Consider the following 72,089-nt stretch of genomic DNA (forward strand, 5'->3'; position numbering starts at 1 on the left):
TACTGGTGGTCAGCAAAATTATGCACTGTCCTACTACCATGTATATACCGCGCACAAAAACTTATAGGCCATTCCTATTGATATATTACTGGCATATAACTCCACACATTAAAAAATGGAGAACAAAAATGTGGAGGGTAAAATAGGGAAAGATCAAGATCCACTTCCACATCGTGCTGAAGCTTCTGCCACTAGTCATGGCCGAGACGATGAAATGCCATCAACGTCGTCTGCCAAGGCCGATGCCCAATGTCATAGTAGAGAGCATGTAAAATCCCAAAAAATAAAGCTCAGTAAAATGACCCAAAAATCTAAATCAAAATCGTCCGAGGAGAAGCGTAAAATTGCCAATGTGCCATTTACGACACGGAGTGGCAAGGAACGGCTGAGGGCCTGGCCTATGTTCATGGCTAGTGGTTCAGCTTCACATGAGGATGGAAGCACTCATCCACCAGCTAGAAAACTTAAAAGAGTTAAGATGCCAAAAGCACAGCAAAGAACTGTGCGTTCTTCTAAATCAAAATTCCCCAAGGAGAGTCCAATTGTGTCGGTTGCGATGCCTGACCTTCCCAAAACTGGATGGGAAGAGTTGGCACCTTCCACCATTTGCACGCCCCCTGCAAGTGCTGGAAGGAGCACCTGCAGTCCAGTTCCTGATAGTCAAACTGAAGATGTCACTGTTGAAGTACACCAGGATGAGGATATGGGTGTTGCTGGTGCTGGGGAGGAAATTGACAAGGAGGATTCTGATGGTGAGGTGGTTTGTTTAAGTCAGGCACCCGGGGAGACACCTGTTGTCCGTGAGACGAATATGGCCATTGATATGCCTGGTCAAAATACAATTAAAATCACCTCTTCGGTGTGGCATTATTTCAACAGAAATGCAAACAAATGGTGTCAAGCTGTGTGTTGCCTTTGTCAAGCTGTAATAAGTAGGGGTTAGGACGTTAACCACCTAGGAACATCCTCCCTTATACGACACCTGGAGCGCATTCATCAGAAGTCATTGACAAGTTCAAAAACTTTGGGTGACAGCGGAAGCAGTCCACTGACAACTAAATCCCTTCCTCTAGTAACCAAGCTCCTGCAAACCACACCACCAACTCCCTCAGTGTCAATTTCCTCCTTACACAGGAAAGCCAATAGTCCTGCAGGCCATGTCACTGTCAAGTCTGACGAGTCCTCTCCTGCCTCGGATTCCTCCGATGCATCCTTGAGTGTTACGCCTACTGCTGCTCGTGCTGCTGTTGTTGCTGCTGGGAGTCGATCGTCATCCCAGAGGGAAAGTCGGAAGACCACTTGTACTACTTCCAGTAAGCAATTGACTGTCCAACAGTCCTTTGCGAGGAAGATGAAATATCACAGCAGTCATCCTGCTGCAAAGCGGATAACTCAGGCCTTGGCAGCCTGGGTGGTGAGAAATGTGTTTCCGGTATCCACCGTTAATTCACAGGGAACTAGAGAATTGATTGAGGTACTGTGTCCCCGGTACCAAATACCATCTAGGTTCCATTTCTCTAGGCAGATGATACCGAAAATGTACACAGACATCAGAAAAAGAGTCACCAGTGTCCTAAAAAATGCAGTTGTACCCAATGTCCACTTAACCACGGACATGTGGACAAGTGGAGCAGGGCAGACTCAGGACTATATGACTGTGATAGCCCACTGGGTAGATGGTGAGACACTTGTCAAGTCAAGCGGAACGTGACCCGTCAACAGCTCCTCCTTCACATTCTCCCGCAACTGGGGCTGTGAGGAAAAGACTAAGAATTCCGAGCCCATCCACTGGCGGTGATGCAGGGCAGTCTGGAGCGAGTGCTGACATCTGGTCCGGACTGAAGGACCTGCCAACGATTACTGACATGTCGTCTACTGTCACTGCATATGATTCTGTCACCATTGAAAGAATGGTGGAGGATTATATGAGTGACCGCATCCAAGTAGGCACGTCAGACAGTCTGTACGTATACTGGCAGGAAAAATAGGCAATTTGGAGGCCCTTGCAGAAACTGGCTTTATTTTACCTAAGTTGCCCCCCCTTCAGTGTGTACTCCGAAAGAGTGTTTAGTGCAGCCGCTCACCTTGTCAGCAATCGGCGTACAAGGTTATTTCCAGAAAATGTGGAAAAGATGATGTTCATCAAAATTAATTATAATCAATTCCTCCGTGGAGATATTCACCCGCAATTGCCTCCAGAAAGTACACAGGGACCTGAGATGGTGGATTCCAGTGGGGACGAATTAATAATCTGTGAGGAGGGGGATGTACACAGTGAAAGGGGTGAGGAATCGGAGGAAGAGGAGGAGGTGGACATCTTGCCTCTGTAGAGCCAGTTTGTGCAAGGAGAGATTGATTGCTTCTTTTTTGGTGGGGGACCAAACCAACAAGTCATTTCAGTCCCAGTCGTGTGGCAGACCCTGTCACTGAACTGATGGGTTTGTTAAAGTGTGCATTTCCTGTTTATACAACATAAGGGTGGGTGGGAGGACCCAAGGACAATTCCATCTTGCACCTCTTTTTTCTTTCATTTTTCTTTGCATCATGTGCTGTTTGGGGACTATTTTTTTGAAGTGCCATTCTGTCTGACACTGCAGTGCCACTCCTAGATGGGCCAGGTGTTTGTGTCGGGCACTTGGGTCGCTTAGCTTAGCCATCCACCTACCTTGGTGCACCTCTTTTTTTCTTTGCATCATGTGCTGTTTGGGGACTATTTTTTAAATCTGCCCTCCTGTCTGACACTGCAGTGCCACTCCTAGATGGGCCAAGTGTTTGTGTCGGCCACTTGGGTCGCTTAGCTTAGTCATACAGCGACCTCGGTGCAATTTTTAGGACTAAAAATAATGGTGTGAGGTGTTCAGAATAGACTGGAAATGAGTGGAAATTATGGTTATTGAGGTTAATAATACTATGGGATCAAAATGACCCCCAAATTCTATGATTTAAGCTGTTTTTGAGGTTTTTTTTGTAAAAATACACCCGAATCCAAAACACACCCGAATCCGACAAAAAAATTTCAGGGAGGTTTTGCCAAAACGCGTCCAAATCCAAAACACGGCCGCGAAACCGAATCCAAGACCAAAACACAAAACCCGAAAAATTTCCGGTGCACATCACTAGAAACAGCCTAGTTTTTGGGTGAAAATGGGGCTGTTTCCGAGGATTTGATTTCGCCTTCTGAGGCAGGTGAAACAAAATCCCTGATAGGCCGTGGCTCATGCCACATTATTGGGGCTAATTAGATAGCAATGGTGGAATAATTAGCCACAGTAGTTATCAAAATTAGTTTTGTTATCTGTGCACTGAAGGTCTAACTGGTTTTGGACAAGTAGCTGTACTGACTAGGTGACAACCTATATACGGTAGAGTTTATAATCAAAGAGTACTGCGCTAGGTCCTGGTATATAAACAACCAATATTAAGTATAATCGTGGTGCTAAGTTCTTTTCTCAGTATGACTGGTTTGTTGGAAATAATGATTAGTGTTTAATTGCTTTACTGATTGAAAAACACAATAATAAACATGTAGTAAATGTGGTACACAAGGAAAATAGACTAGGGAAATTGTTCTGCGATAGGTGAAACAAACAGTTCTGTCACAAAAGGGAAAATAAGTCCAATGATGTCACAGTCTTGCTGCGAACCAGCTGCATGTACAGGGATGAAAGGAAATTACTGAAAAAAATGTACTTTTTAAAAACAATCAATACTCAAGTGAAGTTCAATAACAGACTACGGCGTCATGTGCACACTCTAATGTAAATGGAAATTCCAAGGGATCTTCATGGTGGTCTAATGCTGGTGTGGTCTAAGGTAAGGAGATCGGGGACTCAGGACTGGTCCTGCCCTCCCGTGCCCCGGCTACCAGTGGTGCGTTCGGGTACAGACGCACCCCTGGAAGCCGGTCGGCTGGGATGGTGGGACCTGCCTAGGGAGGGGGTGAACACAGTTATCACTTTTCAAGCCGCTCCCTGTGAATCCCCTGCAGCATACGGAGACTCACCTCAGCTGCCGCCCTATTGCAGTCCACCACCATCTGTCACCAGCTTCCTCCTCCTGGTCCTCCTCTCTCCGATTACTAGGTAGTTTGTGTACTTCCGGGTTTTCACTGCGCACCCCAAGTGAGTTACATAATTATAAATGTCATTTAATTTAATTAATTATATATATATATATATATATATATATATATACTGTATATATATATATATATATATATATGAAAAAACAACAGGAAGAACACACAAGCGCCTATGGTGTAGTAAATTTGTGAATTGCCTGTCACACGCAAAAACAGAATTGCGTACCGGGTTATGGTTTGACTCAAGGTATATCAATTTCTTGGTCTTTAGTGCAGGTATCCCGGTATCTGAATGCCAGAGGATCAGAGATCTGACCAGGAAGTGACAAGCATGTGACAAGCAATTCACAAAATTACTACACCATAGGCGCTTGGTGTGTTCTTCCTGTTGTTTTTTCAGATTTACTTTGGGACACTTGTACCTTTTGGTATTTTTGAAGAACTGAGCTGCCGCCCATAATACGTGGAGGGTGTGAACGTTTGGCTATTGAGCCTGTTTGTGACACTTGAACACATCCTGTTTACCCTGAATGCAGAAACAGGATACAGGATCAATTAGTGACTAAACTGTGTGTACCAGTATTAATTTTACAGGAATACTGATGGGGTCGAGCGCACTGATCCCTCCTGCTTTTGTTACTATATATATATATATATATATATATATATATATATATATAAAAAAATTCACTTTCATATACTGCACCTTCCAAATAAGAGATGTACTAGTATTGTTGCCTACTGCAACATACCCCGAGATTCAAAGGCATTATTGATGGACTAACAGTGATTTGAGAGTGGAAAGAGTACACAGCATGTTATAATAAAGGCACTGATTAACTCAAGCTGGTTACACCAATAAGATCACATCAGCCAGGATCATGTGACAATCAGTGTTGAGACACAGCCTTTTAAAATCACATGAAGTGCTCTACAACTATGCACTTCTCCCAGAGGAAAGCCCCAAAAGAGCTGAAACGCGTTCGAGCCAAGAACTTATACACCAAAAGCCGATTATCATTTAAAACAAAGCACTCACTATGGAACAGCGGAGTCACCCCAGTCACAGAAACCTGGAAGTACGCAAACTACCTAGTAATCAGAGAGAGGAGGACCAGGAGGAGGAAGCTAGTGATGGGACGTGGTGGACGGTGAGAGGCGGCAGCTGAGGTGAGTCTCCGTATGCAGTAGGGGTGCACAGGGAGTGGCTTCGAAAAGCGGTAACTGTGTTCACCCCCTAAGTAGGCAGGTCCCACCATCCCAGCCTCCAGGGAAGCATCTGTACCCCAATGCACCACTGGTAGCCAGGGCATGGGAGCGAAGGACCAGTCCAGAGTCCCTGATCTCCTTACCTTAAACCACACCAGCATTAGATCACTGTGAAGATCCCTAGGAATTTCCGTATACATTAGAGTGCACACACATTTACAAACGTGAGTGATGCCGCAGTCTATTATTGAACTTCACTTGAGTATTGATTGTTTTTAAAAAGAACATTTTTTTCATTAATTTCCTTTCATCATTGTACATGCAGCTGGTTCACAGCAGGACTCTGACATCATTGGACTTATTTTCCCATTGTTTGTTTCACCTATCGCAGAACAATTTTCCTAGTCTATTTTCCTTGTGTACCATATGTACTACATGTTTATTATAGAGATGAGCGGGTTCGGTTTCCTGAGAACCGAACCCTACCGAACATCACGCCCCGAACCCAAATCCGAGTCCGGCTCAGGTTTTCCCGCCAGACTCGAAAACAGAATGAGGCAAAACATCATCATCCTGCTGTCAGATTCTTGCGGGCTTTGGATCCCATATAAACAGATGCACATCACCACCATTTTCACTCCGGACTTGGAGAGTGAGGGAGACATACCTCTGTCTCTCTGTAGGTGATGGTGTGTGGTTAGTCTATGCTCTGTTGGGGTGCTGCTGCAGTCATTGTGGTGTATCTGTGCTGTGTTAGGGGTGCTGTACTGGCTGTGCCTACTGTCCTGGCTGTCACTCGTGTTACTGCCAGATGCTGCAGCTGTACAAGTGTGTTGCTGTCCTGGCTTTCACTGTGTTGTACAGGAGGCAGGGGCACTGTGAAATAAAGGGGTGCTGACGCCTTAATAACATTACACTGGCCCTGTCTGCTATAAAAGTTTGGGTGCAGTTCTTACAAATTAAAAGCACACTGTTCCTTTATGCTGTGAAATATAGGGGTGCTGATGTCTTAATAACATTACACTGGCCGTGTATGTTGTTTATATTCAGAGGTGCTGCTGCTGTTAAAATAACATTACACTTGTCCTGTATGCTGTAAGAATACAGGGGTGCTGTGAAATTAAAGGGGCACTGTTCTGTGTTCTGTAATAATGAAAAGGAGCTGTCCTGTGAAACAAAGAACAACAATTTGAAGGAAAAAATAGTGGAAGATCAGGAACCACTTCCAGTTCCTAGTACTAGTGCTGAAGCTGCTGCTGCCACCAGTCATGACATTGATGATGCAATTCCATCAGTGTCGTCTGCTAAGGCCGATGCCCAATGTCATAGAGGGCATGTAAAATGCAAGAAGCAAAAATTTATAATCAGAATTTTTTTTTTATCTGATGAGAGACGTAAAATTGGCAATATGCCATTCACTACACGAAGTGGCAAGGAAAGTCAAAGTCCTTGGCCTATGTTCATGACTGGTGGCTCAGCTTCTCATGCTTAGCTTAGCCATCCAGCGACCTTGGTGCACCTCTTTTTTTCTTTGCATGATGTGCTGTTTGGGGACTATTTTTTAAATCTGCCATCCTGTCAGCCACTGCAGTGCCACTCCTAGATGGGCCAGGTGTTTGTGCCGCACACTTGTGTCGCTTAGCAAAGTCATCCAGCTACTTCAGTGCAACCTTTTGGCCTAAAAACAATATTGTGAGGTGTGAGGTATTCAGAATAGACTGGAAATGACTGGAAATGAATGTTATTGAGGTTAATAATACCGTAAGATCAAAATTACCCCCAAATTCTGTGATTTTAGCTGTTTTTATGTTTTTTTTCCCAAAAATCATCCAGATCCAAAACCAAAACACGAAAAGTTCTCTCCGCACATCTCTAGTTTATTATTGTGTTTTTTAATCAGAAAAGCATTTATTTAAGTTCAAACACTAATCATTATTTCCAACAAGCCAATCATACTGAGAAAAGAACTTAGCATTACGATTATACATAATATTGGTTGTTTATACACCAGAACCTAGCGTAGTACTCTTTCATAATAGCCACAGTAGTTAACCATGGCTAATTGGATATCCCGCTTCAGGGTACCAAAAGCATTCACTTCTTTAATTATCTTTATGTTTGATGTCATATATCACACACAGGATATATGATTTCATTATTATTTTATTATTTCATCTCAGCATTAGTAAGGACTCATAGTTCGTTGTACAACATTTTATATCACGCACATTTTCCTTTGGTCATCACATGGTTTGTTTTCACACTCTACCCATCTTGAACATCCTACATCGTGATTCCTATATACATTTACCCACTCTAGAGAATCCTTCACACCACAAGTTATGGCATTCCTTTTTTTTTAATATAAAATGTTATAATATGTTTATAAATTTTTTTTTTTATATAAACGTACATACATTTTTATAAACAATATTGTTTAAAATTTTTATTTTTAATATTATATTTATATTGCACTGGCAGAATTCTAAAACTAATTTTTCTGTCACTAATGGTTAGAGAGACAGTATGTAACAATTCAGTACCGGCGGATCTCCTGTATGTTATTGTTCTATATTACTCCAAGGAATAAGATAACAGCGAGAAAGTACTTTTGAAGTATGTCTAATGATAAACTATTTTTAGTCACGGAATCAGTATGGGATCCCGACGGTCGGAATCCCGGTGGTTATAATCTCGACGTTGGAATCTCAACATGCGGGATCCCAACAGTGAGCGCAGCATGTCCCCCTGCGGGATCACTGCGATTGCCACGCTCTAAGCCTGGTGGCGAGCTTTGTTTGCCACACTAATTTATTCCCCCTCGGGAGTGGTGTTGACAACCCCCCCGAGTGTGAGTTTCGGGTCCTAGTCGGTATTCCGACTGCCGAAATTCACTTAAATGTCAGTATTCTGGCATCGGTTTTTTTATCGTCGGGATACCAACCATCGGGAAACGAACTGTTTCCCTTAATCACTACATAAGATATTGTTACTTTGGTATCACACAGCCCTGTCCACAAGTCTGTTATCCTCAGACATTTATCTGATAGGCCTAAGTTCCTGTCAAGCTTTCAAACATTTTCTCTGAGTGGCTAATGAATTAGTATGCTCTCATTGGTGGGAACAAGCATCAATCAGCAACTCAGCCAGATTACTGGCAGACAGTCAGCATTTAGCAATGTCAAAGGGATACCACGTCAGGCTTACAGGTGATCAAGCCCACATGGTCAAAACGGCTCCCCGCTGCAGGGAAAAGCTGCGCCAGGCAGAAGGTGGTTTAGCGTAACCACGCACTACTTCTGGGATTAACAGGTATCTTCTTTCATGTGCATGGTCATTCCTCATAGTTGGGATTTTCAGGTCCCTGCAATGCTAAAGTAGATGTAACAGGGATCATCTAACACCACTTGCTAGGACAGGACACTCATGCACAGAACTCTTTTTACTATCAGTACTGATGCTGGCCCTGCTCTCACCTGCCGTCCGCTCCTAGATGATAGCGGACAGCAGAAAGAACCTGGACCCTGAGCGCTGTACTATGCTATCTACATGACCCACTCACAAGGACTTTACTTGCACTGATAAGAATTGGACTGATCATTATTACACTTATTACATGCGCTCAGCCTGGCTTTTGTGTCAAAAAAATTGTGTGAACCTATTACTGGAATTCTAACTACTGCAATCTGCTAGTTGTATATTTGTATGCGATCGCAACGGGACACATTTGAACCCCAATGCATAGGGGTCCTTTTTAAGACACACCGAGTTTGAACTACCGTAGATATGTACTGATGTTTGAATAATTGGAAAATGGCGAATCTGGTGATGATTTAAAACTGGGACCGGATAGTAACTTGTGATCGCCATACTTAACATTCATTTGCAATCATAAAACACACTTGAACTCCAGTAAATACAGTAGGGGTCGATTGTATTACACATTGATGTTTGAACAATACATACATTGATGTTTCAATATAGGACAAAAGTACCTTTATGTATCTTTTTGTTTGTGTATCTTTTTCCTCTATGATCATAAACAAGACACATTTGAACCTCAATACACAGGGGTCCTTTTTAACATACATAGATGTTTGAACTAGACATGTTTGAATACCTGTGTAAACAATACAACAATAGAGTAACTTGTGCCCTCTAACCGCAGCTCAGTCCCAACTCGCAAGAGCACCAAATCTCGACAATCACACATGTTACAAAAAAGAGTAGTCCACAAGCGCTTGTTAGAAGTAGATGAAAATAACCTTTATCCTCCTAGGTATATCGACTTGTGGGTCCTATAATACTTAAGAAGACACTGTATTAATGATGTCCACTTCGTTCCCTTTTGTACTATATGGGAACATCAAACTCCCCTTAAATCGGTGAGATACGTGCCCATAAAGGTATCATTCAAATCCCTTTCAATGAATACACCTGTACTCATATGGCAACCAAACTCACCTAATATTAGGCAGGTACGATCATCTAAAGGTATCTTTGTCATGAAGTCACCAGCTTATTGGACTCCCATTATATCTATATATTTCAGCAAGATCGCTCCGTGTGTAGCCCTAACAGCGATAGCGATGTGCAACCCCGCGCATCGCTATCGCCGGTGTTAGATTGGCCTGCATGCAGTGCAATCTAGCGGGTCGCTCACTTCACCCGCTGTCTCCCCCCACACGCTCAGCACAGATTGCGCTGTGCTGAGCGGCGGGAGAGATGTGTGCTGAGCGGTTCGCTCAGCACACATCTCTCCTGCATCGGCCCGTCTATATGGGTCTTTAGAAAAGCAATTGATTATTTATTAAAAAGATCACGCCCGTATACAGATTGAGAGACCACATCATCTCAGCCCGGGTCAAATACTTCAACAGAGAAAAACATGGCAATGCACCAGTTTTTATAATATTCGGTTACCCCAATTTAGGGTTAATTCCAATTTTATTACACACACTGAGTCTGCTGATTTCCAAACTCTGGTTAAAGGTACATGTATCTGATAAGTGAACTATTGTCTGGATAAAGGTCACCTATCTAACAAAATGGATTAAGAGTTAAGGTATGTTATATGATAAGGTATGTTACCGTATATGATAGGTACAGCTGTATGCTGTACCTATAAAATATTAGAGATGTGCACTTGAAATTTTTCGGGTTTTGTGTTTTGGTTTTGTGTTCGGTTCCACGGCCGTGTTTTGGGTTCGACCGCGTTTTGGCAAAACCTCACCGAATTTATTTTGTCGGATTCGGGTGTGTTTTGGATTCGGGTGTTTTTTTAAAAAAACACTAAAAAACAGCTTAAATCATAGAATTTGGGGGTCATTTTGATCCCAAAGTATTATTAACCTCAAAAACCATAATTTCCACTCATTTTCAGTCTATTCTGAACACCTCACACCTCACAATATTATTTTTAGTCCTAAAATTTGCACTGAGGTCGCTGGATGACTAAGCTAAGCGACCCTAGTGGCCGACACAAACACCTGGCCCATCTAGGAGTGGCAATGCAGTGTCACGCAGGATGGCCCTTCCAAAAAACACTCTCCAAACAGCACATGACGCAAAGAAAAAAAGAGGCGCAATGAGGTAGCTGTGTGAGTAAGATAAGCGACCCTAGTGGCCGACACAAACACCTGGCCCATCTAGGAGTGGCACTGCAGTGTCACGCAGGATGGCCCTTCAAAAAAATACTCCCCAAACAGCACATGACGCAAAGAAAAATGAAAGAAAAAAGAGGTGCAAGATGGAATTGTCCTTGGGCCCTCCCACCCACCCTTATGTTGTATAAACAGGACATGCACACTTTAACCAACCCATCATTTCAGTGACAGGGTCTGCCACACGACTGTGACTGAAATGACGGGTTGGTTTGGACCCCCACCAAAAAAGAAGCAATTAATCTCTCCTTGCACAAACTGGCTCTACAGAGGCAAGATGTCCACCTCATCATCATCCTCCGATATATCACCGTGTACATCCCCCTCCTCACAGATTATCAATTCGTCCCCACTGGAATCCACCATCTCAGCTCCCTGTGTACTTTGTGGAGGCAATTGCTGCTGGTCAATGTCTCCACGGAGGAATTGATTATAATTCATTTTAATGAACATCATCTTCTCCACATTTTCTGGAAGTAACCTCATACGCCGATTGCTGACAAGGTGTGCGGCGGCACTAAACACTCTTTCGGAGTACACACTTGTGGGAGGGCAACTTAGGTAGAATAAAGCCAGTTTGTGCAAGGGCCTCCAAATTGCCTCTTTTTCCTGCCAGTATAAGTACGGACTGTCTGACGTGCCTACTTGGATGCGGTCACTCATATAATCCTCCACCATTCTTTCAATGGGGAGAGAATCATATGCAGTGCCAGTAGACGACATGTCCGTATCCATAATCGTTGGCAGGTCCTTCAGTCCGGACCAGATGTCAGCATCAGCAGTCGCTCCAGACTGCCCTGCATCACCGCCAGCGGGTGGGCTCGGAATTCTGAGCCTTTTACTCGCACCCCCAGTTGCGGGAGAATGTGAAGGAGGAGATGTTGACAGGTCGCGTTCCGCTTGACTTGACAATTTTCTCACCAGCAGGTCTTTGAACCCCAGCAGACTTGTGTGTGCCGGAAAGAGAGATCCAAGGTAGGTTTTAAATCTAGGATCGAGCACGGTGGCCAAAATGTAGTGCTCTGATTTCAACAGATTGACCACCCGTGAATCCTTGTTAAGCGAATTAAGGGCTCCATCCACAAGTCCCACATGCCTAGCGGAATCGCTCTGTGTTAGCTCCTCCTTCAATGTCTCCAGCTTCTTCTGCAAAAGCCTGATGAGGGGAATGACCTGACTCAGGCTGGCAGTGTCTGAACTGACTTCACGTGTGGCAAGTTCAAAGGGCAGCAGAACCTTGCACAACGTTGAAATCATTCTCCACTGCGCTTGAGACAGGTGCATTCCACCTCCTATATCGTGCTCAATTGTATAGGCTTGAATGGCCTTTTGCTGCTCCTCCAACCTCTGAAGCATATAGGGTTGAATTCCACCTCGTTACCACTTCTTGCTTCAGATGATGGCAGGGCAGGTTCAGGCGTTTTTGGTGGTGCTCCAGTCTTCTGTACGTGGTGCCTGTACGCCGAAAGTGTCCCACAATTCTTCTGGCCACCGACAGCATCTCCTGCACGCCCCTCTCGTTTTTTAAATAATTCTGCACCACCAAATTCAAGGTATGTGCAAAACATGGGACGTGCTGGAATTTGCCCATATTTAATGCACACACAATATTGCTGGCGTTGTCCGATGCCACAAATCCACAGGAGAGTCCAATTGGGGTAAGCCATTCCGCGATGATCTTCCTCAGTTGCCGTAAGAGGTTTTCAGCTGTGTGCGTATTCTGGAAACCGGTGATACAAAGCGTAGCCTGCCTAGGAAAGAGTTGGCGTTTGCGAGATGCTGCTACTGGTGCCGCCGCTGCTGTTCTTGCGGCGGGAGTCCATACATCTACCCAGTGGGCTGTCACAGTCATATAGTCCTGACCCTGCCCTGCTCCACTTGTCCACATGTCCGTGGTTAAGTGGACATTGGGTACAACTGCATTTTTTAGGACACTGGTGAGTCTTTTTCTGATGTCCGTGTACATTCTCGGTATCGCCTGCCTAGAGAAGTGGAACCTAGATGGTATTTGGTAACGGGGGCACACTACCTCAAGAAATTGTCTAGTTCCCTGTGAACTAACGGCGGATACCGGACGCACGTCTAACACCAACAAAGTTGTCAAGGCCTCAGTTATCCGCTTTGCAACAGGATGACTGCTGTGATATTTCATCTTCCTCGCAAAGGACTGTTGGACAGTCAATTGCTTACTGGAAGTAGTACAAGTGGTCTTCCGACTTCCCCTCTGGGATGACCATCGACTCCCAGCAGCAACAACAGCAGCACCAGCAGCAGTAGGCGTTACACGCAAGGATGCATCGGAGGAATCCCAGGCAGGAGAGGACTCGTCAGAATTGCCAGTGACATGGCCTGCAGGACTATTGGCATTCCTGGGGAAGGAGGAAATTGACACTGAGGGAGTTGGTGGGGTGGTTTGCGTGAGCTTGGTTACAAGAGGAAGGGATTTACTGGTCAGTGGACTGCTTCCGCTGTCGCCCAAAGTTTTTGAACTTGTCACTGACTTATTATGAATGCGCTGCAGGTGACGTATAAGGGAGGATGTTCCGAGGTGGTTAACGTCCTTACCCCTACTTATTACAGCTTGACAAAGGCAACACACGGCTTGACAAATGTTGTCCGCATTTCTGTTGAAATACTTCCACACCGAAGAGCTGATTTTTTTGGTATTTTCACCAGGCATGTCAATGGCCATATTCCTCCCACGGACAACAGGTGTCTCCCCGGGTGCCTGACTTAAACAAACCACCTCACCATCAGAATCCTCCTTGTCAATTTCCTCCCCAGCTCCAGCAACACCCATATCCTCCTCATCCTGGTGTACTTCAACACTGACATCTTCAATCTGACTATCAGGAACTGGACTGCGGGTGCTCCTTCCAGCACTTGCAGGGGGCGTGCAAATGGTGGAAGGTGCATGCTCTTCACGTCCAGTGTTGGGAAGGTCAGGCATCGCAACCGACACAATTGGACTCTCCTTGTGGATTTGGGATTTCGAAGAACGCACAGTTCTTTGCTGTGCTTTTGCCAGCTTGAGTCTTTTCATTTTTCTAGCGAGAGGCTGAGTGCTTCCATCATCATGTGAAGCTGAACCACTAGCCATGAACATAGGCCAGGGCCTCAGCCGTTCCTTGCCACTCCGTGTGGTAAATGGCATATTGGCAAGTTTACGCTTCTCCTCCGACAATTTTATTTTAGATTTTTGAGTCCTTTTTTTACTGATATTTGGTGTTTTGGATTTTACATGCTCTGTACTATGACATTGGGCATCGGCCTTGGCAGACGACGTTGCTGGCATTTCATCGTCTCGGCCATGACTAGTGGCAGCAGCTTCAGCACGAGGTGGAAGTCGATCTTGATCTTTCCCTATTTTTGGAACCTCAACATTTTTGTTCTCCATATTTTAATAGGCACAACTAAAAGGCACCTCAGGTAAACAATGGAGATGGATGGATACTAGTATACTTATGGATGACGAGCGACTGCCGACACAGAGGTAGCTACAGCCGTGGACTACCGTACTGTGTCTGCTGCTAATATAGACTGGATGATAATGAGATAAAATTAAAATATATATATATATCACACTAGTACTGCAGCCGGACAGGTATATATTATGTAATGACGGACCTGCTGGACACTGTCTGTCAGACTCAGCACTGCAGACTCCTAAAGTAAGCTACTAGTATCAAGAAGATAGAAAAAAAAAAACACGGGTAGGTGGTATACAATTATGGATGGACGAGCGACTGCCGACACAGAGGTAGCTACAGCCGTGGACTACCGTACTGTGTCTGCTGCTAATATAGACTGGATGATAATGAGATAAAATTAAAATATATATATATCACACTAGTACTGCAGCCGGACAGGTATATATTATGTAATGACGGACCTGCTGGACACTGTCTGCAGAATGCGTTTATAAAAACACCACACGACGAGTGTTTAACTTTTTCAGGCAGACAATCACAATATACTGGTGGTCAGCAGACAATCACAATACTGGTGGTTAGTGGTCACTGGTCAGTCACACTGGCAGTGGCACTCTGGCAGCAAAAGTGTGCACTGTACTTAAAATATGTACTCCTGCTATAACTGCTCCCCAGTCTCCCCCACAATTAAGCTGTGTGAGCAGTGAGCACTCAGCACAGTCAGATAATGATATACAGTATTACATATGATGCAGCACACTGGGCTGAGCACAGATATGGTATGTGACTGTGTCACACTGTGTATTGTTTTTTATCAGGCAGAGAACGGATTAATTAAACTGGTGGTCACTGGTCACACTATCAGCAGCAAGTAGTACTCCTCCTAATAATATGCTCCCCAAAATTTGTGTCTCTCTCTAGTACTCTAGTCTAAACGGAGAGGACGCCAGCCACGTCCTCTCCCTATCAATCTCAATGCACATGTGAAAATGGCGGCGACGCGCTGCTCCTTATATAGAATCCGAGTCTCGCAATAGAATACGAGCCTCTCGAGAATCCGACAGCGGGATGATGACGTTCGGGCGCGCTCGGGTTAACCGAGCAAGGCGGGAAGATCCGAGTCGCTCGGCCCCGTGTAAAAAAACCTGAAGTTCGGGCGGGTTCGGATTCCGAGGAACCGAACCCGCTCATCTCTATAAAATATGTGACTATATTGTTTTAAGAGATTAAATTATATTACTTATGCATTCAGATATTCTCTAATGGGCAAAACCATGTGCACTACAGGTGGGGCAGATGTAACATGTGCAGAGAGAGTTAGATTTGAGTGGGTTATAGTGTTTCTCTGCAGGGTAAATACTGGCTGCTTTATTTTTACACTGCAATTTAGATTTCAGTTTGAACACACCCCACCCAAATCTAACTCTCTCTGCACATGATACATCTGCCCCACCTGCAGTACAGCATGGTTTTGCCCATTAGAGGAAGATTTAGCTTTTGTGATGCACACTGAATTAGGCCCACTGTCTGCTTACAGGATATTTGGCAATAACAGGTTGGACCCACATGCTTGTTGCATCTACGTACAGTAACAGATAAATGTGTGCCCTGTTAGACCCAAAAGCTTTATGTTTTTTGTGTTATAATACTGCTCATTACTCATCTACTGTGCAGCATTATGAGTTCCCGAATTAAACATTTGTCTGCTTATGGAGGTTTCTATTACACAGTGATATATAATTTTTTTCATGTGAGAAGCACCGAGATACCTACATATAGCCCACGCAGAGGATCATTAAGATCTCTGTACATACGTCCGTTTGCCCTGTGTCTTATGAGATGCAATAGTCCTGGTATACACATAAGATTACTTAGATTTTTTTGAGCACTTTGTGTTGACTTATTTCACACATATGTGAGCTGATTCTTTAGAGAGAGTTTACCTAGTTTATTCTAGCACCCTGCAACTGTCACAACCTGTGCAGTTCCTCTTTCCTGCATGGGATGTTGCTCTCTGCTCTGGTGCTTCTAGCACATTCTCATTTATTACCAGTTATTTATATAGCTCACACATATTCCGCAGTGCTTTACGGAGAATATTTGGCCATTCACATCAGTCCCTGCCCCAGTGTAGCTTACAATCTATATTTACTACCACATGTACATGTACACACATTCATGCTAGGGTTAATTTTTGTTGGGATCCAGTTAAACTACCAGTATATTTTTGGATGGTGGGAGGAAACCGGAGTACCCGGAGGAAACCCACACAAGTACGGAGAGAATATACAAACTCCACACAGTTAGGGCCACGGTGGGAATCAAACCCATGACCTCAGTGCTTTAAGGCAGTAATGCTAACAATATCACCATTCGTACTGCCCCAATCTGTATCCCTGCACTGAGATACAGACCAGAGTGTGCTAGAAGCACCAGAGCAGAGAGTGACACCCCAGGTAGGAAAGAGGAACTGCACGGTATGTGACAGGTATAGGGCGCTAGAATGAACACTATTATCTACACCATACGATTTCCTAGTTAATTATAATCCACCCGGACTTTTCTTTTGCCAATTCAAGGGAAATACACTGCATCACCACAAGACAATTTATTCACTTAGACGTACAGTGTATCTGTTTATGTGACTGCATTAGCCTTTTGAATACTTATGGGTGTAGGTATTAAAAAGTGAACTTTATTATTAATGTTGTTCTGCAGAACCCCAGTTTTTTAAAGGAAAACTTTAATAGAAGTTATGTTTTAAGATCATTATTATATAATTTCTTCTAAGAAAAGATTGCCCCAAAAAGTAATATGCTTTCTATAATTGGCCTTTGCCGAATATTACCTTTGATGAGTACAGTGTATTCGGTTCCTGGGAGCACCTCCAGCCAAACAATAGAAGAGAAGTTTCTTGTAATCCCATCTTTATTGCTGGTTTCCACTCACTTATTATTTTATGTCAAGTCCAGTACAGAATATTATACCGTCTTTTTATAAAATCAAATATACACTGATTTCAACAGAATTATTTTTATCTATATGATTGATTAATATATTTTATAACTGGGAAACTAGCTGAAGTGTCAGCCATTTAATTCATTTTTTTTGTGTGTGTTTTGGTACACAAAGACATTGTTTTGCTTAGATACACACAGGCTTTTGAACATAAATTATTAGTAGTTTAACAGCATAATAGCACCATCTGTGATAACACCAGCAGCACCTCATACCTCATAGCTACCCATAAACTAAATTAAAAACACAAGTCAAAGTGGTAGCACCACGTCTACAAAAATTGCAACTATATTCACAGAATGTGTCCTGACCAGGCATAACATACATTTTGAATTAAATCATTAATATTTATAGCCTAGATATTACTGACTATAATGAGAAATTGTAGTGAGGAACATTGGAGCACTGCACAGTTTTCTACTGTACATACAATATGCAAATAAAACAACCAAACAAAAAAACACATATTGCATTATTCGGTCAGGCACAAATGTAAGACTTTTCTAAACTTTCTTTAAACTGTGTATCCTTCACTTTTTTTTCTGCAGTCTGACTAATGAGTCGGAATTCTGTAAAAAGCTGCTGTTTTTGTGAAAAGCTGCCGTTTTTGTTACCAGAATTTTAAGCAACACATGGCTCAATAAATTATCAAGTTCACAAATTTAGCAGAACCATACTCCATAATATGCCACTATGTCTGAAATTGCTTGTACACCATTTTATTTATGTAATATTATAGTAATACTTTTTTGTGTTCAATTTAAAAAATTTACAGGCAAAATAGGTTTAAGTAATCTTCATTTTTTAATTCATGCTCAGTAACGCAGATTTAATAGGTTTTTCCAAAACCAGAAAAATTTGTTCCAGAAATAACGTATTTCAATGCCTATTATTACTGAATTATAGTGATAAGAAATATCTAATTAGTATGCTAAATTATTAATAAATGTAAACTAAATAAATAGAATATATTTAATGAAAATAAAGTAAAATCTGATATATGGATAGTTCATGAAAGTCAAACATAATGGACTGTGAAATTTCAAAAACACATACCTTACACTGAACGAGGCAATCTCCAAAAAGGATCTCTGATCACTGAGAGGAGTACTTAATAAATCTACTAGATATTCCTGAGTGTGATACCTTGGTGTACAGAATATGTCTCGAATGTGCTGTTAAGTCATCGTACTGCAAACTTATTATAGCATCACCTCTGTTTTCTGTACAACCAGGGAATTACCAACTTTCCCAGAAAAATACTTTGAGCTGTTGGGTTTTGTCAAGTTTAGAGTTTCCATATGAGTAGTACTGAGATAAAATGGACAGTATTACATAATATGAATTTAAACATTACATAGGAAAAGCCCAAAACATTTTTTTTTAAATAGATAAAATTAGGGAGGAAGCAGATGCATGGTGTCCGAGCTCCTGCTTTATGCCAGTGATAAACACCTTTTCTGCTGACCTTCCAGTGTTACTATCTACACCGGCTTCACCATAACACCTTATGAAAACCGCATACCAATGGGACTGATGTCCCCAGCACATATCACCCTGATACAGACGGTCTCCTCATCCGTCCTTCAGAGGCCCACTGTGTGGATCCTCACTGCCCATCCACATAGTACCATCTAGGGAGCGTGCCTTGATCCGCTGCTAACTGGCTGATTGGCAGTTGTTCCAGAGGACTCCTTGGACAAGGTCCCACCCTTGTACTTCCCGAGAGACAGACCATGTTGTTCAGTGCCTGCATGATTGGCCTCCATTGATAGCGGTGTTTCTCAGGCATGTGCACGAGAACCTCTGGGTCCCTGCGGCTGCATATGGATTCCATTCTGCTTGACAATTGGGCTTACATTTGGGGCCTGTAATTGCTCGCATGTTGGCATCCTGTTGGATGGCCATCATTGGGACACATACATAGATGAGCTGGACTACTTACAGGACCTGTGATCAGGTGGGAATCTCATCCCCCAGGGACTACAGTTGTTTTCTAGGTGCTGTACTCTCCCCAGACTTCCTGAGCTATGCTGGAGTTGGAGAACTTGCTTGCCTTTTCTCTGCTGGCTCACATTGTGTGCTTTGCAAGCTTTTCCACCAGCAAATGCCCCCAAATCATAATTTGCCTCATAACATGACCACTTACCCTGTACACTTGCAGCTACTTCTCCATTGGTCAGTTACTCCTGGAACAAAGCTCTTTTACTCCACTCAGTAGATTTGATGCTCCCATTGTCTCTTACTCACTATGAAGGCTTGATTGTTCAGTGACATGCAGTATCCTCTGAGTATATTCGGGATCTTCCTCTCTGCTGTCCTTGTATATCTATAATCCCCCTCCCCCACCAGCTCTCTTACCAGAGGTTTTACATTATCTCCACACTTCATGTCCCTTCCTTGTCTACATCTGCTTGACTCTGTGCTATTTTATACCCCTACTCACCATTCAGAAGAAGTATTTAGTAAAAAGTACACATTGCTACCCATGGCAGAGTCTAAGTCATGCTCAATCCATGTCCATCTCAAAATCAGGTTCTATGGTGTAAAGATCACACGTCACAGTGTTTCATTAAAAACTACCTCTTTCTACCTTTTTACTGATGTATGAGTTGTCAACTATTGTTATGGCTACATTGAATTTGACAGAAAAAAGGTAATCTGCAGTTTGCCTCAGATTATCTCAAAAATACTAACTATGCAGCACAGTTAGCATACTGGATATCATTTGTGCCTCAGTACAATACACCCACAGTTGAGCATCTCATCTATATACATTGATGCTTACTATAGTTTTCTGTAATGTCTCTGAAACTGGGGTTCAGTATATGTCTTTTCTTTAAGTTATACAAGTGTTAAAAAAATCACCTACCTTGAAAAATAATGGACCCCGCAAAGGCTCAGGGGAAGGTAAAATAAGTAGCACTTATTCATTCAGTTTAAGCCTTACAAAGACCGCTGGCAGTTATACAAGCTAGGTTGGATGAACTTCAGGCCTCTCCAGTGGTACCCCCACCAGCAGCTGTTGCACAGATTCAGAAATCCAATTCCCCTGTACCCATAATTCAGTTACAAAAGAAATAGGATGGTTACAGATGATAATATAGATAATTCATGTCACATTTTAATTATATGTTATAAAAGTGCCCCCAAACATTCTACAATTATGCGGGCCACCCTTTTTTTTGGAGTGACAAGTCCAAATACTGAATTCACTGTCATTATGTTTATATGGTTTTACTAAGGAATTTGACAATAACCCAAGAAATGAAACTTGAAAACCTACTGAAAATATTCCACTCAGTTTTAGAAAATACTATTGAATTCAAACAGGGCATGGGGGATACTGATTGGAATATGCTAGCCAAGCATCATCAGTATAGGAAAATGTAAAATGTGATAGAAGCAGTGGAAAATTGAGAAACGGGAGATATGTTTGTCCCAGGTTTCTGGCCTATGTATTTTAAAACCCCAGGAATTGTCTGTTTTACTAAATGGATGTGAGAGAGAAGGGAGGGTTCCATCCCATTTCAAATGTTTAGGCCTTCAGTCTGAGAGTAAGAAAATGTAGTGCCTGCACCTGTAAGAGGCTGATAAAAACTATGTCAGGGCTTGGCTCAGGGCCTGAGGACCTGACTGTACTGTAAGTACTGTGCATATTCCTGTGTTTGTAGTAGGGGCATTAAGTCCTACTATCCTGAGAGAGGGAATTTATGTTCAGTTAGTGCCCAGATGGGCTAAGATTTATTTTTATGTTTTGTTTTATGTACTACACAATAAAACTAGCCACGGCTAGATTTCACAAAACCCTGGACATGTGTGCTGTTTTCCTGGCTGCTATGTATTTTGCTGCCACTGGATTCTTTTTTGTAACAAAACAATGGAGGTCTTTGACCATACTGTATATAGACTATTGTGGTCTAAATTATATAACAATCAGAATGGGTACCTTCTTCCATTAATTACAGAACTATTCAATAGGGTAAGAAGAGCTACTATCTTTACTACAGATGTAGCCATGCTCATCATTGCTGCAAAGGCATGGCAAGTGTGCCTGTAACTATGTGTACGTGCATATGCTTGTGCACTCATTGAAGTCTATAGAGTGATAGCCGGGTGTGACCAGTTCCAGCCAAGCACATCTCTGCAATTGAATTAGCTCAGATCTTTCTTTGCGAGATATTCCAACTTCATGGTGTTCCTTCTGAAATTATCTCTGATAGGGGTGTACAATTTGTGGACAAAATCTGGAAAACCTTACGTCTAGCATTATAAATAAAATTTACATATCTGCTTGCCATCTGCAAACCTTCGGCCAGACCGAGAGGGTGATCAAAGACCTTGAAACTTTCCTCAGATTATACATTTACTCTTCTCAAGTTTACCGGGTGGAGTTATTACCATGGGCATCACCCACAACTTCTGCTATTATTCTGCTACCGATACCACTCCTTTGTACACAGTCTATTGTCAACATACGTGAGTACCAGATTTTCAGCTGCGGACCCCAAGTGATGTACCACTAACCACTTGCACCTTGCAGAATTATGCTAAACACTGGAGAGACTTCCACTCTTTTTTGAAAGAAAAGTCTCTGCTCACTACAAGATATTTGTAGATAGAAAATGATGGACAGCCCGGCTTCCGGTGGTCAGGCCCAACATAGCGGACGCACATTACCAGAGGACTCGAGCCCCTGGCCCTTATCATCGGTCTTGGGGTCCCTGTCACCTACTCCGTGCTCAGGGTGAAGATGGAACAGCCCAGGATAGCACAGGTGAAATGTGGGCGGATGGCACCGGCTCCCTGCTCCAAGTACCGCCGGAAGCATGGCCATGAGATCCGAGATGCGGCTGGCTTTCCCTCCCGCACCCCTCTCCTCGTGGTGCTTGACCTCTCCTGGCGGCAGACTCAGTGCTGGTCACAGTCTGCCCGCCGCTGCTGGGGGTTTGCATGGCTACACGGGTGATTGAAGGCATCCTCTCTCCCTCCCTCAGCGCTGTGCGTTGCATCTCCTCTGGGCTCACATAGTCCCCCCCATCCTGAGGCACCATTTTGGACTTCTCCACACAGCAGCACCTGTTACCTAGCTACACAGCTTAGTGATCTGCCGCCACTGTTGCTGGCACTCTACCCACATTCCATGTACTTTGTCTATCAGCACCTCTGTCTGTATTGCAGCACATATTAACACTCAGCTACTCTGTACAGCAGCACTTTATTCCACTCAGCTACTCTGTACAGCAGCACTTTATTCCACTCAGCTACTTTGTACAACAACACCTATTACTGCTCAGCTACTCTCCACAGCAGCACCTGTACCTTTACAGCGGCACCTATTGCCACTCAGCTACTTTGTACGGAAGCACCGGTAACCTGTACAGCAGCATCTATTACCATTCAGCTACTTTGTACAGCAGCACCTATTGCCACTCAGCTACTTTGTACGGAAGCACCGGTAACCTGTACAGCAGCATCTATTACCACTCAGCTACTTTGTATGACAGCACCTGTACCTTTACAACAACTCCTATTACCATTCAGCTACTTTGGACTACAGCACCTGTACCTGTGCAGCAGCATTTATCACCACTCAGTTACTCTGCACTGTCACACCTATACATGTACAGCAGCACCTATTGCCACTCAGCTACTTTGTACGGAAGCACCGGTAACCTGTACAGCAGCTCCTATTACCACTCAGCTACTTTGCACCACAGCACCTGTACCTGTACAGCAGCTCCTATTACCCCTCAGCTACTTTGTACCACAGCACCTGTACCTGTACAGCAGCATCTCTTTCTGCTCAGTTACTCTGCACAGTCGCACCTGTACCTGTGCAGCAGCACCTATTGCCACTCAGCAACTTTGCTCCGCAGCACCTGTACCTGTACAGCAGCATCTATTTCTGCTCAGTTACTCTGCAAGGAAGCACCTGTACCTGTACAGCAGCACCTATTGCCACTCAGCTATGTTGTACGGCGGCACCTGTACCTGTACAGCAGCACTTGTTACCACTCAGCTACTCTGTACAGCGGCACCTACACCTGTACAGCAGCACCAATTACCACTCAGCTATTTTGCACAGCGGCACCTATACCTGTACAGCAGCATCCATTACCACTCAGCTGACCGGTTCAGTTCAGTTCTATTGTGTTTTTGCTAGCACTCTACCCACATTCCCTATATTTTGTGGATATCTGATTATTTCTCTCCCCTCAACGTGGTAGGACCTCTACCTATTTTGTACTACCTCACCATGGAAAACTTTGTTGCTAAAGCGCCCAAAATACCCAGGTGTTCTCAAACATCCCGTAGCAATGATATGGCTCCTGTATCTAAGACTCCCACTTCTCCAGTGTCTCCGCATCAGGATGACTCTATTGATGCATTATTCACTTCCAACAAATACAGTGCTCTCTCTGTTCAACGAGCTAAAGAGATTTCCAATATTATTTCTCCGTTACTTGATATAAAGTTGGCTCCACTCACTGAAGCTATTAATTCCGCAGCGGCACAACTCTCTCAACATACTGCGTGTCTTGCGGAGGCAGAGGAACATATTTCCACGCTGGAAGATGAGCTCACTGAAGCCAGGTTCCAATTGCAGACTCAGGAAGCTGTTATCACAGCCTTTGGCGATAAGCTGGGGGACCTGGAAAATAGCAATTGAGAAATAATATACGGCTGATTGGCCTGCCAGAATCAGTTAGACCGAGGGATTTATACTCCTTGGTGTCTATCTGGTTGCCAGAAGCTCTGGGCATACCTCTGGAATGCGTCCTCCCCCATTCAGGTGGAACGGGCACACCGCATTGGACCAGATCGCTCTTCTACCAGGCAACGTCCCAGGCCAGTCATCTTCAAGCTTTTGAATTATCTGCATAAGCTTAGAATAATGGATGCCTATCGTAAATCTGCTGATCTCAACTATGAGGGTGAAAAGTTGCTGTTATTCCAGGAATTTTTCATTTCGAGTCTCAAGGGAATTCTCGCCCATCTGCAAGGAACTTTTTTGTAAAAACATCCATTTTGCCCTTCTCTACCCGGCAAAGTTGAGAGTTCTCAGGAATGGCAAGCCTTTCTACTTTGACTCTCCATCTGCTGCTCAGAACTTCCTCTCCTCATTAGCTTCATCCTCTCCTCATTCCATGGTGGATGACAATGACTGATCTTTGGGTACTGATAAGTATCTTCTGCAGCTAATTTACCTCATTGTTTTTCAAAATTTATGCTGTATAATGTGTTTTTCATGTTTTTGTTTTTATTTTTGTTGTTTGTGTTGCTGTACTCTAGTTAATATTCCATTTACAGCTGGCCCCTACGGCGTTGGGGTGTCTATATCTATGTGTTGCTAATGTTCTACTGTTCTCGCCCTTACCTGCTATGTTGCATTTTTAAATTTTAGACAGCCTTGGAAGCTGCCATCCCGGGTTCAGACAAAATATGTTAATCTTGACAGGTTTTCTATGTTACATGTTTTCACTGTTTCATCACATTTCAGGTTCTTTATTTTCTTTTACTTATTTGACTTTGCGTTTGGTGGTTCTTTAACATCTATGTCTGCTCACTGGGACAGACTAAGGAAGTCAATTGCGTGGTTTGCTTCTTTTAAGTTCCCCAGAATTGGCATTGGTTAATACTAATGGCCCAGTTAAATAGTTTGATGCTCACAACCACTAAACATAATTTCAAATTATTGTCCTGGAATGTGGAGGGCTTGAATATGCCAGTTTAGAGAAAAAATGTGTTAACCCATATTAACAAATTCCGGCCTGATGTTGTCTTCCTACAAGAGATGCACTGGAAGCTATCTGACCCAAATTCTTTAAAAGATAGGTGGGTTAAGGAATTTTGTAGTGCCTCTGTTACCACAAAAACACGTGGAGTGTTGATATTGTTCAGTACCTCCCTTCAGTATACTGTCACGGATGAGTGGATAGATCAGGAGGGTAGATTTATCTTTTTGAAAGTGACCATAGAAGGAGAGATTTTCACTTTCGCCTGTATTTATGCTCCCACAGGTCCCAGCGCTACCTTTTTTCTCTGATATCTACATAAAATTGCAGACCTGGGTGGGAGGACCTCTTATTATGGGAGGCGATTTTAATGTTCCTTTAGACCCCTTGTTGGATGTATCTGGTGGTCCTCGACGAGTGGACTGCAGACATATTGCGCCCCCACCCATTTCTCTGCTTATTGAGTCCCTTCAATTGACCCCTGGTGCTACCTACACCCGGTCTCTAGAGAATATTCATTTTTCTCTAATCCACACCATTCCTTCTCCAGTTTGTATTATTGGCTCATGTCTAACACATTACTGCACCATATTCAGGATGTTGATATTGCTGATATATTGATATTGGATCATGCCCCGATATGGTTATCTGCTGAATTAGGCACCTCCTGCACTACCTCCTTCAATTAGAGGTTCCGTGATTACCTTGCCCATTCGTTGGATTTTAAAAATTATTTATCTCAGATGTTTAGAAATTATTCTGTTGATAATCTAGTTCACGAGACTGACATAAACTTATTCTGGCAGGCTTCGAAACCAGTGTTGAGGGGGCAAGTGTTGTCATATGTGGCTGGTAAAAAGAAAACAACTTAGGGACAGTTTTGCCTTCGCCTCAACTGCTGTAACCTCTGCCTACTCTGTCTTGTTGACTGACCTCACTGACATTAACAGGTCTTCCTATAGGGACGACAAATCCATATATGACAATTTATGCACCGAACAAGTCAATATGAGCCAAACTTTCAGATAAATAAATATTTTCATTGGGGTAATAGGCCCGGAAAGTTATTGGCGACTATGGTGAAATTCACAACTGTTAAAAAGCCAATTCTTGCAATTCGAGACCCTAAAGGTTTACTTACTACCCATCCTCATAGAATTAACAAGGAATTTCTATCATTTTTTGAGACTTTTTATCAGGCCCCTCTAGATTTCCCAGATGAGGTTTGGATTTTCTTCTCCAAGCGGGTCTCCCTAAGCTTGACATGGAAGACAGGGAATGTTTACTTTCTCCCATCACTGATGACAAAATTGCCTTAATTATTAAGTCTCTCACCACCGCTAAGACTCCTGGCCCTGATGGGTTCTCTGCAGCGTACTACAAACGTCTTTCCCCAAAGCTGCTTCCCTACCTTACCAAATTGCATAATTCTATTCTCCAAGGTCATGCAGCCCCTCCTGACTTTAATGCGGCCCGCATAATAGTCCTTCCTAAGCCTAACAAAAATCATGAGCTGGTTGCGTCTTATAGAGCAGTCTCTCTTTTACAACAAGCTTTTAAAATATTCACAAAATTATTGGCCTCCCGTCTTCAATTAGTGTTGCCCAAGCTTTACATCCTGCACAGACTGGCTTCGTTAAAAACCACCACTAATGTACGTACATTTTTAGCTGCTGTGATGAAAACGCATGAAGGTCGGGAACTAGATAATATTGTTTTGAGCTGTGACGCTGATAAAGCCTTTTGACAGAGTTTCCTGGGCTCACCTAACTCATATTTTTCATTATCAAGGCTGTGGTCCAGATTTTATTCATGTATTCAATGCTCCCTATCATCAACCTAAAGCCTTTCTGACTATCAACGCCTTAAACACACGCCCCTTTAGTTTGTATAGAGGTACTAAACAGGGCTTTCCCCTTTCCCCTCTCTTATTTAATTTAGCCTTAGGTCCCCTCTTACAACATTTCCTCAAGGAAACTAGATGGCAAGGCATACAGATAGCTCATTCTGAGATTAAATTCTCGTCATTTGCTGATGATCTCTTACTTTATTTTGCTAACCCTAAACTGGTGATGCCCCTGGTAACTTCCCTATTAAATTCTTTTGAATTGGTGGCAGGATTTAAAATTAACTTTTCCAAAATGGAGGTGCTGGCCTTCTTTCCACAAGCAAAGTTGGGGTGGGGGTCCTCCTTTCCATTTCGCTGGGCACCTCGTGACATATTTGGGTATCAAAATCTGCTCCCACCACTCCCTACTATATGATCTTAACTATGACCCCTTATTCTCGAAAACTCTCGCAGATATGACCTGTTGGGCTCACCTACCCTTATCCTATATGGGCAGAAGTCACTTGTTTAAAATGATATGCTTCCCAAGATTCCTTTATATACTACATATGCTCCCGATACTTCCAACCAAAAAAGCCATAACCGCTCTGAATAGTGCCTTAACAAGATTTATATGGGCAGGCAAAAGACCTCAAATATCCCTCTATAAATTACAACAAAAGAAGGAATTAGGGGGAAAATCAACCTTCCCTGTCTCCGCTCTTATGCTATGTCTGCTAATTATAGAATTGCTCTTGATTGGATCTCAGGATCCAATGCATACACTGTTTACAACATGGAACAAGCATTTGTCCCAAATTGGAGTCTTGTTGCTCTTTTACACACTCATCTGCAATCATTACCTCTCGAGGTCACTGATCACCCATTGCTTCAATCTATGTGTCTAGCATGGAGGACACTCCCGCTCCATGATGAAGATATCCAAATATGTTTCAATCTTTTTACCTTAGTGGGATAATCTGGGTTTACCCCCATATAAATCTTTCCCTATTTTCAAGACCTGGTATACTGTGGGCCTTCATTATATATATCAATTTTTCAGTCTGAACATTGTTCTATATTTACACTTACTCAACTGCAAGCGAAGTTTCCACACATTATCATACCACTTTTCCCATATCTGCAGGCATATTGATATATTCAGAATGTCTTACAGACACTTTGTGAAATAGATAGATTTCGTCTTATTGTTAAGGCTTTCAATAGATCTGCTGGTAGTTCCTTTACCACCTCTTCTATATATTCCTTTATTAGGCCTATATTAAATTTAGATTCTGGCACTGTTAGTATGTTAAAATGGAAATCTGACTTTCCTTCTCTAACCATGCAATCCATTATCTCAGCACATCTATTTTTGAATAAACAACTTATTTCGATGTCTTATGCAGAAATGCATCAGAAGATAATACACAGAGTTTATTTCACCCTCAAATTGAAGTTTCTCATTGGCGAAGAAGAAACTGCCGATTGTTACAAATGTGCTGGGCCGTATGCTGACCTCCTGCACTGTCTTTGGTATTGTCCCCGGGTTCAAGCCTTGTGGCTCAGCCTCCAAGATTTTATTACTACTCAACTAAAGCATAAGTTTCTAGTTGATAATACCTGAGCTTTCTGGGGTTTTAATGATAAGGAATATTCTGCTACATTATCCAAAGGCAACCGACTATTGTTAATCAAACTGGTGGCTGCCACCAAAAAGATGATATTATCGAAATGGATCTCCCCTGATCCTGTTTCTATAAATCTGGTTCATCCTAGGATACTATTTTTGTTTTTTTATGGACTGGATGGAGACCTTTTTACAGAAAGAAATTAAAATAGTGAGGCTTTTTTGACATTTGGCTACCCTATATCCACACTCTGTGTGGTGTTCTGAAAGTTGCATTGTGGTGTAGTTTTCATACAACCTCCTGGTACAATTTAGAATTGCTTAATAAGGGTGAACCTTTCCAGGGTTCAATGTCTTTTGATAATGGCTCCCTGTCTCTTTGCTGAACTACTTATTTGCCTTAAATATGTCTCTCTTTAATATAGCACATGTGTTCTACTGTTCAACACCCCTGATGTGTTATCATGCTTTGTTCTATGATATGTGCTCTCTGCTAAGCCCCTTCGGGTCTCTTCAATGCCTTCCATCTTTTGCCTTTGTTCATGATTTATGATCTGTTTATCCAAACCTGAAATGTAAATTGAATGCATATTGTTTCTACCACTGTTTATTTTTGTACCTGTCAATAAAACTTTACTTTTTTCTATGAGTACCAAGCTCATTCCACATTTCCTTACTGCAACTTCTTGTCTTAAACCGATTTCAGCTATTTACACCTTAAATATCCAAGTATCAAACACGTTGTGGAGTGGAGTTTGAAGTGGAGAAGATTTTGGACTGTCATTGCCATTATGGTCAAACTCAGTACCTCTTCATCAGTAAGGGATATAGTCAAAAATTACAAAAACAAAGTAGAATGGGTACAATAAATTTACAAGCGCTATCAAAACTCTATTATTTCCCTTTTTTAGTATAGAAGTTGTGTTCATGAGGATGTAAGTACTTCTCCTTAACATAAGGCACGGCTTCATTAATCCAAGGCTTAATGGCACCATACAACAAAAACAAAACACATCTTGGTGTAGTATGTAAAAAAAATGTAAACAGTGTGACCAAAAGTCCCTCTATGTCTATCCGGAATAGATGTTTGTGTTGATAGGTGTAAATTCATCTATCTTTAGTGGCGTACCATACTCACTTGGTGACCGCAAAAGATAAATGTTTCAAGGTTTCTTTGCTATGGATCCCATAGTTGGGTCATGTATTATCACATTAATTAAAGAAGTAGGTGACTATGGAATGTCTACAAATGATTTCTCTATGAAGACAAGGAGGTGCGTGCCCCAGCTAACACTTTTGGATGTATATTCATGTGTATAAAGGTATCTTTACTCCACCATATGCAATTAGTGTAGGGTAAATTGGATAAGCATACCCCACTCACAATGAAATGGGTTGTTACTATCTCATTAAGGTTTCTTTATAATTGGGAAACATAGGTGCTCCCTTTTGAGCAAAATTTTTAAATGCAGTCATAATCCATCAAGAAAAAAGGGGGTACAGTATATTAAAAGTCCATAGTATTCATAAGAAAAAACATTTAAAACATATAAAAATACATAAAATATTAATTGAGGGCATATATTGACAAAATCACAGGAACAACCACAGAGGTGAAAAAGATGGTAAAAATGGTGTCAGGCATCCGGTCTGCCTACTCACCACACACCTAGATGGAACAAAGGTGGAGCACAAAATTGATGTGCCACATAGTACAGATGAGCCTCTGTGTAGTGTTCCAAAGCATTTTGAACCTGCTAGATTCTTCCTCAGGCATACACAGAGAGGTACTTATACCCCCTTTCCAATTATTACAGGAAGTGATCTCACTCCTAATGACACATCAATGGTGAACCCATTTCTGGTACTAAAACATTCTATTTTTAAATGCATAACACCTGATATTGTCAATACATGTAGAGGACAACATCTCTTGTATTATTAGCATGTAGTGAAGTAAGGAAATGATAAAAAACCATGACGTGAATTGGAATTGGGCACCATGCCAGAAGTGCATGTGCATTCCACCTTGCAGTTTGTGTTCCAACTGCCGGAAGTACATCACTCCGGCGGCCGGGGACAGCCACAGAAACTGCACGCCCAAGGTGGACGCTGCGCCGGAAGTGCACGTGCATTCCACCTCACTGTTTGCATTCCAGAGCCTGGAATTGGATCTCCTCGGCACCTGGAGGCTGATAGAAAAATAGAAAAAAATATTGGCACCCCATGTTTACAAATCAGACAGATTATATATGTACCAGAAATAGGTTCACCATTGATGTGCAAATAGGAGTGAGATCACTTTCTGTAATAACTGGAAAGGGGGTATAAGTACCTCCTCAGTTGCTCCTCTCTGTATCCCCTGAGGAAGAATCTAACAGGTTCAAAATGCATTGGAACACTACACAGGGGCTCATCTGTACTACGTGGCACATCAATTTTGGACTCCACCTCTGGTCTCTTTAGGTGTTTTGTGAGTGGGCAGTCCAGATGCCCGACACCATTTTTTACCATTTTTTTCACTCACCTCTGTGGTTGTGGTTGTGATTTTGCCCAGTACATGCCCTCAATTAATATTTTATGTATTTTTATATATTTTTTAAATGTTTTTTTTTCTTATGAATTCTTTGGACTTTTAATATACTGTACCCCCTTTTCCTTGATGGATTATGACTGCATTTGATTTTTTTGTGTGCAAAAGGGAGTACCTACTGTATGTTTCCCAAGTATAAAGGAACCTTGATGAGATAGTAACAACCCATTTCATTGTGAGTGGGGTATGCTTATCCAATTTACCCTACACTAATCGCACATGGTGGAGTAAAGATACCTTTATACACATGAATATACATACAAAAGTGTGAGTTGGGGCATGCACCTCCTTGTCTTCATAGAGAAATCATTTGGAGACACTCCACAGTCACCTACTTCTTTAATTAACAGGATAACACATGACCCAATTATGGGATCCATAGCAAAGAAACCTTGAAACATTTATCTTTTGCGGTCACTGAGTGAGAATGTTACGCCACCAAAGATAGATGAATTTAAACCTATCAACACAAACATCTATTCCAGATAGACATAGAGGGACTTTTGGTCACACTGTTTACATTTTTTTGGACATACTACACCATGATGTGTTTTGTCTTTGTTTTATGTTTCCATTGAGCCTTGGATTAATGTAGGCTGTGCATTATGTGAAGGAGAAGTACTCATGAACACAATTTCCATTCTAAATAAAGATAGCAATAGAGTTTTGATGGCGCTTGTAACTTAATTGTACCCATTCTATTTTGTTTTTGTATGATATTATTTGTGAAGTTAGGTGAAGCTTCTTTGAGTGGGCACCTGAGTACAGTCGCTTCAGCACCTGAGTGTGATATACTCTACTCTTTTCATATGGTCAAAAATGTATTCCACAGATGATCATGACACTTAACTCCGTTATGCCTTCCTTGACAAGTACCCTCAAAAACTGAAAAGGTGTCCGGGGTCAACCCTTAAGTGGTGGGATATTTTCAGGAAGTGGCAGCAGACAACTTGTCACTTACCTGTGAGATGGGCATGACTCCTCCAGTGGAGATAGTGTCACTTTTTACAGATGGAGACATGCTAATCGTGGCTCAGTCTGTTGCTGGGTGCGGCACGCACACATCCCATTCACTACAATCGGAGCATCTCTGTGCAGTCCCATAGCGGGGCTAGGCGATGGATTACCTAGTCCCGCTAGGAGTGCACGTTTGTGATGGAGCCACACTGTGTGCGGCTCAATCTGTGGGTATCAATGGCTGTTCACTGTTATTGTGTCTGGGTCAGGCCTCTCTCAAGCATCTTTTTCACTGTTTTTCCAGCTAGTTTATTATGCTAGGTGCAGCCATCTTGGAAACAGGTCAGCTGACCACAAAACCAGCAATCGTGCAATAGGACCAAGTAATGTGATATAATCTATCACTCCCAGTACAGTAAGTGGTATAAAAGGCCTTCCTGGTGCACTCAAGAGTTGCCTGTACTACATTGCTATTCTGCCATGCCCCTTGGCTCCAAATCTCCCAACCAGCCTGGTTAAATTGGACACTAGTTCTATCTTGGTATGCAGCACTACTGGTTCCAGTCAGTCACCAGGGTCACCACACTGCTTAGTCAGTCGCAGTCTGGCATTGAGCATAGCTAATCCCAGCCTGGGATCCACCAAAACGAGTCCCAGCCTGGTAATCATCTTAATTGATCCCATCATAGTATCTAGCATAGCAATTCCCAGCAAGGATCTCAACTCAGCCTTTCCTAGCCCAGCATCCAGAATAATTAATACTAGTACAGTACCTAGCAAAACTGATCAGCATCCAGCCTTAATCATTCAGTCTTCTTCCTATAACTGTGCAGGAACTTTTTAAAGCCACTAAGATTCCTGTACTCAACAGCCACTGTATATATAAGCACCAGTCTGGGAACACAAATTTCCACAGTTTTGACACTGTCTACATACAGTAAGTTCTGTATTATCTCCACACCTCACACCTGTGGATTGTCTACATATGATTTTATACCCCAGGTCAATATGCAGATAAAACATTAAGGATAAAGTATACATTGCTATCCATATAACATTCTAAGTCATGCTAAGTCTGTGTCCACCTCTTTATCAGATTCTACAGTGTAAAGAACACACATAACATCGGGCCTTGAGTTGATCGCTCGCTAGCTGCTTTTAGCAGCAGTGCACACACTAAGCCGCCTCCCTCTGGGAGTGTATTTTAGCTTAGCAGAAGTGCGAACGAAAGGTTAGCAAAACTGCTCGAAAATTTTTTCATGCTGTTTCTGAGTAGCTCCAAACCTTCCGTGCGATCACTGCAGACAGTTTAGTTCCTGCTTTGACGTCACATACACGCCCTGCGTTTGGCCTGCCACTCCCCCGTTTCCCCAGGCACGCCTGCGTTTTCACCTGACACGCCTGCGTTTTTTAGCACACTCCCGGAAAACGCTCAGTTACCACCCAGAAACATCCACTTCCTGTCAATCACTCAACGATCAGCAGAGCGACTGAAAAGCTTTGCTTGACCTTGTGTAAAACACCATAGTTTTGTGTGAAAGTACTTTATGCGTGCGTACTGCTGCCCATACGCATGCGAAGAAATGCCGATTTTTAGCCTGATCGCTACGCTGCGAATGAAAGCAGCTAGCAAACAACTCGGAATGAGGGCCCTAATTCAGAGTTGATTGCAGAAGCACATTTGTTAGCAGTTGGGCAAAACCATGTGCACTGCAGGGGGGGGGGGGGGGCAGATATAACATTTGCAGAGAGAGTTAGATTTGGGTGGGGTGTGTTCAAACTGGAATCTAAATTGCAGTGTAAAAATATAGCAACCAGTATTTACCCTGCACAGAAACAATATAACCCACCCAAATCTAACTCTCTCAGCAAATGTTATATCTGCCCCACCCCTGCAGTGCACATTGGCCCTCATTCCGAGTCGTTCGCTCGGTAATTTTCATCGCATCGCAGTGAAATTCCGCTTAGTACGCATGCGCAATAATCGCACTGCGACTGCGCCAAGTAATTTTACCATGAAGATAGTATTTTTACTCACGGCTTTTTCTTCGCTCCGGCGATCGTAGTGTGATTGACAGGAAATGGGTGTTACTGGGCGGAAACACGGCGTTTTAGGGGCGTGTGGATAAAAACGCTACCGTTTCCGGAAAAAACGCAGGAGTGGCCGGAGAAACGGGGGAGTGTCTGGGCGAACGCTGGGTGTGTTTATGACGTCAAACCAGGAACGACAAGCACTGAACTGATCGCAGATACCGAGTAAGTCTGAAGCTACTCTGAAACTGCTAAGTAGTTTGTAATCGCAATATTGCGAATACATCGGTCGCAATTTTAAGAAGCTAAGATACACTCCCAGTAGGCGTAGGCTTAGCGTGAGCAACTCTGCTAAATTCGCCTTGCGAGCGATCAACTCGGAATGAGGGCCATGGTTTTGCCCAACTGCTAATAAACTTGCTGCTGTGATCAACTCTTAATTACCCCCAGTGTGTTTTTAAAAACTACCTGTTTACACCATCTACAGAAGTATGAAATGTCACCAGCTGTGATGGCTGCTAAGAAGTATTCAGAAGAAAAGGAACCATTGGTGAATATAATCTACAGTTTACAAGAGGTTATCACCCAAATACTAAATGAGAATTACATTTATAATAGTGGTTAGCATTCCTGCCTCAGAAGAATTAAAACCACACTTATTATATTCACACTATCCAGGACTTCTATTCTCCCCATCTCTCTCTATCTATTGACAGCAACACTCTTTCTTCAGTCATTCAAGGCTATTGCTTGGGCATGATGCTCAATTCCTCCCTTGTGTTCACTCCCTACAATCTTGCCATTTCCACCTTCAAACATTACAAATTTGGGATTCAAACCCTTTCAATTTAAACGTAAATTCAGGAACTAAAGCCCATTGGTAATACAGCTATAATACAATAATTCCATACAGCTATTAGACGCATATAAGGTTTGTAGTTAGTCTCCTGTTAATACCGTACACCAGGGTTCACTTATTATTGATGAAGATATGACCTGGTACATGAAAATACTGTGTTAGGTTCCACCAGACTGGTTGGTTTAACAGTCTTTTCCCCTCTTCGCTGATGTGTTTCAAACATTGGCAACCAGTGTGAGCTACAGTATACCTACAGTTGATCAACTCATCTATGTACTTTGATGAGTGCTATTCTTTTCTGCGATGTCTCTGCAACTGGGGTTCAGTATATGTCTTTTCTTTGACTTATACAAGTGTAAAAAAATCACCTACCTTGAAAAATATTGGACATAGGCTCTAAGTAAGGCAACAGACCTCACAGATTCTGAGGGTAAGGTAATAGAAGAAGTCCTTTTTTGAAGCAGGTCAAGCCTTACCAAACAGCCTGCAGTTATCCAAGCTAGGTAAGATAACTTTAGGCTTCTTGAGCAGCTGTTGCACAGAATCAGGAAGCCAATTCATCTGAACCCATAATTACCAATTACAGTACCAGAGAAATATAATGTTTATAGGTCTCAATACAGACAATTCATATACAAATGAGCCCCCAAACATTCTACAATGATGCATAAATAGTGGGGTTAATATTAACTTTATTAAAAGGGCAAGTATTAGTGGGTCCACACTTTATTTTTTTGGATTGACAAGTCCAAACACTGAATTCACTGCCATTATTTTCACATGCTTTTACTAAGGCATTTGACCCCCCTCCAAAAAAACAAAACAAAAAAAAACCTGAGCTTGTAAATCTAGCTAAAAGGATTCAACAGAAAACACTACTGAATGCAGGCAGTGCATGGGGGATAATGATTGGACTATGCCAGCAAAGACATCATCAGTATGGAAAAGTGTTGGATAATGACATAAGTAGAGATGTGCATTGCCAATTTTTTTCTGCTTTTGCTTCTAATTCACTGTCGGGTTTTAGTTTTGCCAAACTGCCTCACTGTTTTTTGTTTTGGATCTGTATTTTTTCAAAAATGTATAAAAAAAAAGCTAAAATCACAGAATTTGGGCCTTTTTTTCTACTGTATTTTAAGCATGATAATATTCATTTCCAGTCTTTTCCAGTAAATTTTGACCATCTCACAGTTCACAATGTTGTTTTCATCCACTTTAGGCAAAAGGCTGCAGCAAGCTGGCTGGTTACTAAGCCACAGAGCAGTGGCACAAACACACGGCAGTTTACAGCACATTTACAGATGGAGCTGTGCTCATCTGAGGCAGCTCCATCACAAATGTGCACTCCCGGTGTGACTAAGCAGTTCATCCACCTAGTCATAACGGGAGTGCACAGAGATGCTCCCATTCAGAGCGTCTCTGTCCAGGCGCGCGGACGGAGATACTCTCCATTCAAGTGAAATCTACCTTGTTATCACCTCTTGCTTCAGTTGGTGGCAGAGCAGATTGAACTATTCTTGCAGGTGCTGAAATCTCTTTAATGCTGTTGCTGAATGCCAAAACTGTCCCAAAATTTTATCTCCAAGTTGATTGTGTGAGCAAAACATGGGACATACTGGAATTCACCCAGTTGTAATGCTTTTTACAATATTTGTGACATAATCAGAAATCACAAATCCTGCTGAAAGTCCAAGTGGGGTAAGCCATTTTGCTATGACATCCCTTCATTTTTCTCAGCGGCTGTTAGCGGGTAGTGATGCTGGTGATACACAGTAACCTGCCTTTCAATGAGCTAGCATTGTTTTTTAATTACTGCTGCTGCTGAAGGTAATTCACCCACTCAGTGGGCTGTCAGTCGTGTAATCTTTCGTTTTCCCACTACATCTTGTCCATATACATGTGTTTAAGAGGACATAGGGTACAATAACATTTGGTAGGCCAATAAGTAGATGTTCTTTTAACATCCTAGTACAGGTGAGGTTTTGCTTGTCTAGTAAAATGGAATAGAGATGGAATTTGGTAACGGGGACACAGGACCTTAATTAACTGCCTAAAACCCACTGCATTGTTTGCAGATATTGGCCACAGATATAATACTAGCAAAGCTGTCATGGTGTCAGTGATCCACTTTTTGCGACTGTGTGATAGCTGTCATACTTGCTTCCCCTTGCCAAGGATTGTTTAACAGTCAATTGTTTTTTTTTAAATGCTAGGTTTTTTTCCCTTCTGGGATGAAGATCCATCCCCAGCAGTAGCAGCAGGCCTAACACTGAAATATTTTTTTGAGGAATCCTGGATAGGGAAGGAGTCACCTAGCCTTACCAAATTGGATGCAGGACTTCCTCTGATCATTAGTGAGAATATTATGGATTAAAATGCTGGCAGTGGAGATTGCAAGTGTTAGGATCTAGGTGAGAGGAGAGAGCTAGCTGAAGCTGGACTGCTTGTTGATATTTTTTAGCAGAAGTTTCTGTCATGACTGGTGGCAGCAGCTGCAGTGCTAGTATTTTCTTGCAGCTTCTGCTTTTCTCTAAACTGATCATTATCCATTTTTTAATTTGCAGCTTAGCTCACACTGACGGGATCCAAAGTGCTTTTCTATATATGTGAACAAAGTCACACTGGGGTACAAGGCACAGAACAGTACAAACTATCTAATTTGTACATTTTTTACTTTTGTAGCTCAGCTCACACTGATGTGATTCAATGAGCATTTCTATATATATATATATATATATATATATATATAAACAGACTCACACTGGGGTACAGTGCACAGAACAGTACAAACAATAGAACAATATATATTATTTCATTTTTTTATTGAAAGCTCAGCTCACTCTGCGGGGATTCAAATGGCTCTTCTATATAGATGAACAAAGTCACACTGGGGAACAATGCACAGAACAGTATAAACAATAGAACAACACTTTTTAAAAAATATTTTTACATTTGCAGCTCAGCTCACCCTCTGGAGATTCAGAGGGCTTTACTCTATGCGTGAACAAAGTTGCACTGGGGTAAAATACACACAGGTTGTTCAAACTTAAAAAAAAAAATCAAATTTAATTTATTTAAAAAAACTTTTTATGAACTTTTTTATTACTTTTTTTGCAACTAACACAGCAGAGTGACACTGCAGTGCTTATATATGAATGCAATAGGGTATAGCCATGGAGACCATGCAGCACCATTGTGTGACAATATTATACTAAGGGAATTGGACACAGCACAGCCTCTTTATGGACACAGCACCACTTGTAGATGTACACAACAGTGTACAGAACAGCATGGCACACAGTCACCACCGTGGGATTCCTATATAGAAACCAAAACTAATGACAATGATGATAGCATTTTGCCTTGATTCAGAATCCGAATCTGATGGGAAATCTGGAGCCATAGCTCGGATATACTCGGTTACTGGAATTTTCTTTGGGGGCAAGGCCTCGGGTTTCACAAAATCCGAAACACGTAATTAACTGCCTAAAACCCACTGCATTGTTTGCAGATATTGGCCACAGATATAATACTAGCAAAGCTGTCATGGTGTCAGTGATCCACTTTTTGCGACTGTGTGATAGCTGTCATACTTGCTTCCCCTTGCCAAGGATTGTTTAACAGTCAATTGTTTTTTTTTAAATGCTAGGTTTTTTTCCCTTCTGGGATGAAGATCCATCCCCAGCAGTAGCAGCAGGCCTAACACTGAAATATTTTTTTGAGGAATCCTGGATAGGGAAGGAGTCACCTAGCCTTACCAAATTGGATGCAGGACTTCCTCTGATCATTAGTGAGAATATTATGGATTAAAATGCTGGCAGTGGAGATTGCAAGTGTTAGGATCTAGGTGAGAGGAGAGAGCTAGCTGAAGCTGGACTGCTTGTTGATATTTTTTAGCAGAAGTTTCTGTCATGACTGGTGGCAGCAGCTGCAGTGCTAGTATTTTCTTGCAGCTTCTGCTTTTCTCTAAACTGATCATTATCCATTTTTTAATTTGCAGCTTAGCTCACACTGACGGGATCCAAAGTGCTTTTCTATATATGTGAACAAAGTCACACTGGGGTACAGTGCACAGAACAGTACAAACTATCTAATTTGTACATTTTTTACTTTTGTAGCTCAGCTCACACTGATGTGATTCAATGAGCATTTCTATATATATATATATATATATATATATATATATAAACAGACTCACACTGGGGTACAGTGCACAGAACAGTACAAACAATAGAACAATATATATTATTTCATTTTTTTATTGAAAGCTCAGCTCACTCTGCGGGGATTCAAATGGCTCTTCTATATAGGTGAACAAAGTCACACTGGGGAACAATGCACAGAACAGTATAAACAATAGAACAACACTTTTTAAAAAATATTTTTACATTTGCAGCTCAGCTCACCCTCTGGAGATTCAGAGGGCTTTACTCTATGCGTGAACAAAGTTGCACTGGGGTAAAATACACACAGGTTGTTCAAACTTTAAAAAAAAAATCAAATTTAATTTATTTAAAAAAACTTTTTATGAACTTTTTTATTACTTTTTTTGCAACTAACACAGCAGAGTGACACTGCAGTGCTTATATATGAATGCAATAGGGTATAGCCATGGAGACCATGCAGCACCATTGTGTGACAATATTATACTAAGGGAATTGGACACAGCACAGCCTCTTTATGGACACAGCACCACTTGTAGATGTACACAACAGTGTACAGAACAGCATGGCACACAGTCACCACCGTGGGATTCCTATATAGAAACCAAAACTAATGACAAGGATGATAGCATTTTGCCTTGATTCAGAATCCGAATCTGATGGGAAATCTGGAGCCATAGCTCGGATATACTCGGTTACTGGAATTTTCTTTGGGGGCAAGGCCTCGGGTTTCACAAAATCCGAAACACTCATCTGTAATTATAAGTGAGTTAGCTCAAATGGATGCATTCACAGGTTAAGAAGAGTGTATGGATCAGTGTATAGCTATAAATTAATCCTTATCTGGGTGTTGTGTGTTAATACTTCATTTCCTCCTGTGTTATCAACATTCTACAACTTTTGTTGTCTGGGATGAATGTGTGTACTCTAAGAATGAGAGGGAACAGTTGGGAAACACCAAGACCTCAGTTCCATGAAGTGGGAGCAGATGGAGCAAAACAGAATTTCCCTCTTATTATTGGTTCCACCAGAACTATTACATGATTACTGTACTGTATCTTATTGATAGCTTGCTAAACTTCTGACAATCTAATTACATTTTCTACATTATTTTAGCTCTCTTTGATTTGGGATGACTATGAAGGCTAGCATTTTCTCACCACATCAGGCACAGTTAATAAAAAAAAACATTTACATATACAGTATTTTTGTGTTAGATTGTGTACTGTACATACAAAAAAAATTCATGCAGTTTTTGGATTGCTTGGCTCAAAAACATATACATCTAATTTATTGGAAAACCTGAATATTTATTTTCCTACTGCAACCAATGTTCAACCCGATGTGAGTTACCAGTTCTGAAACTTTAATATTATACATAAATCTTCCATCGAGAAAGAGAGACTATATATTGATGTGTTTGATAAGACAAGAGAAGAAACATTGTCACCTCACTGAATGTATGATTGCCCTGTGGCACAGATCATGCTATTTCAAATGTCATCATTACTGTAGGAAAGCCTGAGTTAAAGATGTCAAAAGATTATATGGTTGATAGTCTTGCCCATGGTTTCATTTGTGATTCTCCTCGACCTACTGGTGCTCTTACTGTATATTATTTGTCAGTATAGATGGAGGCACATCTTCGTAGATGACATCTTAATTTCTTCAGTCAGTACTGTTTGGTTGAATACTGTACTTAGAACTTAAAACTGATAAAGCCTTCTCTCAAGCTCACAGACAGATCTGTTGGTCCCTCTCCAATAATAGATTCCCCATCTTCAGTAACTGTTAAATTTGAGTTGCCACATACAAGGAAAGTCAATCATCTGGTCAATATTTCAAAAGTTATTATGGCATTTTTTCCACCCCAATGGCTAATCCTCCAGTGAAAATTAAGGATCAGATGCATTATATAGTTAAACGGATTCTAGATTGTCAATTTAAAGGAAAACTTCTGTTCTCCCTAGTCAAGAGTAAAGATTATGGTGTAGAGGAAAATTCCTGGGAACCACCAGAAAATTTACGCGTACATTACTTACTCTCATCCAAAAATACTTGTTTTAAGTTACTATAAAGACATGAGCACTTATTTAAAAGGTAGCCTTGTGCTCTCTGATGCTTATATGCTCCTGTATATCAAATATAAGATGAATTATACAAGGGATGACCAAATGGTTTACAAAACTAATTCCAGTATTCTCACTCAACACCATCTGTTAAAAGGGCCATCTTAACAGCAGTGTAGGACCCTGGAAAAGCAAAGCACTGGGGACCCTTCCCATCCTCCAGAGGTGGGGATTAGGCAAGCAATTAGTGGCAGCAAGCAGTAAGGGGTGTTCTATCTTCCAGTCAGCCTGCAGGACAAGGAGCAATAATTTCAGCTAAGTACTCATTAACAGCACGGATGGAGGGTTTAGTGACATAGGGTGGGAGGGAGAACACTAAACTGTAGAAGGGGGAATTAGGCTGGATGAAGGGGCCCCAGTACATGACTTATTGGGTGGTATGGGTGTTTAATATGTGGGGAAGGGGTGGATAGGGAGGGGGCTTAATAATCATAATTTTATGGTGGGTGGGCAGCTTGCTTGACCACAGATATCTCTGGTTTCTGTTGGTGGATTTCTTTGATTTCAATGGGATAACATACTAGAGAGACCCACCTAGGGGTACTGCAGTCTTAGGGGTTCAGAAGATGTAGCAATCCCCCAATGAAAATATAAAAACAGGCATGTGGAGCTAAAGCTGCTGGAAGGCTGATATCTTTGGTTCTGGGCATGATAGAGACTGCCAGTGTCCTCCAACAGGGAAGAGACACAGATGTTGGAAGATACGAAGAAACAGAACCCGAGCAGTCTGGCCGGGAAGAGCAATTTCCAGGCTCGGACGGGCACTGCTGCTTTGAAGTCAGATATCTCCGGTTACTCAGGTATGATTTTAAAACGGCTTGTACCCCAGGAAAGAGGGGTACCTCAGCTATCCTAGAGCCTTTGGGTAACTGCATGCTTAACCCAATGGAAAGAAAGCCCTGTCTGTTAATAATATTTTGTCAATCAACTGTCTACATTTCTATTAAAATAAAATGTTTCCAATTCTGAATTTAAGAAAAGCTTTTTTAATATCATTATTCCTAAGTGTGTAAATCATCGGGTTAAGCATGGGAGTAATAATAAAATAACAAATAGCAATTAATTTGTCTGTTTCTGGTAGAGAGATCGACCTAGGTTTCATGTAGGCAGCCATAGCTGAGCCATAAAATATTGTCACAACTATCAGGTGAGATCCACAGGTGGAGAACGCTTTCCGCTGCCCGGCTGAAGATGCTATTTTTAAGATACTTAAAATGATTTGAACATAAGATGTTACAATAAATGTGACTGGTGCCATGAGAACAATCACACCAAGAACATAAATAATTAATTCCATAAACAGAATATTTTCACAGCCCAGTGATAAAATTTCTGGCATTTCACACATAAAATGATTTATTTTATTGTTGCCACAAAGATCTACACTTAGTGTAAGTGACACGTGGGGAATAGAGTGAAGAAACCCACATAACCATGTACAGATGGATAGTCTGACACAAACAGTTTTACTCATGATAATAGTATATTGTAGTGGATAACATATAGCTACATAGCGATCATAAGCCATAATAACAAGCAGAATACACTCATTTTCCCCTAAGGCTAGAGCAATATACATTTGTGCTGCACACTCAGCATAAGAGATAGTTTTCTTTTCTGACATTAAATCTTTCAGCATCCTCGGCACAATGGTAGATGAATAGCAGAGATCCAGAAACGAGAGGTTGCCAAGGAAGAAATACATAGGTGTGTGAAGGGTGACATTAGACAGGATTAGAATAATGATGGAAATGTTCCCAATTAATATAATAATAAAGACAAGCAAGAAGATAAAGAAAAGAATAACTTGCGTCTTGGGTTCACTGGAAAGTCCAAGAAGAATAAATTCTGTTACCACGGTATGATTGTTCCAAGGCATTCTTGAACATAAAATGACAAATAATTATCTCAATGGATTTCTAGCCGAAATTGACCAGTAAGTTATGTTAATGATTGTAAAATAAAAATAAATAAAAAAACATTCAGCTACACAAATATCTTTAGTAGATTACACTGAATATTATTTATGCAACTAAATAACACATTATATTTAAACAAAAGAATAAAAATAACATGTTGCTATAACAGATTAGAAAGAGGCAGTAAACACATATGGTATGATGGATTAAATCGGTTGAGCCTGCAACTTCTGCTAAGTAGCAGAATTTGCAATCCTATTGATTGCATGCTGGGGGCCACCCATTGCAGGGCAAGGTCGCCCAGCATGTTATCAGCAGGCCCCCCTGAGACCATGCTGAAATTGCAGTCGCACAACAATTTCAGTGTGATCACTAAAAATAGGGTAGTCTCCTGTCGGTGCATCATGGCTGCGACCAAAGGAGGGCTGCCGCCATTTTGGTGATCGCAGTGGCTGCATGTGATGTCATGCAGCCTCCCCGATCACGCTCCCATCATGTCCACTGTTTGACTGCCGACGCCCCCATTTTTAAGCTCTGTCCGCAATGCTCCAACTCCGACTAGAAAACAACCATTGCCATCCCTCGCAGTAAATGCAGGCACATGCACAGGACTGGCCCTGCACATGCACCTGCGGGGTGATTGTAAAAATTTCTGGTTGGATCGCTATTAGCAATCCAACCTGAATAGGGCTCATAGTATGATGTATGACATCACAATAAATAAATAACAGTGGATAATCTATTGTAATTGAAAACAAATTGAATTTTATTTCTGAAAGCGCAAATAACATTGATAAATACATTTGTATGGGAGGAAATATTGTAATGGTATGCGGGTAGCATACCGATCGTCAGTGTGGGGCTCACTGTGCATGCCATGTCACACCCTGTGCATACAATTCCCTGAATGGCCTTGTTTCATACTTGCCTACCTGACCCTCTCTATGAGGGAGAAAATGCTCTGTTCCTGGACTTTCCTGGTAATGTATGATTGCCATCACCTGTGGTGAAACACCTTTCTTATCAATTACCTAGCTCACCACAGGTGATGGCAATCATACATTACCAGGAAAGTCCAGGAACAGAGCATTTGCTCCTTCATGGAGAGGGTCAGGTAGGCAAGTATGCCTTGTTTCCAGTTTGACCTTGTGACTAGGCTCAGCACAGCATGGGTGTAGCCATCTTAACTCTTATCATGCACCTATTCAGTTCCTGCATTATTCCACATGATCACTGCAGCCTATCTGCTCCCAAGTCAGCCTAAATAAACCCTTTGTCCATAAGTACATTGTCAGATCAAAAAGCCACATTACTGACTACCTGTTTCCTAGCCTGCAGCTTGCCTGCAGTCTCCCTGTTTCTGAGATTTCTGCACTTCTGGGTTAGATTGTTCTTTCAAGACAGCTTTACCTATATTTCAAGCTCTGAGGTGCTGTGAGCTGCATTTCACTGATTACATACTCTCCTAATTGTCCTTTTCACCTCTGGAGCTTCAGCTATACTATACCAGTGTACTTCTGATCTGCTTTGCACCACGAACATTTCCAGTAATATTAATATACTGCTGGTGCCAGTCAATGAAACATATCTCCAGTTCCAGCCTGGTTAATTCCCACAGCATTAATGGTTCAAGCACAGTATTCTGCATAGCCCATCCCAGCCTTGCATCCAGTTTAGCCTGTCCTTAGAATAGCACCCTGTTTGCAAGTTGTAGCCCTGTACCCAGCTTAACTACTCCCAGCCTGGCTCCCATCATAGTCAGTCCAAGCCTAGCTCCCAGCTTAGTTGGTCCAAGCTCAGCAACCAACATAGCCTGCCCCAGCCTTGCACACAGCATAGCCTCCTGCAGCCAATGTTTTAAATGTTTTTAAAAGAAAAATTGCTATTTGTTTGTCTGTAACATTAAAACCTGTTATCAAATGTAATCCTGGGATCTACTACATCTCTATAAGAAGAAAAAGAAACCTTGATACGATTGAAGCATCTTGCCTTATCCGTGAGTAGCAGTATGCAGCACATCACGCATAAAAGATACCTTGATAAGATTATACTGTATCACACTAATTAAGTGCACGTCATGTATGCACCAGAGCATATTCTTGCCCAATCACACAATTTTTAACTCCAAAAGTATTGATGACCAACATTTTATGTAAAAATACCTTGATAGTCTTACCAACACCTCATACCATGTAAATTGAGGTGCGCATTCAGGAGCTTAGAATTAGTCAGTTTCATTACTGTGAAAAATTGGCTTTATATTTTTGTAAATGAAATCCGATAAGCCCAACTTTGCTACACATTATATAAGCAAGGTATACTCATTCACAGTACATCAAATTCCCTTCAAAAACCTCTATAGATAATAAAATAAGGGGGATCTGGTCTTAGTGCTATCGTGTAAAGGGAGATCGATTATAAGAAAACTCTGTAGAAAGGAATACCAGTATCTAATACAAACATTATTCCTGAAATTTGATTTGCATGTACAAAAATGACATCTGGAGAGGACATCTTCATAAAATAACAAATACAGGTTGAGTATCCCATATCCAAATATTCCGAAATACGGAATATTCCGAAATACGGAATTTTTTGAGTGAGACTGAGATAATGAAAACTTTGTTTTCTGATGGCTCAATGTACACAAACTTTGTTTAATACACAAAGTTAATAAAAATATTGTATTAAATGACCTTCAGGCTGTGTGCTTAAGGTGTATATGAAACATAAATGAATTGTGTGAATGTACACACACTTTGTTTAATACACAAATTTATAAAAAATATTGGCTAAAATTACCTACAGGCTGTGTGTATAAGGTGTATATGAAACATAAATGCATTCTGTGCTTAGACTTGGGTCCCATCGCCATGATATCTCATTATGGTATGCAATTATTCCAAAATACGGAAAAATCCGATATCCAAAATACGTCTGGTCCCAGGCATTTTGGATAAGGGAGACTCAACCTGTAATGGATAAGAACAAACCCTCATGTCCAACATTTCCAGATAAGTATTAATCTACTCTCATTCAAATTACAATCTGTATAAATTCACACTCACCAATTAATTAACATAACTATCCCTATACCCTTTGAAGATCAATCGTATAATCTAAGAGCCAACTTCCATACCTGACCATAATACTTCTTTTTTTCACAGTTTTTTTTGGCTCTCCTGGGATAGATTCTAGGTGTAGGTAAGAGGCAGCAGGGACTTTAAAAAGGAGTACCCAATAATTTACCCAAACCCCATCTTTTTTCATTATATCTTGAACTTGTTGGACTTTATTCAAATAATATGTCCCTAACTAGCAACTTGATTACATACCATTGTGAGTAAATGATTCTCACTAGCTCTGGTACAATATGAATCATTGTTAACAATATAACTGAGCTAATAATAAGTGCATTATCTGTCAATACTTGTAATTGTGTAAGATGTTGGAATATGAAATATAATACAGTGATATTAAAATTTTGCCTGCTCTCATCTCATATCATACATGGGGGGAGTTTCCTATGAAACCTGTTCCATATGAAATATATAAAGTAAACAGTAATATTAAAAAAGTACAGATTAGTTTTACATAAGTAATATAAAGACAAGAGTTAAATTATTGTAATAATACTCACGGACAATGTAAATTATATATGTATGTTCAGTACTATTTTTGTAGGGAAATCGGTTCAGGAAATGTGGGTGGGGCAGAAGTAGCTGGTGATGTGGGTGGAGCAATGAAAGGTGTGGGGCACCAATTGGTGCATAAACTTTTTTAAAACACATAATTCCCCCAGCAGTGCCGTATATACACATAATGCCCCAGTATTGCAGTTACACATTGCTCCAGTAGTGCCAGAAACACATAGCCCCCAGTAATGCCAGTTACATATTGCCTCCAGTAATTCCAGTTACACAACACCCCCAGTAATGCCAGTTACACATAGCCATCAGTAATGGCAGTTACACATTGCCCCCAGTAGTGCCAATTACACATAGCCCCCCAGTAGTGCCTGTTACACATTGCTGCAGTAGTGCCAGAAACACATAACCACCAGTAATGCCAGTTACACATAGCCATCAGTAATGGCAGTTACACATAGCCCAAAGTAGTGCCAGTTACACATAGCCCCCAGTAGTGCTAGTTACAGATAGCCCCCAGTAGTGCCAGTTATACATTGCCCCCAGTACAGCCAGATACACAGTGTCCCTGGTAATAGTTCTCACCCTCTTTCTCTTGATGCTGCTGTCGCTGCTGCCTCTGTATCTTCTGTCTGAGCCTGAAGGGCGGAGGGTGCAGCATGCATCTCTCCTTTCCCACGATGAGACCCGTCTCCAGCTGCCATTTGTAACATGGTGCCGGCTTGTGAGCCAATCAAAGTTTGTGGGCTAGCAGCCAATATGGGGCCGCTGCTGCCGGTGTGCAAGATTTGATTGGCCACCGTAGGTGGGATACAGCAAGGGTAAGGAGAGACGCTGGCTGATCTTTCCTCCCCTCAGGCAGCTGCAGAGACTCACACACCGGGGAAGTGGAGGCAGCAGCAGAGACAGCAGGGAAGTGCCGTGCCGGGCCTCAGACATTCCGGAACGCCATTACTGGTGATGTCATTTTAGAGAAGACCTTTAGAAATGGTGCTCCGGCCCATTCCAGTCCAAAAAAATAGCACTGTGTATGTTACTGTATATCTTCTAGTATAAGATATGTTTGCTTAGGAAGGGAGCAGCATGTGTAAATGCAATGTAAGGTGACAGGATAACAATGTTTAGTGGATTGTTAGTAATGGCTTAAGTAAAAAAATTGCTTTTGATAAGACCTAGTTACTTCAAGGATGAGAGGAATCTTTTGTTATGTTATTTTTAACTTTAAAGTAAGTATCCTACCTGATTAGAGAAAGTCTGTGTGTAAAGTAAATTCTACAAAAGATTACAAAAAGGTATAATAGGAAATATGAATATAAACTAAACAAATTTTGAAATGTTTATCAAGTTGATCTAATAAGAAATTGAGTAAAGTACAAGTAGGTATTTGCCCAATATTTTAGATACTATTGGTAAATAATTAAAGTAAAAGTATTTTTAAAAAGTGTTAGTTTGGTAACTGATGCATTCTTTGGTAGTGGTTAAAAATTAAATGAGTAATGGTTACTTGAGTTTGCAGAGACATGGGGGTATATTTACTAAAAGTCGATTTTGGGCAATGCTTGGTCAATGTTTGGTTGATGTTTGATTGATTTTTATTGATTTTGTGTTTAAGGGTCTAAATCACACAATTACCAATAGATCATTTTGACACTGTTTCATTTTTTTTTACAAATAATCTGTTAGTAAATGTAGAAGTTACACCCTGTAATACAATATCCACCAAACATCAACCCACCATCTACCAAACATCGACCAAAAATCGACCCTGATCAAGTTTTAGTAAATATACTTCTATATACCACATTTACTAACATTATTTATGACATATTTTTTTCAAAGGATGTCAAAAATCAACTGTTAATAAATGTGTGATTTAGATTCTGAAACTCAAAATTGATCAAAAATCGACCCAACATCGACCAAAAATCAATCAACATTGACCAAAATCGACTTTTAGTAAATACACCCCATGTTGTATAAAATGGCAAATGTCTAAAATACAGTAGTTAAAATGTATAAGGCTGTTTTATTTAGGGAAGTCATCTTAGTATACATTTTCAAAAGAAGTTAGAGGTATTAGCATTTAAATTTAAAAAAAAATGCAATTTTTTTTAGTTTTTATATGCCAGTTTGGGTAAGTGTAGTAATAAGACATGATTTTGTATTTGTATACTAAATAATATCAAATATGTCTAAAAATAAATTGTGAACAATAAAAAAAACAAAATAGAAAAATTAAGATTAACAAATAATTTGAATTTAGATTTGAAATATTGGTGTTTGAAATCATGGATAGACTGCTTATTGTATTTAACTAATGTATGTCTCTATAGATACATTTATTTAGGAAAACTACATTTTAAAAGTAATTAAGGTTTGTATTAATGTTATAAAGTGAATGTTTATATACAGTAGATTTGATAAACTGTATTGCATTCCCCTGACTTTTCCACTTCCTCTCTCCCATCCTAATCCAACTCCAATATAATATTATCTTTTGTCACAATTTACCTGTCTCTCTTGAAAAACAAATACATTTTAACTAAGTTAAGATTGTTACAATATTTATAGTTTTATGTACTGTTAGTGAGTAGAAAAATTATAAGCAAATGAATAAAGCATCAGTATATTAAGATACAGTATAAATTATACATGTGTATAAATTGTAAGGCATGGCTTTTCAGAGATTTACTAGATGTGGACAATTTAAGCGGAGTATGGGGTATATTTACTAAAGTACAGGTTTTCAGAAGTGGTGAAATTGCCCACAACAACCTATCAGATTCTACTTATCTTTTTTTCTAGCACCTTCTAGAATATAAGAGCTAGAATCTGATTAATTGCTATGGGCAACATCTCCACCTCTGAAAACCTGCACTTTAGTAAATATTCCCCTAAGTGACCAAGATGTATGGACAGAAATGCAATTACTTTATTTACACATGTGTAAGTGTATACTGTAGATAGTCTATATACTGTAGATATATACAGATATGTCCTCAGACATCTTTGCTGCAGTTAACCAAACAGCCATTCTTGGCACTCCAGGTCATGTGAGAATCTTCTACAATTGGGTGTCTTTATGTTTTTTTGATATCTGTGTGCCTGAGTTTCTGAATCTGTACATGAAGTTCTACAATGTAGCAGTCGCGGCTTTTTTCCAATACAAGATCTTGTATGTTCCATATACAGTCTCTTTGTGTATACTAGTCACAAATCAACAGATTTGTCTGTATTATAAATGGCACTTGAACAGTATAATCCATGTAGACTTTTTATTACAAACCAGTAAATCAGTTTTCAAACTCATAATAAATTATTTGTCAAACAGAACAATGCTGTAAGTATTAAACACCTGCAGGGCCTAATTCAGATCTGATTGCAGCAATAAATTTGTTAGCAAATGGGCAAAACCATGTTCACTGCAGGTGGGGCAGATATAACATGACCAGAGAAAGTTAGATTTGGGTATGGTGTGTTCAAACTGAAATCTAAATTGCAGTGTAAAAATAAAGCAGCCAGTATTTACCCTGCACAGAAACAAAATAACCTACCCAAATCTAACTCTCTCTGCACATGTTATGTCTGCCCCCCCCCCCCTGCAGTGCACATGGTTTTACTAATTTGCTAACAAATTTGCTGCTGCGATCCGATCTGGATTAGGCCCGCAAACTAGTACTCATTAGTTTTGCCAGTGGCATAACTATAAATTAGGTGCTCCCCCATCCAAAAAGTTTCAGGTGCCCTTCCCATGGTACCTTCTTATTGTCAGGGATTCTACTCATTGTTACTGGACTCCCCTGGCTGCTGCTACAGGTCTGCATTCCTGTCATATCATCCCCATTAAAAATATCTCTCCCAAAATGGTTGCCAGCTCCTTTCACATCCTTAATAACTGTCTCCTCTGAGGCATCAGCCATTTTTGGAGGGACATTTTCAATGGGGACAAGTGCAACAGTACTGCAGACAATTATCTCCAGGTGCAGGCAGTAGCCTTCGCAGACACCCCCAGCGCCCACAAGCCACCGTGGGTTCTGTGGGTACTATTGTTATATCACAGAATTTTGCCTTTTAAATGAAGGCCACTTTGAAACATTTAACAGACTCACCAGGATCTTGCTGATGCCTGCAAGTGACAGACTATTACTTTTCTACAATAGTGTTTTGAATTGGGGCCAAATAGCTAAATTTTTGTCTCATCTTACCACAAAGCCTTATCCTACATTGTAGCTGGGTCGCTGATCTTTTCTGGGAATCTTCATATATGCTTTGATGTAGTTTCTCTTCAATAATGGCTTCTTTGTAGCCACCCTCCCATACAGGCCAATTGTTTGCAGAGCTCTTGATATGGTTGACTGGTGCACCTACTGTCCTTTCTCTCCAGTCTTAGATACTCAACTCTGTAGCTTCTTAAAAGTGATAGTGGTTTCTTTCCTCTCCAATCTCTTTCTTGCTCTCATGTTGAGTTTTGAGGTCAGCATTGTTTAGGCATTACTTGGGTGGTATTATGCAGCTATCATTTCTATACAATTGATCTAACAATGTACACTGGGAAATCTAAGAACTTTGATATTACTGTGTAGCCTTTTTCTATCTTGTGCATATGTATAGCATTATCTTTGAGTTTCTAAGAATGGTCTTCGGTCTTCATTTTCCTAGCTTTCCTTCATAATCACAGTACCATGAATTCTATTTGAACTATCTATAAAAGCTGACCTTGTGTTAATGATTTACATGTAAAGCCTCATTGAAAGCCAGTTGTTCTTGGAGATTCAGCAGCAAATGGGGTTGGATACTTATGCAAACATAATTTTTCATTTTCTATGAAACAAAGAATTATGAGTTTGAAATTACTATAAAAGCCTACTGGTTTACAATAAAAATAATCATTTGGTACATTCTGTGTGCCTTTTTGTAATGCTTGATATTTATTGACTTTTTGTGTGGTTGAATACTTTGCAAGCCACTGTATATATTTGTGTGTATTGTTTAAATAATAGTTATATTTGTTACTTTACAGTAGTTTTGTTTAAGTGATTTTAATGTCACAGAGGTATCGGGTAGAATTATCTACATGACCTGGTAGGGTTGTAAGGCTGTCTCCGGTTTGCCAGCTAGGCTGGGAGGGCAAAAAAATTTCAGCACATCTCCAGTATCCAAACTTAACTAAATTACAGTTACAAAAACTTAGATCACTTTGCTAAAACTTTGGCATGGTTCAAAAACTTGTGAATCTCTATGACTGTAGAGTTTCAAAACAAATTGCATTTACTGTTCAGTACTACTTTTTATTTTTGAGCAGTGATTCTAGGAGTCAACACTTACATTTCTATATTGAACATACATTTTTCCCTTACAATTACTTTTAAAAGGGTTTTTATTATAATGTTAACTTTAGGCGAGTCCAGTGATTTGCCCAAAACACTGAATAAAAAAGAGATGTCAATTGTTTCACATTTTTTAACACAAGTTAAACTGTTTTAATTTTATGCTCTAAACAATTCACAAAACATATCTTCAATTTATAGCTCACTGAGATGCACCATAAGTTATCATTGGGGACAGTTATACAGATTCTAAAGCTTTATTAGACAAATTTGTACCAGCACCAAAGACACATTCTCCCCAATTGAAGTAAATACAAATGATGAACTTACGGACCTGTAGAGGTTACTCAGTCCCTCCAACTGGTCATACACATAACACTGTCCAGTTCATAGATTTCTGGCTAGAATATAGTTTATTATATTGCTCAATATACTAGTCTTGCAATTGCATAATACTGTAAATCAAGAGGGGAAATACAGTAGTTGTATCATGTCATACTTTGATATACATCTCAGTGTATTATTAGTTCACAGACCTGTATTCCTTAACCACTTAACTGACAATTTTTTTTCCCAAACAAAAACAGAATTTTTTTTAATGAGTGAATTAGGAGAAGAACATGTTTCAACTTATCTAAAATTATTTTATTTAAAAAATGTATTATTTTATTTTATATTTGTAAAAAAATTGTTCCCCCCCCAAACATTGGAACATTGGGAACATCGAAAACATTGCGACTTTTATTTTAATGGTCCGGGCAGCCACCAGGTACACGGGGGGACGGGGGCTTGAAAGGGTTCATTTACACTCTCCCCAGTGCTGCTATTGTCTGCAGCTGCCAGGTGGGAGGTCCTGCCATGTTGACCGATCAGCAGTGATCGGTAGCATTGTAAACACTGTGGGAGGGTGCGGGCAATCATAGGGCCCTTCCGGTACCTCTGAGAGCATCAGCGGGAAGTTTCTCTTCCCTGCAGCTGCAAACACTGTTTATCTGTTTATCAGGTCAGATAAGGCACTTGCTGGTATGGTCGCATCTGATGCAACCATGCCAGTCAAGTGGTAAATAAAGGATAAAATAATATTGACTGGATTGCAATCTTGATGGCAGTGATCCTGACACACATTAGAAACTCTATGGCAAAATATAAATGAGGCTATTATTTGCAGTGGCTCCTACCTGATGGTTGTAGGAGGGCTGCTGCTACCCATTCCTGCATGGAGCGAGGAGAGGAGGTAAGGAGACAGTCAGCCCGTCAGGTGGGTCTCGGCACCTGCACAATGGATCCAGCAGATGCTGGGATCTTTGCTGTGTCGATCATTGCCATGTCAACTATGTGAACATGTCAAACTGTTGACCACGTATGTCGACCATATGGTGTTGATATATTGACTGTCAAACTAATAACTGTTGATCTATCTTCCAGATTCCAGTTGGAGCAAAGCAAAGTTATGTAAGGTATGGTACAATAGTTGATACAATTCACTAAATCTTTGGTAGAACTCAGTGACCTGTTTGCTTCAAATGGCAAAAATATATAGATAAATGATCCACAATGTTTTTAACAAATTGGTTAAGACAACCAATTTGTCTTAACAACAACTTTTGTCCATGTTCCAGTGTTTGGGAGCAAAATGGTCAATTCTCATTTGCTCTCATCCATTACCAGATTTTCATTCCAACCAGCCAGATCTGGCAGATAATTGTATAATGTAAGCCCAGCTTTAGACTGTGTATTAGAAGGTATGTGATAGAGGCCTTTCCCTATGCATTGTGTGCTCCATGTTTGCAAAGTTTTTTTTGTGACTATTACATTATTGGTTGCTTCATAAATAGAAACGTGCCAAATTTAGCTACATGAAAGTACAGGAAAGTAATATAAAAAAATCAAATAAACAAAGATTTCAAACAGTATTGTTTTTATCTATATGATTAATACAGTATATATTATGACTGGGAAACTAGCTCAAGTATCAGCAATTTTTATTGTTTTTTTGTGGTTTTGCGCACAAAAATATTTCTAATAGATGCACTTGGGCTTTTGAACATAAAAGATTAGAAGTTTAACAGTATAATAGCACCGTCTCAGATAACACAAACAAATTTATCTGGGCTTATTTTAATGTGTGCAGCCAGATTTAACTATCTCATGGCTACCCATGCACTAAATTGAAAACAGAAATCATAGCAGAAGCACTTACACACAATGCAAGTATATTCAGTGCATGTATATTGACCAGGCATAAAAGTTTACATTTGTATTAAGTCATCAACATTTACAGTCTAGAGACTACTAACTAAACTGGGAAAGTGCAGGGAGGTACTGCACAGTTTTTTTTTTACTGTACACATAATATGCAGAGAAACACATATTGCCTTATTCAGAGTCACAAGTGTAAACTGAGACTTTTTCAGCTCAGGATTGTATAAGCTGCACATTCATGTTTTTTTTTTGTTTATTTCCAGTCTGCACTGTGGATGCTGCTACTATAATTTTAAGCAACTCATGGGCAAAACAGAACTAATCAAGTTCACAAAAATGTCTGAACTATGGCCCTCATTCCGAGTTGTTCGCTCGGTATTTTTCATCGCATCGCAGTGAAAATCCGCCTAGTACGCATGCGCAATGTTCGCACTGCGACTGCGCCAAGTAACTTTACTATGAAGAAAGTATTTTTACTCACGGCTTTTTCTTCGCTCCGGCGATCGTAATGTGATTGACAGGAAATGGGTGTTACTGGGCGGAAACACGGCGTTTCAGGGGCGTGTGGCTGAAAACGCTACCGTTTCCGGGAAAAACGCAGGAGTGGCCGGAGAAACGGTGGGAGTGCCTGGGCGAACGCTGGGTGTGTTTGTGACGTCAACCAGGAACGACAAGCACTGAAATGATCGCACAGGCAGAGTAAGTCTGGAGCTACTCTGAAACTGCTAAGTAGTTAGTAATCGCATTATTGCGATTACATCGGTCGCAATTTTAAGAAGCAAAGATTCACTCCCAGTAGGCGGCGGCTTAGCGTGTGTAACTCTGCTAAATTCGCCTTGCGACCGATCAACTCGGAATGAGGGCCAATATTCAATAATATGCACGTATGACTGAAATTTCCTGTACACCATTTTATTTCTGTAAAATAATAGTTCTAATTATTGTATTCATTTACACGCATTTACGAGTAAAATAGGTTTAAGAACCCTTCCTATTTTATTCATGTCCGGTAACACACATACTGTATAACAGGTTTTTCTAAAGACAACAAAATGTGTTTCAGAATTAACCTATTTTACTTCAATGCATAATATTACCCATTTTTGTTAGAAGAAATACAGTACCAAATTATTTTTATTAAAATCATTAATTTATTTTAAAAAAGACAAATTTTTTTACTATTTTATCATAAAAATAATGTAAAAGCTGATATATGGATAGGTTATGAAAACCAAACATAATTTACTGTAAAATGTGAGACACATACCTTACACTGACCAATATCCAAAAAGGATTTCTGATCTTTTAGCGATACCTTAATATATATTCTATGATATTCCTGAGTGTAAGTGTAATTCCTTGGTGTATAGGTCTCAAATGTTCAGTTACATCATCATTCTACAAACATCACCTCTGTTTTAAGTGCTGTACTCTGCAACCTGGGAATTACCAACTTGTTGGCAGTAACTTTTTTTGATTTGTCAATTTTATTTTAGAGTAAATAGCAGATAATTTTTTTTTTAACCATATATGAGTAGTACTGAGATAAAATGGACAGTATTACATCATCTGGATTTAATCAGTATATAGAAACAGCCTAAATAATATTTATTTTTAAAACAGAAAAATAAGGGAGGGAGCATACACATGGTGCTACAGCTTCTCTTTTATGCTGGTTCTCCAATTTTATCATCTGCCCCCGTGACACCATAACAACTTGTGGTACCCCTATTGCTGGGGCTGACATCTGCAGCATGTACCACTTTGATATGGATGGTTTGCACCACCATCCATTGAGGCCTACCATGCGTCTCCTTGCTGCACATCCGCCTTGTCCCATTTGGGAAGTGTGGTATGATCCACTGCTTCCTGGTTGTGTGCCAGTTGTCCCAGAGGACTTCTGCATAATGCAATTGGCCTAGACCATGGTCTCATCCATGTGCTTCCAGAGAGTTGGGCCATGTTGGTCAGTGCACGTGGTATTGACCCTCTTCATTCTGACCTCTGTTGCCAGGAGCGATTCTCTGGAGGTGTGCACCAAAAACTCAAGTTCTCTGTTTTCAGATGAAAGAGTAAATTCTGATCATTGGTTGTGCTCATGCTGTGGGCCTGTTATTGCCCCGATGCTGGCACTCTATGGATGGCCAATTTTTGTGACACATCCAAGAGGAGCTCAACTCTCTACAGGGCATTTGATCAGGTGATAAAATCATTCCCGGGTGATTGCACTAGGTTCTAGGTGCTATGCTCTTCTCCAGACTTTGTAATGCATGCTGGATCTGGAGGACATGTCTGCTCTCTCTCTCTGCTGGTTCATATTAAATATTTAATAAACTTTTCCTACAGAAAGCACTCCTTACATAATCATTTGCCCCATATCTTGACCCTCTATTCCCACTTATGCTATGGGCTCTTTCTACCTTCACTAGTTAATACTAGAGCAAAGCTCATATCCTCCTCTCAGTAGGTTTGTGGCTTGTACTCCCCCTGCTCATTCTGAAGGCTTGAGTGTTCAATGACATCTCTGAGTATATTAGGGATCTTCCTACCTCCTATTCTTGGAATATGCTTTCCAAGCATCATCAATATTGGAGAGTGTTAAACAATGACATTTATAACAAATGCAGTGGCAGAACTTTTGCCGCTGCAACTGGTGCATTGCACCGAGGCCTGGCACAGTGAAGGGTCCCACAGCCGGTAGCATTTAAGTGAGTGACAATGAATCATTTTGCATGCCACCACCAGCGATGCCTTACGCTAGTGCTCCACACTCAGTAATGCTGTTGCTGCTGTCTGTGTCAGCAGCGCAGTGCAGAAGTCTGGGTCTGGCTGAAGGGGATGGAGGGGCCACTGAGCTCTCCTCTTAACTCTTCCCCTTACCTATGTTTTCCCTGGCCATGGCTTCCTTTCTGACTCTGGGAGCGAGGGAAGGAAGAAGGAGCAGTGACAGAAACAGCCGCCCCTTTCCCTGCACAGCAGCAGAAACTCCCTTTCCCCCCTTGAAAATCATGTGACCACACTGACAGGTAGGGTAAAAGCACTGATCTGCTGCAGTTCACTTTAATTTAATCTTAGATTCTTAGCTCAGCTAGCCCATGTCCACCCCTGGCCTGGCTGTGCGTAGGTGTCCACACTGCAGCATGTCACACACTGGCTCATGGAATGAGGTAAATCAGCCAGTTATACACAAGATCTATATTCGTGTGATATGCTGCAGCATAGACACATAAGCACAGCTAGGCCCGTGTTGGACATTGGCTGGCTAAACTAAGGATATAGGATTAAATTAAATTGAGCTGCAAATATATTAAGTACTAGAGCAAATATATTATTTCTGTACTCCCCTTTTCTTCCTCCTCCTCTCATCCCTCCCTGGCTCTTCCTTCCGCTCTGATAGACTACCTCCTCTGTTGCTGCCTGTGGTGGAAATCCAACATCACACTCTCATTCCACAGTGCGAAACCCCACTGAGAAGCATCCCTCCACATGCTGCAGTTCTACCATGGTGCAGTAGGTGGTAAGTAAATTGAATTATATTTGTCATCCACTGCCTGCCACACTCTGCCTCTGCCTGTCACCCACTGGCTATCCCCATTAACAACTTTCTCTCTCCATATCACTCACAGCCTCTCCCTTTAATCTTCTTTCTCATACGTCCTAGAGGATGCTGGGGTCCACTTCATGACCATGGGATATAGATAGTTCCGCAGGAGTCATGGGCACTCTTAAGACTTTTCAATGGGTGTGAACTGGCTCCTCCCTCTATGCCCCTCCTCCAGACCTCAGTTTCAGAAATGTGCCCAGGCAGACTGGATGCGCTCTAGGGGAGCTCTACTGAGCTACTCTGAAAAGACTTATGTTAGGTTTTTTGTTTTCAGGGAGAACTGCTGGCAACAGTCTCCTTGCTTTGTGGGACTGAGGGGGCAGAGGGGGCAGAAGTAGGAACCAACTTCCTTAAGAGTTTCATGGCTCTGCTTCTGGCTGACAGGACACCATTAGCTCCTGAAGGGTACTGAATGCTAGCCGTATCTAGATGCTCACTCCCACAGCACACCGTCACCCCTCTCACTGAGCCAGAAGTCAGAAGACAGGTGAGTAGAAGAAGACAGATCTTCTATCAAGAAAAGTGAAGGCTGAGGTACAGCACGGCTGGCGGGAGTGCAGTGCGCCATTGTTGCCCACACATACAGGCACTGCAGGGTGCAGGGTGCGGGGGGGGCACCCTGGGCAGCAAAAACACCTCTATAAACTGGCAAAAAGGGGGCATAAAATGCCCAGGCACAGCCCTACCCCCGCCAGTATAAATATTCTGAAAAGTTTCTGAGGTAAAAAGGGCGAAGCTTCTTCCTCAGGCAGCCAGCACACTGCTCAGTGCCATTTTCTCTCTCCTCAGGCTGCAGAGACATCGCTGGTCCTCCTTCACTTCTGACTACAAGTATCAGGGTGCAAAACAGGAGGAAGCACAAGTGAATTTGGTGCTTTACAAGTGTGCTTTACTGTGTAAAAAGCACTGCATGTCAGTGGGCATTCTGTGTTCACAGGCATTAGATACTAACGCTGGGGTTGTGAACTGGCTGCTCCTAAACTGTGTCCCTCTGACAGATTTTACTGTGGGTCTGTCCCCTATAAGTCCCAGTGTGTCTGTGTGTGTGTTGTACATGTGTGTAAGACATGTCAGAGGCAGGGAGTTCCTCCCTGGAGAAAACCATTTTATGGACACAGAAGTGTAATGTGGTGGCGCTGCCGGCACACCAAGAGCCTGCATGGGTGAAATAAATACGTGATAGTATGCATCATATCAATAGGAGATTAGATAAATCTGAATCTCATGCTGAGTGCTGGAGAAAATCTGTGGAGGATTTGATTTTTCAGGGCTCTTTTCTTCCATCCGCAGGCGACCCCTCTGGGTCACATAAGAGACCACTTGCGAATATTGTGAATACTGATAGTGACATGGACACTGATTCTTGTGTCGACGATAGTGACTCCAGAGAAATAGATCATAAATTGGCAAAAAATATACAATATATGATTGTGGCTATAAGGGAAGTTCTGGAAGTCACGGAAGCCACTCCTGTACCTCAGGAGAAGGCTTATTTCTATAAAGAAAAGAAATCTAAGGTCACTTTCCCTCCTTCCCACAAGCTTAATACACTCTTTGAAGGGATGTGGGTAAATCCCAAAAATAAATTTCGTATTCCCAAGAGAATTCAGATAGCTTATCTTTTCCCAGTGGAGGACAGGAAAAAATGGGAGTCACCCCCTGTGTTAGACAGTGCACTATCCAGGTTGACAAAGAAGGTAATTCTCCCTGCACCTGGCACGGCTTCACTAAAAGAGCAGGCAGACCGAAAGATGGAAACTACATTGAAATCCATTTATGTTGCCAATGGTACGCTGCTCAGGCCCACAACTGCTTGCACGTGGGTGAGTCGCGCTATTGAAAAATTTTCTGATAGCGTGTCATCAGAAATTGACACGATTGATAAAGATGAGATACTCCTTAAGTTAGGGAATATCAAAGACGCTGCCGCATACATGCTAGAAGCGATGAAAGATATTGGACTCTTGAGTTCACAAGCTGCTACCATGGCAGTATCGGCTCGGTGGGCGTTGTGGATTCGCCAGTGGAACGTGGATGCAGATTCCAAAAGAAATATGAAGGCTCTTCCATATAAAGGTGAGGCCTTAAATGGCGATGGACTGGATGCGTTAGTCTCGGCGGCTACCGCAGGTAAGTCGACATTTTTGTCCTCTGCACCGGCAAAAAAGACATATCACCCGCACATGCAGTCCTTTCGGCCCAATAAATACAAAAAAGCGAGAGGTTCCCCCTTCTTTGCGGGTAGGGGAAGGGGAAAGGGAAAGAAGTCCACAGCAGCTTCAGGTTCCCAGGAGCAGAAGTCTACCCCTACTTCTGCCAAATCTTCAGCATGACGCTGGGGCTCCTTTGCGGGAGGCCACTCGGGTGTGGGCACGTCTCAAACTGTTCAGCCAAGGTTGGAGTCTGTCTGGCCTGGATCCCTGGGTGTTGCAAATAGTGTCCCAGGGATACAATCTGGAGATTCAAGACTTTCCCCCATGCCGATTTTTCAAATCGACCTTGCCAGCTTCTATTCCAGAAAGGGAAGCAGTAACAGCGGCAATCCAAAAATTTTGTCAGGCTCAGGTCATAGTCCTGGTACCTTTGTCACAACAAGGGGAGGGGTTTTATTCAAGCCTTTTTTGTAGTTCCAAAGATGGACGGCTCGGTCAGACCGATCCAAAAACCTGAAAAATCTGAATCTCTACTTGAAACGATTCAAGTTCAAAATGGAATCACCGAGGGCAGGGATTTCCAGTCTGGAGGAGGGGGACTACATGGTGTCTGTAGACATAAAAGATGCTTACCTGCATGTTCCCATTTATCCTCCTCACCAGGCTTATCTGAGATTCGCGGTTCTGGATTGCCATTACCAATTCCAGATGTTACCTTTCGGTCTCTCCACGGCGCCGAGGGTATTCACCAAGGTGATGGCGGAGATGATGGTTCTCCTGCATCAAAAAGGAGTCAATATAATTCCTTATCTAGACGATCTCCTAATAAAGGCGAGATCCAGGGAGCAGTTGTTACAAAACATCACACTCTCCCTGTCAATACTCCAACAACACGGTTGGATCATAAATTATCCAAAGTCACAGTTGGAATCGACGACAAGATTGTTTTTTCTCGGGATGATTCTGGACACAGAAGTTCAGAGAGTATATCTTCCGGTGGAAAAGGCTCTGGAAATCCAGAAAATGGTAAAACAGATATTGAAACCATCGAGTGTGTCGATCCATCAGTGCATTCGGTTGTTGGGGAAGATGGTGGTGGCCTACAAGGTCATACAGTTTAGCAGGTTCCATGCCAGGGTATTCCAGTGGGACCTGTTGGACAAGTGGTCGGGATCCCACCTACACATGCACCGGAAGATAATCCTGTCGTCAAAAGCCAGGATTTCACTCCTGTGGTGGCTACACAGTTCTCACCTACTAGAGGGACGCAGGTTCAGGATTCAGGACTGGGTTCTGGTAACCATGAATGCAAGTCTCCGAGGCTGGGGAGCTGTAACTCAGGGGGAAAGCTTACAAGGAAAATGGTCAAGTCAGGAAGCCTGCCTTCACATAAACGTACTGGAATTGAGAGCCATTTACAATGGACTACAACAAGCAGTACATCTTCTTTAAGATCATCCCGTGCAGATCCAGTCGGACAATGTAACTGCAGTCGCGTACATAAACAGGCAGGGCAGAACGAAAAGCAGAGCGGCAATGGAAGAGGTGACGAAGATCCTCCTCTGGGCAGAAAGACATGTAAAGACTCTGTCAGCAATTTTCATTCCGGGAGTAGACAACTGGGAAGCAGACTTCCTCAGCAGACACGATCTCCATCCAGGAGAGTGGGGCCTCCACCAAGAAGTCTTCGCAGAGGTGACAAGTCTTTGGGGAGTTCCTCAAGTAGACATGATGGCATCTCGTCTCAACAAGAGGCTTCAGAAATATTGTTCCAGGTCGAGAAACCCTCAAACAATAGTAGTGGATGTGCTAGTGGACCAGTGGGTGTTCCGGTCGGTGTATGTCTTCCCTCCAATTCCGCTGATCCCAAAGGTGCTCAGATTCATAAGGAGAACAAAAGTTCGAGCAATCTTCATTGCCCCAGACTGGCCAAGGAGGGCTTGGTACCCAGATCTTCAGGAGTTGCTCATAGAAGATCCTTGGGCTCTTCCTCTTCGTGAGGACCTGCTGCAGCAGGGGCCGTACGTGTATCAAGTGCCGTATCCTAGCCCGTAAGGGTATTTCCAAGGAAGTTATCACCACCCTTATTCAGGCCAGGAAAGGAGAAACGTTGAAACATTACCACCGTATTTGGAGAAAATATGTGTCTTGGTGTGAATCCAAGAAGGCTCCTACGGAAGAGTTTCAGTTGGGACGTTATCCCCATTTTCTGCAGGCTGGTGTGGAGGCAGGCCTCCGATTGGGGTCAATCAAAGTCCAGATTTCGTCCTTGTCAGTGTTCTTACAAAAACAATTGGCCTCTCTTCCAGAGGTTCAGACCTTCGTGAAAGGGGTTCTGCACATCTAGCCTCCATTTGTGCCTCCAGTGGCACCATGGGACCTTAATGTGGTGCTGAAGTTTCTTCAATCAGATTGGTTTGAGCCGCTACAAGAGATAGAGTTGAAGTTTCTCACTTGGAAAGTGGTGATGCTTTTGACATTGGCATCCACATGGTGGGTGTCTGAGTTGGGGGCCTTGTCTCACAAGAGCCCTTACCTGATCTTCCATGAAGATAGGGCAGAGTTGAGAACTCGTCAACATTTTCTTCCAAAGGTGGTTTCATCTTTCCACATAAACCAACCTATTGTGGTGCCAGTAGTTACTGACACGTTCACTGAGTCAAAGTCTCTAGATGTGGTTAGAGCTTTGAAGATTTATGTCGCTAGAACAGCTCGAATACATAAAACAGAGTCTTTGTTTGTCCTGTATGCTCCCAACAAGATTGGGTGTCCTGCTTCCAAGCAGACTATTGCGTGTTGGATCAGAAGCACGATTCAGCACGCTCATACTATGGCAGGATTGCCGTTACCGATGTCAGTGAAGGCCCATTCCACTAGGAAGGTGGGCTCATCCTGGGCGGCTGCCCGGGTGGTCTTGGCATTGCAACTTTGCCGAGCAGCTACTTAGTCGGGGTCAAACACATTTGTAAAATTCTACAAGTTTGACACCTTGGACGATGAAGACCTCAAGTTCGGTCAATCGGTGCTGCAGGGTCATCTGCACTCTCCCGCCCGTATTGGAGCTTTGGTATAAACCCCATGGTCATGAGGTGGACCCCAGCATCCTCTAAGACGTATGAGAAAACAGGATTTTGATACCTACCGGTAAATCCTTTTCTCCTAGTTGGTAGAGGATGCTGGGCGCCCGTCCCAGTGCGTACGTTACCTGCAGTTTTGTTTATTAGAGTTACACATGCTGTGTTTTATTAGTTTCTGCATGTTTGCTGTAATTGGTTCATGCCTGTTGATGTGTGTTATGTTGAATGCCATGTTGTGCAGCATGGTTGAGGTGTGAGCTGGTATGTATCTCACCATTAGTATTAAAGTAAATCCTTTCCTCGAAATGTCCATCTCCCTGGGCACAGTTCCTATAACTGAGGTCTGGAGGAGGGGGCATAGAGGGAGGAGCCAGTTCACACTCATTGAAAAGTCTTAAGAGTGCCCATGGCTCCTGTGGAACCGTCCATACCCCATGGTCATGAAGTGGACCCCAGCATCCTCCACGACCTAGGAGAAAAGGATTTACCAGTAGGTATCAAAATCCTGTTTTCCATCACCCTCTGGCTCTACCTGTCACCCTCTTTCCATCACTCACAGCCTCCCACTGTCACCTTCTCCCCATCTCCAACAGGCTTTTCCAATCAATCTCTACTTCTCTCTGTCACTCCTCATTCCCCACAGCCTCTCCCCATAACTATCTACCATTACATTTCACCCTCTGCCTGTCACCAACTGCCTCTCCCTGTTGCCCACTCCTCATACCCACAGCCTCTCCCCATCACTCACTACCTATTCCTGTCACCCACTGCCTCTCCCTGTCACCCACTCCCCATAACCCCATAACTCCTGGTCCCCCCCACAGCCTCTCCACATTACTCTCTACCCCACCCTGTCATCTCTTCCTGTCATACTCTCCCCATCATCCTCTGCTCATCCCCCACAGGCTCTCCCTATCACTCTCTACCTCTCCCTGTCACCCACTCTCTGTCACCAACTGCATTTTCCTGTCACCCTCTCCCCATCACCCCCTCCTCATCCACCACAGCCTATCCCCATCACTCTCTACAGTACCTTGTCCTGTAACCCACTGCCTGTCACCTATTGCCTCTCCCCATCACCGTTTGCCTCTCCCCATCACTTTCTGCCTGTCAACTACCGCACCTTCTCCTTGTCACCCACAGCCTCTCCTCACCACTATCTTCCTTGCCATATCACCCTTTGACTGTCACCTACTGCCTCTCCCTGTCACCCTCTGCCCATTACCCTTTAACCTATCCTAATCACCTTTTGACTCTATCCATCAACCTCTGCCTTTAGCTGTCATCATCTGACTCTACTTGTCACTCTCTACCTCGCCCTGTCACCCATTGCCTTTCCCCATCACTACCTATATTGCACTGTCACCCTCCGCTGTGTGGAATATTATTAACTTGGGGTGGGGTAGAGATGTTGTGGCAAAGCATATGTTTGCACCTGGGCTCACCACTCACAAGTTGCAAAATTGAACAAATGGAAGAATTTATGGATCCGAGTATCATTATAGATTAACTTTTATCTGAGCATTGGAGAAAAAGATGTAGACCATTGTGTACTAGTTCTTCATTCCATCCAGCTAGTTTGCCACATTCTGCAATTTCGTTGTCTGAAAACACTGAAGGAGAATCTTTGCAATTGGGTGGTCAAAGGAGTCAAGAGATGAATTGGTGTACTCTAAGAATGAGAGGGAACAGTCTAATGGGAAACACCAAAATCTCATCTCAATGAAGAGGGAGGCAATGTGGCAATGCAGAATTCCCTCTTAATATTAGTTCCACCATAATGATTGCATGCTTACTGTATCTTGTTATTTTTCTTTACTTCCTACAGTGAACTGTGACCTCTTTAACTTTTTTACTGTACTGTCTCTTATTAATTTGAGGTTCATGGGGAATTACACAAATTTAGAACAGAAACATTCAGAGCCCATTTTCAATGACTGTTTGTCTCAGAGAGAAGTTCTTAATCATCTAAAATTAAGGATCAGATGGAATCTACAGTTAAAAGTATTCTTGAATCTTTATGTAAAGGGAAACATTTGTTTTTCCTGGTCACGTGGATAGGTTATGGTGTGGAGGAAATTCCTGGAAACCAGTTGCGAAAATGCATGGACCTCATCCTATACAATAATTCTTGCCTATCAGTAACTTTAAAAGCAGGAACATAGTGTCAAAGGTATCATTGTGCATTCTGTGTCTCGATCTGGTTATTCAATCCCCATTACTCACTGCTACACTAATTCTCCCCATGGGTGACAAGATCTGCTAGTCCTCACTGCTCTCCTCCACACCAACAACCACGAGTACCAGTGCATGGGTACTACCATGTTCAGAAAACTACCTGACTGCACCTTTCTCAATGAAAATTTGCACTTGCCTCAACTGACTCTGTCAACCATTGTTGCAATTTGGCAACACAAAGTTATTGTGTGTTTGGTTTTCAGCAAAACTGAACCGCTCATCTCTAATATATATTGTTTTATACTAATACCGGTAAACCTAAACTTACATAGGAATGCAAAATTATTTGAAATCCTCAAATTAATTATAACTTGATTCCTAGAGAAGCATAATAGACAAGCATTCAGCACTGTCTTTGATTTGTGATGGTTTCTATAAATGTATATTGATAATGGATATCAATTTTGCTAAATGGAGAGCCACAAGTTATAATCTGGTATAGTGTTTTTAAGGCAACTTCAAAAGTGCAAATGTTCAATTTAGGAATTTTCCATCAAAATATAATAAATTATCAAATAATAAATATAATAAATTCTAAATGTCAGCTGCATACAAGTCTTCAACATAATACCAATAAAATAGAAATGGACCATCATTTAAGATTTTATTTATTACCTCTTATAATTTGTTTTGTTTTTCATTGCTAGAAAAAATCTTCAAATACTGGCAGCATTAATTTGTTAAAATTATGAGATAAAAAAAATCCACTCTTATTCATATTTTTGATGGTTCTTTAGATAGTTTGGACATTTGTGACAAAAATTAGCAGTTTATTGTGAAATATTTGAAGGATGTATTATTGAAATAATATAAGGTTTGGTGGAAAGTAATCATTTTACTAATTTTTTTTTGGTCCACCAATTAATTTCCTATTGGGTAAAGGAACAAAAAAGTGGCCTCTTTCTCCTCATCTGGAGATATTTTTAAAAGTGTATTGAACAAGATCATCGGAGATTGTTTCTCATTAACAAACCTTTCCATTAAGGAAAGAAGAAATAATCTTAAAAAGTTAGATGACCAAATGAATTCCTAACAACCTCTTCTTACCCCCTTTTCTGACCTAGAAGATTTTAAGAAGATAAAAAATATCAATAGAATTTAGATTTAAAAGGACTAAAAAAAAGGATAATAGATAAAAAATGTAATGCATTTATTATGGATAAACAGGAGTGTTTGGAAACGATAAAAATTAAGATATCATACCACAAAAGGGAATAATATGATAACCCACACAAAAAAATATATAATAGTAGTTCGACTATGTCTACCCAAGGCTGCATACCCAACCACAGCAGAAACATTTAAGGTCAGAACTGGAAAGAGAACAATGGAAAGGCAGAAATACACAATTATATAAATACAGAAATAAAACATCCCCTTATCAATTGTATACATCCCAAACAATACATAAAAGAAATTCACCAACTACTGAATAGAGAACAGAACTTCAGAGGAAGGTACTAATTTACGAGTAGTCGTCCCAGTTAAAACACAAAAGAGATTTTTATTTTTGAGGGATGACTTTGATTCCCCATCTTTTTTAGACAAAAGTCAGAAAGTTCTCAGATTCTGATAAAGAAACATACCCCTGGGCAAAAAGAAAGCGTTTGTCCCCCTTCCCTCCCCAAAGGGAGGGAATGGGGACAATAGAGGAAGAAAAAGAAAGTAAATAATCCACATTTATAAGAAACAATAATGCCTTATAGAAGTATTGTCGGAAGTACTTCCCATGTATATGCAAACATTTTAATTTTCATATTTTAACCAATGAAGAAACTCTAAAGTTTGTTCTCTTGCAATATTTTGATCAATCTTTTTAATACAGTATCTACATAGACTTATAAAACATTGTTATGATGTCGACCTTAAATAAATTTTATTTCGATATCTAAGGACAATGTTGATGTGGAAGAATTGGAGGAGACTAACGTCACCCCATTTTGACTAAAATCTATTTTTTATCCTCAACACATTAAAGTTAACTTCATTGACACTTTCAGCTCCTTGGCCCAAGAGAAGATTCAACGTGTCAACTATAGCAACAATAAATGTCCTAATCTAACCTTTCAAGAAAGAAAAGCTTTACGGGATCTTTCAAAAATGCAGTCATCTGATCATCAGATCTGTGATTAAGAAGAGGAGGGATTGTTCTTATGGACATCCATGATTAAGAGAAAGAGGTGTATAGGTAAGTGGGTGATCATAATACATATAATAAACTTAGGGTTGACCCTACTAGAACCACATTAAACAAATTTATACAACTGGTGGAAGTGTTTTATAAAAATGGTAGCATCACTGAAAAAAAGTATCTCTTTCATGAGCATCCATATTGGTACTGTATACTCCCTTTGGTACAAAAAATATCAACTGCTCCACAGGGAGACCAAATATTATGAATGTAGAGACCACTATTTACAACCTCTGGTCATGAGAATAAATCCCATTTAAAGGATATAAAAGTTCTGTTGAGGATTTAAGAAACAATAGAAAGGCACGAGCAGTTTTTTTTAATTACAGCTGATAGAAATTTGCTTTACACCATCATTGACCACATACAGAATTTGGACCCTACCAAATTCTTTTTATAGCAATCTGATCTAGAACAGACTCTTTTTATCCTTTTACTAATTAAATGTATTTTTACTAATACTTTTTCCTTTTGCTGTTCTATTTGGGTTTATTTGACCTGAAATTAAATTAATTTTGGTGTCAGTTCACTATTTATTCAACTATGATGTCAATATGTTCTGACTTTTATTTTTTATGGCAAATAGTTGTTATGATTCAAATAATGTTTTTCCATTTACCCATTTTTATAAGTTATGAGTTGCTCTGTCAAACAATACATTCCTTCCAAGCCAATGAAATGTGGTGTGAAATCTGGACTTTGTGAGATACTAAGACATCATACTGTATATGCTGAAGTCACAAGGTTATACTCGAATAGATTTAATTTAGTTTATCCAGTAGGATAAATCTTTTGTGTATATTGAACCTGTGGCTACTCTAAAGGCAACAAGAACACAACACGCCTCACAGTGGCAATAACATACAGGACACCACACTTTGCCTTTATGTCTCAGCAATAATGTGTTACATAATGATACACTAATTGGCGAATCAATACTATTGCATTAATACTGTTCTGTAAAATTAATCCTGTATTCATGAGTCACTTAACAACAACTAGGGGTGTGATTTAATACACTGTTTATGCCTACAAAATTCTTTTGATGTGCAATTGTTGCAGATGACGTTAATTGAATCTCATTAGCAGGACATCGCCTCTATGCATTGAAGGTGTTATCCCCTTTCAACAACGGGACATTAATTGTGTTCATCTGACTTGCTGCCATTTATCTAGCCATTTAATCACAATACTATTTTTATCTGCCTAAGTAAGCCATTATACTTTGTACTTCTATCACAGGGGCCTCGCTGTGTTGTAGTTCTCTCATCGGCTGCGCTGGCTTTTTGCCATCAGCCGACAGCAGAAACGAAAATTCACATGCCAAGACCCAGATGATTAATCTATTTTTCCATTGGCTGGTGCCAGTATGGATCTCTCACCCCCCATTCTATGCGCTAGCAGATGCAGGGTAGCAGAATCTGGAAGTCACTTTCTCAAAGCCATGCCTGCTCTTTTTCCATATTAAATATCTAATATATAAGGTGCACAGTCATACTTGTGATATAACATTATTATACTAGAAATAAGGTGCATAGTTGAACCTGTGATAGAGCATTATTATATTACAATTTTTTGGAACCTGTGATTCTTTTACATTGTGTGTTAATGTTGTGTGTCAAATATTTTGCCTTTTAAATTCTTGTGAGTATTCCTATCTCACTTTTATAATTTAACATTAAAAGTTAAGTTTTACTTTTTCTCTCTGAACAGACCCTTGTTCTCAATATAACAAAGATCAGTTTGAGTGCTCCCCTTAGGAGAGTCTATTGCCGTGCTCTACAGGCACTTTTTGTGTATTTGTTTATGGTTTTCACTATCAGGTAGCACCCCCAACATCCTTACATATTCTGGAACACATTTAAGAACTTTCAGATATAAGAATGCTAGAGATGAATATGGGCTACTGATCATGACATTCTCATTTAATATATTGAGCCTGTGCAGCTGTCATACCCGTAGCTTTATACTCAAATAGAACCAGAAGCAAAACCGGAAAAAAACAAGGGATGAGAGTTGCAGCAGACCCCACAAGTGAACTAAGAGAGCACATCATTACATGCAACAACTTTTTCACCTCATACAATCTGGCCAACTTCTGCTCAAAGAAAACATAACTCTATTTGATACTATAAAAAAAAACTGTAACTACCTCGACAAATCACAAATAAGCAGGTTCATAGTTCATCTTTTTATTTCATGGAAAACACATTAGTATTGAAAACAAAAGCAGAAAAACCATTCCTTTGGGTACCTTACACAATAACAAAAGAGTCAGTGACAGGTAACACACCCCAAAAAGGGATTCTACAAAGTAAGATACTTGCAATTGCGCTCACCCCTAGGACAGTCAACCTTAACAGATGGTAGGAGTCACAGTCACTGTAAAGAAATCCAAGATAGTCTCTGGGAGATCATATGATAGATATCCTCCTCTCAAGATCTTCTTTTCCTTTTGGTGGTGTGATCTTATTTTTGCTATATAGTCCACACTCATCCACATACTGTATAAAAGAAAAAAGGAATATAATAGTGAAATATGTTTTTAATTCATAACGTTTAAATTCTACAACACGTGGATGTATTCAAAATCCCCCAATAATAATGTTACAGCATGCGTGCTGAATTTCGTTGGGTGTCAAGCATGCCCAACCACAAACAGTGTAAGATATTCAATACCCTCCCGGGTTAAAGGTATCGGATCACTGCTGAGATGGAGCTTCATGATTCTCCCCACAAAGTGACTTCTACCATCTATTAAGGTTGACTGTCCCAGGGGTGCGCGCAATTGCACGTATCTGACTTTGTAGAAACTTGTGAACATGTACACTTGCAAAAATTCAAAATTAACTGATGGCCAATGATAATATTTTATAATGTCATTGATGTAATTCCTTTGTCCTGTGAAGTTCCATAAACCCCAACTGGAATGATAAGAATCTTACCAAGAGAAGAATATTTTTGTAAGAGTTTGGAAAAGCACTTATCAAGCCCTATATTTCCTTAAGACAATATATGCCATGGACAGAAGTGTCATGTAAAATTGTGAAAATAAATATTCAACTACTTCTAGTACTCAACAAGGAACTTCAGAGTTGGATAATAAAACAAACATTACATGTTCCAAATGCAACAAGCATAGTTGTAAATACCATGCTACATATTACCGTCCAAATTGTAGAAATGACTAAATACTGATTTAAATAAAAAAATATATATTTTTTTGTAATTTGTTTTTCTTTGTTTTTTTAAAGAATAAAGTCTTTATTTGACCAAATAAAAGTTTAGTGAATAGCCCTTTGATTTAATAACAATGAGCCGTATAGTAGACATGAACAAAACAGCACAGTTAAAGATGATTTTTGTTTTGCAGCAGCAGCAGCAGCAGACAAGTACAGTGATGGTGTACACTCCAAGCTACTGTTTGCACATTTGTTTATGATAAAATGGGAGCGAGACACTATCTGGGCCAACAACCCATTTGGAGTAAACCTAGTTTCATATCATAAATACAAACACTTTTTTTTTATTTGGAGAAGCGTTAAGACTATCTTAGATGATTTTTGTACATATTGTAACACCAATGATAAAAATATTAAACTCACCTATTAAATTAATGTAGAAACAATGCACAGCCTAGATGTAACCAACTACATAAAAGAGGGGAGGATAAATACTGACAAATTTGTGAAATCCACTGACTCATGGGAGTACAATTGAATTTCTATTTGCCACCATGTCAATTGGTTTAATTCCATCCCAAGTGGACAATTTAGACATCTTAAGAGGAATTTCACAGAAAATACTGTAGTATAATATCTGTGCAAGCAAAATAGATGGGGGACAAATGTAAAGCTTCTGATTATGATGGTACACAGGTGAAAAAGACAATGGAACAGATTGCCAGTACTAATAGTAAGTGCCTATTTATACAGGAGAGGGTTGAAGAGTATAAATGGAATCTTGTCAGGATCCTGGCAGACGGGATCCCAGCAGTCAAAATACCAATGCTGGAATCCCAACCCCACTTGGAATGCCGACACAAGCATCCAGAATAGAGTCACAAGTCTGTCATCGGCATACCAAATGCTGGGATCCAGACCAAGTGAGTTCCAGCATGCCAGACAGGTAAGCTGCAGGAGGTAGGAGGTGGGGGTGGTGTAAAATGTGGTGAAGGGTGAGGTTAGGTTTAGGCTGTTCAGGAAGGTTAGGGGGCCATTGGGAGATGGTAAGTATACTTACATTCCCCATGTTGGGATTCTACATAGTGGCATACCGTGGTTGTATTCTGACCAGTGGAGGATTTACCACAAGGCAACCAAAGTAGCTGCTTAGGGCACTGTTTGTCCCAGAGGGGCCTGTTTGTCCCAGGGGCCCTGCTGGTCCCAGAAGGCCCGCTG

At 41.1% G+C, this 72,089-nt stretch overlaps 1 protein-coding gene across 1 annotated transcript; it reads right to left on the reverse strand.

Annotated features, from left to right (window-relative positions):
• Positions 1–42,274: 42,274 nt before the first annotated feature.
• On the reverse strand, positions 42,275–43,210 carry LOC134943518 (olfactory receptor 5V1-like). The gene has a single exon (XM_063932318.1). The coding sequence runs from the start codon at positions 43,208–43,210 to the stop codon at positions 42,275–42,277; it is 936 nt and encodes a 311-aa protein (XP_063788388.1).
• Between the last annotated feature and the right edge of the window lie 28,879 nt (positions 43,211–72,089).

Source organism: Pseudophryne corroboree, chromosome 7 (assembly GCF_028390025.1).
Source record: "Pseudophryne corroboree isolate aPseCor3 chromosome 7, aPseCor3.hap2, whole genome shotgun sequence".
Classification (NCBI taxonomy): Eukaryota; Metazoa; Chordata; class Amphibia; order Anura; family Myobatrachidae; genus Pseudophryne; species Pseudophryne corroboree.

What these genes read in the sequence shown, in the direction of transcription:
- LOC134943518 (XM_063932318.1), bottom strand. Translation starts at nt 43,210, where the DNA reads ATGCCTTGGAACAATCATACCGTGGTAACAGAATTTATTCTTCTTGGA.